The sequence below is a fragment of the Trichomycterus rosablanca genome, chromosome 10, assembly GCF_030014385.1.
Source record: "Trichomycterus rosablanca isolate fTriRos1 chromosome 10, fTriRos1.hap1, whole genome shotgun sequence".
Lineage (NCBI taxonomy): Eukaryota > Metazoa > Chordata > Actinopteri > Siluriformes > Trichomycteridae > Trichomycterus > Trichomycterus rosablanca.
Genome location: NC_085997.1, coordinates 9,999,885 through 10,052,118, shown reverse-complemented (window position 1 = coordinate 10,052,118; position 52,234 = coordinate 9,999,885). Strand labels below are relative to the sequence as shown.

General features: G+C 39.7%; 7 non-coding genes and 1 pseudogene across 7 annotated transcripts; 4 read left to right on the top strand and 4 right to left on the bottom strand.

Annotated features, from left to right (window-relative positions):
• Positions 1 to 9,376: 9,376 nt before the first annotated feature.
• LOC134322049 (uncharacterized) lies at positions 9,377 to 11,439 on the top strand (annotated as a pseudogene).
• An 8,100-nt stretch (positions 11,440 to 19,539) lies between these two features.
• On the top strand, positions 19,540 to 19,622 carry trnal-cag (transfer RNA leucine (anticodon CAG)). Its single transcript has one exon. It is a non-coding gene; the product is annotated as a tRNA-Leu (tRNA).
• Positions 19,623 to 26,276: 6,654 nt separating this feature from the next.
• On the bottom strand, positions 26,277 to 26,349 carry trnaa-agc (transfer RNA alanine (anticodon AGC)). The gene has a single exon. It is a non-coding gene; the product is annotated as a tRNA-Ala (tRNA).
• Positions 26,350 to 27,873: 1,524 nt separating this feature from the next.
• trnaa-agc (transfer RNA alanine (anticodon AGC)) lies at positions 27,874 to 27,946 on the top strand. The gene has a single exon. It is a non-coding gene; the product is annotated as a tRNA-Ala (tRNA).
• A 9,512-nt stretch (positions 27,947 to 37,458) lies between these two features.
• On the bottom strand, positions 37,459 to 37,540 carry trnal-aag (transfer RNA leucine (anticodon AAG)). The gene has a single exon. It is a non-coding gene; the product is annotated as a tRNA-Leu (tRNA).
• A 2,024-nt stretch (positions 37,541 to 39,564) lies between these two features.
• On the bottom strand, positions 39,565 to 39,647 carry trnal-cag (transfer RNA leucine (anticodon CAG)). Its single transcript has one exon. It is a non-coding gene; the product is annotated as a tRNA-Leu (tRNA).
• A 499-nt stretch (positions 39,648 to 40,146) lies between these two features.
• Positions 40,147 to 40,219, top strand: trnak-uuu (transfer RNA lysine (anticodon UUU)). The gene has a single exon. It is a non-coding gene; the product is annotated as a tRNA-Lys (tRNA).
• Positions 40,220 to 51,985: 11,766 nt separating this feature from the next.
• trnal-cag (transfer RNA leucine (anticodon CAG)) lies at positions 51,986 to 52,068 on the bottom strand. The gene has a single exon. It is a non-coding gene; the product is annotated as a tRNA-Leu (tRNA).
• Positions 52,069 to 52,234: the final 166 nt, after the last annotated feature.

The window sequence follows — 52,234 nt, the reverse complement described above, 5'->3', positions numbered from 1 at the left end:
ACACAAAATATTGACACTTCAGGAACTTTCACTAAGGGGTGTACTCACTTTTGTTGCCGGTGGTTTAGACATTAATGGCTGTATATTGAGTTTTTTTGAGGGAAGAATAAATTTACACTGTTATATAAGCTGCACACAGACTACTTTTCATTGTGTCAAAGTGTCATTTTGTCAGTGTTGTCCCATGAAAAGATATACTTAAATATCTGCAGAAATGTGAGGGGTGTACTCACTTTTGTGATACACTGTATATATATATTTATATGTATATATATATGTACAGTGTATCACAAAAGTGAGTACACCCCTCACATTTCTGCAAATATTTTATTATATCTTTTCATGGGACAACACTATAGAAATAAAACTTGAATATAACTTAGAGTAGTCAGTGTACAACTTGTATAGCAGTGTAGATTTACTGTCTTCTGAAAATAACTCAACACACAGCCATTAATGTCTAAATGGCTGGCAACATAAGTGAGTACACCCCACAGTGAACATGTCCAAATTGTGCCCAAAGTGTCAATATTTTGTGTGACCACCATTATTATCCAGCACTGCCTTAACCCTCCTGGGCATGGAATTCACCAGAGCTGCACAGGTTGCTACTGGAATCCTCTTCCACTCCTCCATGATGACATCACGGAGCTGGTGGATGTTAGACACCTTGAACTCCTCCACCTTCCACTTGAGGATGCGCCACAGGTGCTCAATTGGGTTTAGTCCATCACCTTTACCTTCAGCTTCCTCAGCAAGGCAGTTGTCATCTTGGAGGTTGTGTTTGGGGTCGTTATCCTGTTGGAAAACTGCCATGAGGCCCAGTTTTCGAAGGGAGGGGATCATGCTCTGTTTCAGAATGTCACAGTACATGTTGGAATTCATGTTTCCCTCAATGAACTGCAGCTCCCCAGTGCCAGCAACACTCATGCAGCCCAAGACCATGATGCTACCACCACCATGCTTGACTGTAGGCAAGATACAGTTGTCTTGGTACTTCTCACCAGGGCGCCGCCACACATGCTGGACACCATCTGAGCCAAACAAGTTTATCTTGGTCTCGTCAGACCACAGGGCATTCCAGTAATCCATGTTCTTGGACTGCTTGTCTTCAGCAAACTGTTTGCGGGCTTTCTTGTGCGCCAGCTTCCTTCTGGGATGACGACCATGCAGACCGAGTTGATGCATTGTGCGGCGTATGGTCTGAGCACTGACAGGCTGACCTCCCACATCTTCAACCTCTGCAGCAATGCTGGCAGCACTCATGTGTCTATTTTTTAAAGCCAACCTCTGGATATGACGCCGAACACGTGGACTCAACTTCTTTGGTCGACCCTGGCGAAGCCTGTTCCGAGTGGAACCTGTCCTGGAAAACCGCTGTATGACCTTGGCCACCATGCTGTAGCTCAGTTTCAGAGTGTTAGTAATCTTCTTATAGCCCAGGCCATCTTTGTGGAGAGCAACAATTCTATTTCTCACATCCTCAGAGAGTTCTTTGCCATGAGGTGCCATGTTGAATATCCAGTGGCCAGTATGAGAGAATTGTACCCAAAACACCAAATTTAACAGCCCTGCTCCCCATTTACACCTGGGACCTTGACACATGACACCAGGGAGGGACAACGACACATTTGGGCACAATTTGGACATGTTCACTGTGGGGTGTACTCACTTATGTTACCAGCTATTTAGACATTAATGGCTGTGTGTTGAGTTATTTTCAGAAGACAGTAAATCTACACTGCTATACAAGCTGTACACTGACTACTCTAAGTTATATCCAAGTTTCATGTCTATAGTGTTGTCCCATGAAAAGATATAATGAAATATTTGCAGAAATGTGAGGGGTGTACTCACTTTTGTGATACACTGTATATATATATGTATATGTATATATATATGTGTATATATATATATATATATATATATATATATATATACATATATACATATAAATATATATATATCATGATTTAGGATTGTGTATACTGCAGTTGCCATTTTTTTATAGAGACATTGTATTGTAATGTATGTAAATCGTTATTTAATAAAAGCAGTCATTTTCCATGTAACCTGATTCTGTTTTCTGAGGGAAGGATTGGCAGACAGGGTGGGATAGGATGGGGGGATACTGGTAATAAGCCGAAACTGGGCCGAGTCAGGTACTTACGGCATACATCTGGCTCAAACTAGGCCGTATTATGGCTTGCCGGTCGAGGGCCGATTCATTTGAGCCGTATCTCAGCCGTAACACTCGGCCGAGTCCGGGCCGAGTTATTCCCAGACTCGGGCCATAAATATCGGGCCGCGCTGCGGCCGTGATTCACAACCGAGACAACGCCGACTCGGCGCGCCGGCATCGGGCCGACTGGTTTTTTTCCGGCATGCGCGATTCGGGCCGCTTGTGGGCCGATACAATTTTGCTAGCTGGGTAGTAAAAGGACTGAGACATCATTGTGTCTTTTATTATTCTTTGTAATAAATTTTCCCTGTGTAAAGTAAAAAGTTTTAGTTATCAGACAAACGTTTTCCTTCTTTTTTTGTAGTAATAAGTGATCATGGATTTTAATGTTGTTATGTTTTATTGGTTTCTTTTTGTAGCCAAAATGTAATACACATATACACAGTAGACACATTGGTTATTTATTATTTGATACATGTTAAAGTTCACAGGTGTCCCATTATCCGTTAATTAGCTGTGATGCTAAGGAGATTTGTGCATCTGGTCTTTTCTGTAGATTTGTGCATCTGGTACATTGATGTACTCTTGCTCTTGTGTTTCAAGCACTTAATCTTATTTCATAAACCTTATCTCAGGATTAGACTCTAAGCTTTTTACTCTGTAACCTCATGGTACCTCAGTTACTTTGCCCTATTTTTTGTTCTTATTACTATTTAGCTATAGAACCATTGTAGATAAAACATGACAGATCAGACAGTGTCCAAAACTGGTAAAACCGCTCCAACAGACTTTATTCTACCACAAACTGAACTTAAAGACGATGAACTAAATTCAATACATTGACTGAATTAATTAACATGAATGAATTAAATTATACACTGATCAGCCATAACATTCCTTGTTTCTACACTCACTGTCCATTTTATCAGCTCCACCTACCATATAGAAGCACTTTGTATGTGCTATAATATTGTTCTCTGCATGCTTTGTTAGCCCCCTTTCATGCTGTTCTTCAATGGTCAGGACCCCCACAGAACCACCACAGAGCAGGTATTATTTAGGTGGTGGATCATTCTCATCACTGCAGTGACACTGACATGGTGGTGGTGTGTTAGTGTGTATTGTGTCCTACCTAGTTGGTCCACCTTGTAGATGTGAAGTCAGAGACAATCGCTCATCTATTGCTGCTGTTTGAGTTGGTCATCTTCTAGACCTTCATCAGTGGTTACAGGACGCTGCCCACGGGGCACTGTTGGCTGAATATTTTTGGTTGGTGGACTATTCTCATTTCAACAGTGACAGTAATGTGTTTAAAAACTCCATCAGCATTGCTGTGTCTGATCCACTCATACCAGCACAACACACACTAACACACCACCACCATGTCAGTGTCACTGCAGTGCTGAGAATGATTCACCACCCAAATCACCACACCACTGTATCACAGTAAGAATCATTATTTCTCATTAATTCTCAATCCCAGGAAGGATCACATCAGTCTCAACTAATATATTTATGATTCCACAACAAGAAATAATGATTCACAAATTGTATGTGATGTTATAAACCAGTGGTCCCCAACCACCGGGACACGGACAGTACCAGTCCGTGGGTTATTTATTACCAGGCCGCACAAAAAGAATAAAAAATTATAGAAAGAATAAATAATTAGAGATTGCTTGAAAGGCAATGAAAACACTGCTTCCATTTCCAACACCCTATCTTTGTGAAGTGGGATTTTCTGCAGTGACGGCAACCAAAACAAAATTACGAAGTAGACTGGACATAAGGAACACACTTCAGGTATTATTGTGCCCTATCACGCCTAAGTAGGAGCGTCTTGTTGCAGCGAAAAAAGCTCAGGGTTCCCACTGATCCACTTTCCATCATTGGTGAGTAGTATTGTTATGCACTTTATGTTTTTTATTATGCTTGTCGTATAATTTTATTTTAAATTGCCCCGCCCCCGCCGGTCCGTGAAATTATATCTTATATGAAACCGGTCCATGGTGCAAAAAAAGGTTGGGGACCGCTGTTATAGAAAGTTTAAGCTAAATTAATTATTTTTGGACAATAAGAGTCTGATTTTATCTACCATTATCATTATTATTATTAGTGTTTTGCTGTGTCAGGAAATGCTGAATTGTACATAGAATAGAAGAACGTAACACATGTAAGGACAATGATCCAAAATATAAAAGTAAGTTTATTAGTTTATCAGTTGCATTATCAGTCTTAAACCCAGTAAAGATGATGTGGCAATACCTGACAGGGGGCATTTCATGCCTGAAAACCAGTATTTCAGGTTATCAGTGGAAAGTGCAAAAGCCAACATCAGTGCCCATTGTGTGGGTGACTTGCACATACGTGAAAGCACCATTTGTGCAGTGGCACATACTGGAATTTTGGTGACAAGCTGCCATCAAGTCCACGTCATCAAGTCCTAACCCTTTTCCTGAGAAGTCCATAATCATTTAAGCAAAATTATACCAGGCCTTATTCTGTATGAACTACAAACATAAACACAGAATGCTTGTTATTACTTATCTGTCTCCTATGGAAATGTATGGTGCAGCATGAAGAGAAGAATCAGACAACAGTCAACCAGTAGCAGAGCTGAGATTCAAACCCCGAAGCTCAGAATCTCGGTGCTGGTGTGCTAGCGGATTACCCTAAATACGATCGTTGAAAACTACAATTCAACTTCTGATTGTGTTGCACCATGCCTTTTTGTCCAAATTTGAACTGAACAAATTGGACGCAATGGCTCTCGAAGGCGACGATCAAAATCGCCAACAGAAGAAGAGCAGCAAAAGCCGCAGGCAAGAACAATGAATTTAGATTGCTAAATGCGGAATTTCAGAGAGAAGCGAGGCGAGATAAAGAGCACTACTGGAATGTACGGTGCAAAAAAGTGGAAGATGCAACAAGCAAGGTCACACCCGTGAGCTCTTTGCCCATGTAAAGCAGGCACAGGCGCCATTCACACTCTGCAAAGCAGCGACAATCAAAGATCGGAGCGGCAAAGTACTACAAAGTGAAGACCAAATTAAACAAAGGTGGCAAGAATACACAGCAGAACTCTATGCAGACAATCGACCAGGTCAATCAGCCGGCCAGGAAGACCCAATCCAGCAAGAACCAGATATTCTGGAGAAAGAGGTAGCCTGGGTTCTGAAACAACTACCAAACAGGAAAGCTCCTGGCATCGATGGCATACCGGCCAAATTACTCAAGCCGATGCCCATCACAATGCTAACAGAGCACTGCCGGCAGATGTAAAAGACCAAATCGTGGCCCAGAGATTGGACAAGATCAGTCTTTGTCCCGCTTAAAAAAAGGTGATACTCAAGAACTCTGCAACCATCGGACCATCGCACTCATATCACATGCAAGCAAAATTATGCTGAAAATTATTCAAAAACGCATGGCCTCAATTATCGAGAGAGAGCTCCCCGACGTACAAGCAGGATTTCGTAGTGGTCGGGGAACCAGAGATCAAATTGCAAACCTGCAGTGGATCATAGAGAAGATGCGCGAATATCAAAAGGATGTACTGTATACATGTGCTTCATCAACTACAGCAAAGCATTCGACTGCATTGAACACGAAAAGCTATGGAAATGTCTAAAGCAAATGGGCATCCCAGAGCATCTGGAAGAACTGATAAAATCGCTCTACGTTAATCAAGAAGCCACAGTTAGGACAGCATTCGGCAACACGGCCTGGTTTAAGATCCAGAAAGGCGTTTGACAAGGCTGCATTCTGTTACCAGCCCTGTTTAATCTGTATGCCGAAACGATCATGAGACGATGCAATCTGGATGTATCACCAATCGGAGTGAAAATCGATGGTAGAAACAACCTCCGATATGCCGATGATACTACTTTGCTAGCAGAAAGTGAAAAGAACCTGGAATATTTGGTTTAAAGAGTCAAAGAAGAAAGTGAGCACATGGGACTGAACCTCAACATCAAGAAAACAAAGGTAATGATGATAGCAGGCAATGGTACAGTCCACGTAAAAATCGACAATGATGAAATTGAATCGGTCAAAGATTTCCTCTTCCTTGGATCCAAGATTGACCGCAGCGGCGAATCAGGGTCAGAAATCAGATGAAGAATCGCACTTGGCCGTAGTGCAATGCAAGGAATGGCAAACATATGGAAGAGCAAAGATATAAGCATCGCAACAAAGACCCGTATGGTCACTGCAATCGTTTTCTCGATCGTCACGTATGCATGTAAAAGCTGGACACTCAAGAAGGCAGATAAAAGAAAAATCGATGCTTTCGAACTATGGTGTTGGAGACGAATGATGCACATACCATGGACATCAATGGTTACAAACAAAACAGTCCTAGAGCGTGTCAAACCAAAAATATCACTAGAGGGCAAAATCACCAAGCAGCGGCTCTCATACTTTGGACACATTATGCAAGCTAATTCTCTGGAAACAAAATTAATGCTCAGCATAGTCAGTGGGACAAGATAAGAGGACGACAAAGAACAGACTGTATAGACACAATCATGGCTGACACGAATATGTCCATGAAAGAACAGGTCAAAGATAGGAAAGCGTGGAGAATGGTGATCCATAAAATGACCGAAAGTCGGCCTCAACTGAACGGATAAATCACAATCACAGAACTGAACAAATGTAAGTCATGCCAACTCAATTAATGTTGCCCTAAAGTCTGGAAAAATCGAGCTGATTTTGAAGAGCTTGTTGAGTTTAGTTTACAAGTCAAATTATACGTTTAATGAAATAAAACATTTAGAAGCATTAAATGTGTTTTATTGGGTCCATTTTAAATACATTTTTAAGTATATATTTTACCAACAGCGTTGTTGCAAGTGTGACAGGTGAAACACGGCGTCTCCCTGCTGAGCGTTTGTTCACATGTGACGGTGTGAATGAGGATTGGATAATTAGTGAGTATGACATAGGCGCTTATAGAGTATTTAAAGACAGGTGAGGTCACCTTACAGGTGTTCCCGGTAAAGGAACACCTCTACTTTCGATTTGTCTCTAATTGCCTTTTTATTTCCTTTTTTTTAGTTGTATTAATTGTTATTAGTATTATCAGTATTGAGAATATTAGTAATATTCGTATTATTTGGGTAATTTCCTTTTCTGTTATTATCTCTATCTTTTCTAGCCTACCAAACCAAAATGTGTGTAGTAACACTTGTGATGTGGTTTGCTGTGCTGGCATGTACAGTGTATCACAAAAGTGAGTACACCCCTCACATTTCTGCAAATATTTTATTATATCTTTTCATGGGACAACACTATAGAAATAAAACTTGGATATAACTTAGAGTAGTCAGTGTACAACTTGTATAGCAGTGTAGATTTACTGTCTTCTGAAAATAACTCAACACACAGCCATTAATGTCTAAATGGCTGGCAACATAAGTGAGTACACCCCACAGTGAACATGTCCAAATTGTGCCCAAAGTGTCAATATTTTGTGTGACCACCATTATTATCCAGCACTGCCTTAACCCTCCTGGGCATGGAATTCACCAGAGCTGCACAGGTTGCTACTGGAATCCTCTTCCACTCCTCCATGATGACATCACGGAGCTGGTGGATGTTAGACACCTTGAACTCCTCCACCTTCCACTTGAGGATGCACCACAGGTGCTCAATTGGGTTTAGTCCATCACCTTTACCTTCAGCTTCCTCAGCAAGGCAGTTGTCATCTTGGAGGTTGTGTTTGGGGTCGTTATCCTGTTGGAAAACTGCCATGAGGCCCAGTTTTCGAAGGGAGGGGATCATGCTCTGTTTCAGAATGTCACAGTACATGTTGGAATTCATGTTTCCCTCAATGAACTGCAGCTCCCCAGTGCCAGCAACACTCATGCAGCCCAAGACCATGATGCTACCACCACCATGCTTGACTGTAGGCAAGATACAGTTGTCTTGGTACTTCTCACCAGGGCGCCGCCACACATGCTGGACACCATCTGAGCCAAACAAGTTTATCTTGGTCTCGTCAGACCACAGGGCATTCCAGTAATCCATGTTCTTGGACTGCTTGTCTTCAGCAAACTGTTTGCGGGCTTTCTTGTGCGTCAGCTTCCTTCTGGGATGACGACCATGCAGACCGAGTTGATGCAGTGTGCGGCGTATGGTCTGAGCACTGACAGGCTGACCTCCCACGTCTTCAACCTCTGCAGCAATGCTGGCAGCACTCATGTGTCTATTTTTTAAAGCCAACCTCTGGATATGACGCCGAACACGTGGACTCAACTTCTTTGGTCGACCCTGGCGAAGCCTGTTCCGAGTGGAACCTGTCCTGGAAAACCGCTGTATGACCTTGGCCACCATGCTGTAGCTCAGTTTCAGGGTGTTAGCAATCTTCTTATAGCCCAGGCCATCTTTGTGGAGAGCAACAATTCTATTTCTCACATCCTCAGAGAGTTCTTTGCCATGAGGTGCCATGTTGAATATCCAGTGGCCAGTATGAGAGAATTGTACCCAAAACACCAAATTTAACAGCCCTGCTCCCCATTTACACCTGGGACCTTGACACATGACACCAGGGAGGGACAACGACACATTTGGGCACAATTTGGACATGTTCACCGTGGGGTGTACTCACTTATGTTGCCAGCTATTTAGACATTAATGGCTGTGTGTTGAGTTATTTTCAGAAGACAGTAAATCTACACTGCTATACAAGCTGTACACTGACTACTCTAAGTTATATCCAAGTTTCATGTCTATAGTGTTGTCCCATGAAAAGATATAATAAAATATATGCAGAAATGTGAGGGGTGTACTCACTTTTGTGATACACTGTATGTATTTGGTGTTGTACTTTGGGTGACCACTTAGTTTTATTTTGGTAGGGTTCATCGTAGTAATTATTCTTTTTCTTCATTTTGTTTGTTTGGTTTGTAGGCGTGCTCTTGGTGTCCTGTAACCTGTAATCAAAATCTTGGGGCTTTTGCTGATCTCAGTAATACATTTATTGCCCTGTTTTGCAGCAAGTTTAATTGTACTGTATCTTTTAAGATGTATTTTATGACTTGTCTAGATAATACTGGGTTAAATAAATAAAGTGTTCTATTTTTCTATAAACACACGCCTCTTGCTGATTTTGCTATACGAACCTGAGTGCTTTCCCCTTTTGGGGAAGGGGGGGGGGGGGGTAATTATTTCTCTGGGTGAAATAATGGGATGAATAAGGGGGATTTGGTGGTGCTGTTGTTGGACCCTGCAAACGCCTATGGGTCCATACCCCACAAACTGGTTGAGGAGACCCTGCGCCAGCACTACATCCCAGACAAGTTTAGAGACCTCATTCTGGACTACTACGATAGTTTCAGTCTGAGAGTGTCTGCCGGGCCTATAACATCAGACTGGCACAGGCTTGAGAAGGGGATCATCACTGGATGTACTATTTCAGTGATCTTATTCGCACTCGCAATGAACATGCTGGTGAAGGCTGTAGAGGTCCAGTGTAGAGGTCCCCTCACCAGGTCCGGTGTCCGCCAGCCGCCCAATAGGGCCTTTATGGATGATCTGACGATGACAACACCACACGTCCCAGGGATCAGGTAGATCCTGAAGGGATTGGAAGAGATGACCACCTGGGCTCGCATGTGCTTCAAGCCAGCAAAGTCCAGATCCCTGGTGTTGAAGAAAGGAAAGGTTACCAACGAGTTCCGCTTCACACTTGGCAATACCCAGATACCATCAATCACTGAGAAACCAGTAAAGAGCCTGGGGAAGGTGTTTGATCACAACCTGAGAGACACGGCAGCCATTCGTGAAACCAACCTTGAGCTGGAAGCCTGGCTAGCCACAGTGGACAAGTCAGGCCTGCCTGGTAAGTTCAAGGCCTGGGTTTACCAACACGGCATCCTCCCACGAATTCTCTGGCCCCTTCTGATCTATGAGGTTCCAATCTCTACCATCGAGGGCTTTGAGAGGAGAGTCAGCAGGTTTCTACGGAAGTGGCTGGGGCTACCTCGGAGCCTGAGCAACATCGCCCTGTATGGACAGAACAACAAGCTGAAGCTCCCGATCAGCAGCCTGAATGAGGAGTTCAAGGTGAGCCGTGCCAGGGAGGTGCTGCAATACAGAGAGTCAGAGGACCCGAAGGTCTCCCAGGCTGGGATCGAGGTGAGGACACGGCGGAGGTGGAAGGCAGCAGAGGCTGTGGATGTGGCTGAAGCAAGGATATGGCACAAGGCACTGGTGGGAGCAGTGACCCATGGAAGAGCTGGCCTCGGTAGCAGAACAACGTCCCGCTACGATAAGGTGCAGGGGAAGGACAGGAGAGTACTGGTGCAGCAAGAGGTGCGGGCAACAGTAGAGGAGGAGCGCACCAGCAGAATGGTTGGAATGCGGCAGCAGGGAGCCTGGACAAGATGGGAGCATGCAGTGGACCGCAAAGTCTCATGGGCGGAACTGTGGAGAGCAGAGCCCCATCGTATACGATTCTTGATCCAGGCTGTCTACGATGTACTACCGAGCCCATCCAACCTGTTCAGCTGGGGATTGGTGGAGGCACCAGTCTGCAACCTGTGCCTGAAGAGGGGGACCCTGGAACACATCCTCAGCTGCTGTCCGAAAGCCCTGGGCGAGGGGCGCTACCGCTGGCGCCATGACCAAGTCTCGAAGGCCATAGCAAACACCATCAGCTGTGGAATTGGCCACTGCAAGCACCTCCGCCATGTAAAGAACACCATTTCTTTCGTCCGGGCTGGGGAGAAGCCATCATCAGCTGCTAGGGCCACCTCATCTGGCCTGCTAACAACAGCACAAGACTGGGAGTTGAAAGTTGACCTGGGGAAGCAACTGAAATTCCCAGGAACGGTTGCCACCACAACACTACGGCCTGACATGCTACTTATCTCAGAGACCTCCAAGCAGATCGTTCTCCTGGAACTCACTATACCCTGGGAGGGCCGTATCAAGGAGGCCAACGAGAGGAAGAGGGCAAAATACACTGAATTAGTGGAGGAGTGTCGGAACAACAGGTGGCGAGCGCGGTGTGAACCTATTGAGGTGGGATGCAGAGGGTTTGCAGGCCAGTCTCTCTGCAGGGCCTACAACATCTTGGGCATCATAGGGCCCAGTAAGCGAAGGGCCATTAAGGAGGTCACTGAGGCAGCAGAAGTTGCCTCAAGGTGGCTGTGGATAAGGAGAGGAGAGCCGTGGGTGGGGTAGCGCTACCTGGACGCAAGCTGGGGCCCGATCAACCCCAGCTGGGTCGCCTGGGTGAGAGTGAATGATGTTCGAAAGACCTGAAACACTCCGTGACCCCAGGTAACATCACTGATGATGTGTCCAGGTTGCATCAAGTTGATGTATGTTACAAGTTTAGAATGATGAAGAATTTGTACTTTGTGAGATGTTTGTAAGTGAAATAGCATGTACTTGATCAGCTTGAAATAATAGCACACTATATGTGTAACATGTTCTCCACACCGACTAGTTGTATGCCCAGCTGTTTCAAACAGACTGTAGTAAATAGAGGACCATTTAAATCTATATTCATGTGCAGCCTAATAATGCACTGAGTTTTAGATATTAATACCCACATATTTTATGTTGAATTACATGCATCATAATTTTAGTTCTTGCTTCACAGAGCCGCTTTGTTATTGCACTGCACTAAACAGTTGGTATATCCTGCACTGTTTTGTACGGTGGCCGAGAAGTGCAAAACAAATTTACATTTCAGAAAACAAAATTACAAAAAAACAAAAACAAATTTACAACGAAAGCAAAAACAAATTTACAAGTGTTTGGGTACCCAGTGTTTGTAAATTTGTTTTGGCATATGTAAAAGTGTTTCAGCACTTGTAAATTTGTTTTCGGCATATGTAATTTTGTTTTCTAAAATGTTAATTTGTTTTGCACTTCTCGGCCGCACATTTCTGACGGAAAAGGTAGGGACAATAACACCGGAAGTGCGTGTTGCTTACCTGCTGTCAATCAAACTGTTTGTCAGCGGTAAAGTGAACGGAGTTTGTGATGGTGACGATAAACAAGGTTTTGTCTAGTTTGTGGAAATCATTTTATCCAGTTGACCCGCTATTGTTTTTCTTGTGGAAAGTTATTAGATTGTGCAGATGTTTAGACGTGGCGTGTGCATCTCTATCTACTGTCCGCTCTTCTAAACATCTAAGGAATTCCCACAAGGAAAACAAAAGCGAAATAATGAAAGTAATTAACACAAAATGGACAAAACATTGTTTATTAGGGACGGAACATTTGATACCGAGGCTTTAAAGCTTGTTTCACTTTTGTAACACTGGACTCAGTGTATCGGAGCTTATATTAAAGCAGCAGCCCAGCTAACAATTTTTGGTTCCCAGAACGTTCCGGGAACGTTAGTTTTTGGTTCCCAGAACGTTCTGGGAACGGATCATTTTGGTTGCCCTTTGGTTCCCCAGGAAAGTTTTCTTTACGGAAATAGAACGTTCCCGTTTGGTTGTGCATTATAGTTGTGGGAACGTTCCCCTAACGTTCCCGTAACCTTAAAATTATTGAAACCTTAAGGGAACCTTGTACTAACCTTTAAATTATTGAAAACTTTAGACAACCTTGCAATAACACTCCGGTAACACCGGCAGCCCGTGTCGGCTCTGACACTTTTTGAATGACTGCCCAGAATCGGGCCAAATACACTGGCCCAAATCCGGATGCCAGATCTCCGCTTACTCTCCCATAACTGGGCCGGAATAGCCCCCAAAACACTACGATATCATTTATTTACCGTTTTCTTCTCCTTTCACATCCTCATAGATGAAACAGTAGATTTATGCTACAGATTAACTACAGATTGTGCAGTAGAAAGTATTTTATTAAGATAATTGCAGCAAGTAGTATAATAATAATAATCAGAATATTATAAATAAGACCAATTACAAAAGTGAACCAAAATGACAGCTATATGAATACTATATATAGAAAACAACATATAATTGCATATAAGAATAATAATTATAAAAGTAAACTATATATATATACAATATAAAGAAGTACTGTTTGTTAGTATTTATTAGGATTTTAACCTCATGTTTTACACTTTGGTTACATTCATGACAGGAACGGTAGTTACTCATAACACAAGATTCATCAGTTCTCAAGGTTATATCAAACACATGAACAATTTAGTGTCTTCAATTCACCTCACTTGCATGTCTTTGGACTGTGGGAGGAAACCGGAGCACCCGGATGAAACCTACGCGGACATGGGGAGAACATGCAAACAACACAGAAATGACCCAGACCGCCCCACCTGGGGATCGAACCCAGAACCTTCTTGCTGGATCTTGTGACCTTGGCTGATGATCTACACCGGCTGTTTGATGCTGCAGAGTAGTGTTCATAGTTTTTACTCATGTATGAGAGGTGAATAAGCAAATGTGGCTCAGTGATGGTAGTGGACACTTGAATATCTACAAAAAATACAAGGGACAATCTTTGGGTTATAAAATTATATACGATCAGCCATAACATTAAAACCACCTCCTTGTATGTATACTCTTTTTCTATCAGCTCCACTAACCATATAGTTTACTAACCATTTGCTGACTTTCCCCATGGGATTAATAAAGTTATCTATCTATAGGTGCACTTTGTAGCTCTACAGTTCCACTGTCGTCCATCAGTTCCTCAGCATACTTTGTTAGCCCCCTTTTACCTTATTCTTCAATAGTCAGGACCTCCACATGACCACCACAGAGCAGGTATTATTTAGGTGGTGGATCATTCTCAGCACTGCAGTGACACTGACGTGGTGGTGGTGTGTTACTGTGTGTTGTGCTTATATGACTGGATCAGACACAGCATCGCTGCTGGAGTTTTCAAGTACCGTGTCCACTCACTGTCCACTCTTAAATTATACACACCTGCTTTGTTGGTCCACCTTGTGGATGTAGTCAGAGATGGTAGGTCGTCTGTTGCTTATTATTGTATTACTATTATTGTTGTTGTTGTTGTTGTTCTTGTTGCTTATTGTAGCTTTTAAGTTAACGTTATCCACAGTATTCAATGAACTTTAATTATTTAGCAGCTGTTGTCTAATGCTAGAAACTGTTAGCCTTTTAGCTAACGTTACCTGAAGTGTTTCAGTTCAGACTACCAGTTAACCTGAAACTCACTAGATAACATTACCAACATTAACATTCCATTTCCAAATTGCTCTCTATCTTAATCCAAAACTCATTAATAGACTTTCTGCTTACATTTTACTAAGTAAAAAGTTAAGATTAAATGTTTACTTACCTCACACGAACGAACGAGTCCTCGTTTTCAACGGCTCGCGTCGCACTGTTGCTATGGTGACGCTCGTTCTGCCGCCGCTGAATCAGAGACTGGACGCTGGGCCACATCCGGACAACGCGCACGCGCACGCGTTTCTACGAGCACCAGCCAAACCCAGCTGTGGTAACAACTGGGCCGGATCTGGCTACATTCATTCTGGTCGATTCTGACACTCGGCCGACTGTGCCGATAGAAAAGTGGGAACTGGGCCAGATGATTGTGCTAGCTGGGTTAACTTAGAAACCTTCCGGGAACGTTACTGGAACAATACTTTATACACATAAGAAATAAAACCTTATACAAGCTTTAACTAACGTTCTCTGTTAGTTCTCATAAAACCATGAGAGAACGTTAGGTTTCATAGTTTTATAGTTGGTACTTGTAAGTAAAGGTTGATCTACATGGACCGTCTCAAGCAAAAGGCTGCTTTTTTGGTAAGTTCCTACTAAAAAACTTTAAAGATCATAAGAAAACCTTCCGGGAACGTTACTGGAACGTTACTTTAAACACATAAGAAAGAAAACCTTAAGGCAACTTTTAGATAACGTTCTCTGTTAGTTTTCATAAAACCATGAGAGAACGTTAGGTTTCATAGTTCCCGGAACGTTCCGGGAACAGCGCTGATTTTTTAACGAAAATAGAACGTTCCCATAACGTTATGGGATGGTTCCCTAAAAATAACCATAGGGGAACCAAAATCTAACGTTACGGGAACGTTCTGTGTTAGCTGGGAGCATGTGTGGGACTGATGAAGCTTTGGTGCTGTGTTTTATCTCACTGATTATATAAGAGACAATCAAACCAGGGTTACCCACCGTCCTGTAAAATACAGAATCCTTCTTTATTTGGAGACTAAACGCCGCGTTCTGTATTGAACTGATACAGGACGCTTTGTTCTGTATTTTTATCAATGGGAGACAGTGTGATGTGTATAAAAACAGAAGGAAACTGCTGTTTAATTAATTATATTAAGTAGTATTCACTTTTATTCTTAGTAACGGTGTGTGTGCGCTGGTTATAGCAGCATAACCTGTTTAATACACCGCTGTATGAGTAGCGCAGTGGGCAGAGTGCGTTGTTTTGCCTAAAATATGGTTCTGACTTATTATTATAAAGAATAAAAATAATAAATATTAAACACCATAAATAAAACCTTTGTTCTCATGACTGTGTAAGGTGCCCCCCCTCCCCCCAGGTATTTTCAGCACAATCAGGAAAAAAGCTTCAAAAGCTTAAATGAGGCTTCATCTGCACTCATACAGCGGTGTATTAAACAGGTTATGTTGCGCACACACCGCGTTACTAAGAATAAAAGTGAACACTACTTAATATAATTAATTAAACAGCAGTTTCCTTCTGTTTTTATACACATCACTTTTTTTTTTGAAAGGTTCTTTTTGTGTTCTTGGTAGAACTGTTTATACTTTAATATAATTTAAGGTTCTTTGCTAACTCAATTAGATTTTTATGGATTTTTTTTCTCTTGCCACATATAAATGCACATAACATTTTAATGACTGTAAAACAATCGTGCAGTTGATACAGGAAAAGAAGAAGAAGGTGAAAGAAAGGAATCTGTTTGTAATCTACCAGTACCTGGTTTAAGGACCATGGTATCCCTGTTCTTAATTGGCCAGCAAACTCAGAGAATACGAGCATCGATCCAGCTACCTCTCGCATGCTAAGCGAGCACTCTACCATTCGAGCTAATTCCCCTCACGATGAATCCCCTTTAGCCTTTTGTAAATTGTAATGTACTATCAGAGCGTTGATGCTGCATTATAAAGTGAGGGTGCAACGTGTTTAAGCTCACATACTCTTTTCTGTATTATACCTTGCTTTTAAACCATCACAGACTCCGTTTATTGCAGCCTTTAGGACGATCTAAACCCAATCAAAACTGTCTTTGTACCACTGATAGACTGACTTAAGGGTTGATGCTGCATTTTAAAGGGGATGTCGTGAGTTTCAGCTGTTCATCTTTTACAAAACAGTTCACCAGATGAAAAACCATTAAAAAGTCACGTACCGCTATTTTAACGAAAAAGTCATTTCAGATAAAACTCCGAGACATTTCAAAAGTGGAGAATTATAAGTTATTGTGTGTTTGTGTAGCCCAATTAAAATTTGGGGATTACTAATATTTTGTTTATGTTAATTTATAACTAGTAAATAAGTAGTTATAAATTAACATAAACAAAATATTAGTAATCCCCAAATTTTAGTATATAATATATAATATATATACTATATATACTTATAGTAAATAAGTAGTTCTTATTTGTTCTGTAAATAATGTTCTGGTTGTTTTATGCTGTTTAAAGTAAAGTGTATGTATAGCCCTCCCTTGATTTATTTTTAAGCCAATCAGCATGAACTGTCACAGGTCGGGAAAAGAGCGGGAGAAAGTGGGTGGAAAAAGAAGAAAAAAGTGGAGAAAATAGCGTGATGTGAAAAAAGTGTCATGTAAGCGGGTAAAACACCTGTTTAGGATTTATCTCTCTTGATGCGTAAAGACAAACGGACAGTGAGTCTTATATTAACATCTTGCAGTCGATTAGTGACATTGTTTATGCTGTATCAGCCGTGAACTTCGTCTCTTGAGTTTCGCGCATGGACATTGAAGGCAGTACGCTTCCTCAGCAACTGTGATGATTACAGTGGATTAAAAGCATCTGATAAACTCTGATTGTTTCATCCAAGATCAAAGGGAAAAAGACTGGTGGATTTTTTCTGTTCCAGCCATGTAAACAAAGAACGTGGACAGCTCCACCACAACCGACCAAATATACTTCGTGATCTGTGCTGATTGGGACTATTAGGTTGGATCAGGCCTGCAACGGTAATTTTGGGTACCCTTTTTTTAGTTCGTTATTTACCTAACTGCCGGCTTAGGAGGGATTGATAATATTTTAAATATTACTGATGGTAATTTGAGTGAATCTGTATTATAACATTTTTGTAAAATATATTGGGGTTTGAAATGCATATTAATGATAGTGTAAATAAGTAAATAGTTAATTTGTTTTATAAAGTATTATTAACGTATACAAGTTTGGTATGTGAGTCAGGTATAATGTTAATACAGCTACTGTAAATGGTGTTAGTCGCAGAGCCAGGTTAGTTTTTGTGCCAGGTTAGTACCACATATATATAGGGTAATTGAAGTTTTTTCGGTTTAAATAAGAGTATAGCTTAAATATAAAATAATCGTAAGTACTGATAAGTAGTGGCCCTTTTAAATCCTTACATTACCACAAAGAAAGAGATTTCTTAAACAAATAAAAGAAGTCAGGGAGCGCTTTCCAAATACAGCCAGGGGTGCTAGGGGGCGCTACATTTGTCAATTTAAACAAGTCAAAAAAGGTCTTTAAACCAAAGGATTTGAGTAAAAATAGAGCATAACTGTCATTGTAGAACTTACAGACTGACCTAATGTTTGATGCAGCATTTCAGTGAGCAACGACTTTCATATTATGTGTTGCCTTTAATTAAGTGATCATAATGTTTCGGCATTGGAGAATGTGGGCTTCGATCCCACTACCTCTTGCATGCTAAGCGAGCGCTCTACCGTTTGAGCTAATAAATAAATAAATTTGTAAATTGTAATGTACTAACAGAGTGTTGATGCTGCATTATAAAGTGAGGGTGCAACGTGTTTAAGCTCACGTACTGTTTTCTATATTATGCGTTGTTTTTAAACCATCACAGACTCAGTTTATTTAAAACGTTGATCTTAGCCTTTAGGACGAACAATGTCAGGTCTTTTATGAAGTGCATTTTTTCTTTGATTTTGTTGGACCTGTAGGAGATTGTCCTGTTCTTGTTGCAGCTCTGCTGGAGGGTTATTTTCTTGGTGTTTGTGGTGGTGGTGGGGTCTTTGTTCCCATTTTGTTTTATTTAGTATATGATGTACTTTACATCCATTCAGGGGCGGATCTAGAAAAATATTTATGGGGTGGCGAGAGGGGGGCAGGAATTTTTGAGGGGTGGCAACATATAGCAGACGTATTTATACTGAATTTAATCACAGTTATAACAGTTTGATGAGAAATAGTATGTACACACTACAAAAGGGCACGGGCTGCCATTTACAAACTCATACAGACAAACTTAATCTCACGCAATCAATGTCTTGCATTTAAGGTTTCATGTGAAACAGTTCATATTAGGAATAAGTGACCATACAATGTAATCTCATTAATAGGAGATAAAAGTATGGTAAAAGTATGGTAACACTACTGTAGGTGGGGCATTATCATTATCAAAGGAAAGGCATTAAGGTAAGACACAGGTGATGAGTGGCAGATGTATGAGAGGGAAAGCAAACAGTTTTTGACTGTGTCAGAGTGGCAGCGTTGCAAATTGGCCATAACTTTTCTTTTAATTTGTTGCTGCCAACTGGGGTGGCAGCAGGGGTGGCAAGGCTTTCTTTTAGGGTGGCATTTGCCACCCTATGCCACCCCGGTAGATCCGCCCATGCATCCATTTAAATAATGTGAACATTTCCATTTTTGTCGTAAAATACTGCTGTAACAATGTAAATGGACGCTGAATAAACATACTTAAATGGATATTTAAGTATTTAAGTACATATTTAAATGGATGTAAAGTACATCATATACTAAATAAACCAAAATGGGAACAAAGACCCCACCACCACCACCACAAACACCAACAAAATAACCCTCCAGCAGAGCTGCAACAATAAACAGAGCAAGATCAGGATGAATACATGATTCAGTTTCTCACATTTTCAGTGATCAAAAGCCTGGGTCCTGGCATCCAAAGTTCGTACAAATATTAGTCTGTGTGGGGCGAGGGTGGTGTCGATGGTACCCAAGCTAGTCAGGATGCGGTCTAACGTGATGCATTCAGGTCACAGTCTCTCATTGAGGCGTGGGTTTAAATCCCACTTCTGACTGCTAATGCTTTATACAAACTTATGTCTTTAACCCTCTAACATACATAATAATGTGAAAAGATTCAGCAGTTCGTACAAATATTTGGCCATGTGGGGGTATTGAGGAAAATTGGCTTTAGTAATGCACATTCAGGTCAGGATGGCCGAGCGGTCTAAGGCGCTGCGTTCAGGTCGCAGTCTCCCCTGGAGGCGTGGGTTCGAATCCCACTTCTGACAGCTCATGCTTTATACAAATCTACTTCTTTAGAGGACACAGCCATCAGGGAATACAGTTTTCATGAAAGGGTGTACATGGTCTGCAACAATGCTGAGGTAGGTGGTATGTGTCAAAGTAACATCCACATGGATGCCAGGACCCAGGCTTTTGATCACTGAAAATGTGAGAAATTTAATCATGTATTTATACTGATCATAAAGTATGTTTATTCAGCATCTATTTACATTGTTACAGCAGTATTTTACAATTGAAATGTTCACATTATTTAAATGTATGTAAAGTACATTGTATACTAGCTGTTTACTTTTTTCCCTAAGTAAAAACTGTCATTACCTCAACATGTCATTACCAGCACATAACTTGTTGTGATGGTAAAGACACTTAGTGATGGTAATAACAGGTTTTTAGTTTCACCATCACTATCTTATTAACTCTTTACTAATTAAAGCTAATTAAAGTTAAATAAACATAATGGTTTTATTATACAAGGAAACATTCATTTTCACTGATTAGTCAATATGGTCCACAAGATATCAGCAGAGATCCAGTAAAATATCAGTAATTACATGAAAAAGAAAAGTTAAGCTTAAAGTAATATCACAACCTTCAAAATGGGAACAAAGACGCAAATGCACATAAGGTAGTAAAGTTACATATAATCACAACCCCCTTCCCCTAACCACCACCACCACAAGTCCAACAAAATCAAAAAGAAAATGCACTTCATAAAAGACCTCACATTGTTCGTCCTAAAGGCTAAGATCAACGTTTAAATAAAGTGAGTCTATGAACGTTTAAAAGCAACGCATAATATAAACAAGAGTACGTGAGTTTAAACACGTTGCACCCTCACTTTATAATGCAGCATCAACACTCGGTTAGTACATTATACAGTTTGGTGGGTCCTTTGTAAGGTGAGGTAGCTCAAATGGTAGAGCGCTCGCTTAGCATGTGAGAGGTAGTGGGATCGATGCCTGCATTCTCCAGAAACATTACGATCATTTAAGGGTAATATGAAACTTGTTGCGGCATTGCTTAATGAAACGCAGCATCAAAAATTAGATCAGGATTTAAGTGAGTCTTTAAGGCAACATAAAATATGTGGGTATTAATATGTAAAACTCAGTGCATTATTAGGCTGCACATAAATATACACCCAAAATCACATAAATATAGATTTAAACTGTCCTCTATTTACTACAGTCAGTTTGAAACAGCTGGGCGTACAACTAGTTGGTGTGGAGAACATGTTACACATACAGTGTGCTATTATTTCAAGCTTATGAAGTACATGATATTTCACTTAATAATATCTCCCAAAGTACAAATTCTTCAACTTTCTAATTAAACCATTTAGTACGGGACATTACCGCTTACCTAATGCAGTGATAAACAACTCGCCCGAACAGGGACTTGAACCCTGGACCAGGGGTGTAGCACCAAATTCTGGGCCCTGTGCACAAGCAGTGCCCATAGAACCCCCCCCCCCCCCCCCCCCTATAAGCAAGAGGTTCACAAAGCTGAGCAGTTAACAATGCTATCCAACAACAAGGGCTACCAGTACTACCAGTTATCTATCAGTCTAGTCATCTAACCACACATTCATCTAAAATAGCCTCATCACACAAGACTTCACATTCTGTTTTATTTGCAGAATGATTAAAAGCTATAACTGAAGAGAACAGCTTTTTATCAAGTAGCCTATTTATTACATAAAATAAAAATGCCATTTCAGATTTCCACATTAAGAAAAAAAAGTCTTTATTTATAAAAAAAGATAAACAAAACTTGACTCACTAGTCATTTCTCATTAAAAGAGGGCAAAAAGAAAACAGACTTCAACAAAGTGCTAAACACTGAAATGCAACAAAGTGCGAAACCAACTTTTAGATGGCTTTTTCAGCTCGTGAGAAAACAGAAGGCATGGGATGCAGTACAGAGCCTCTGCACTTTCACTATAGATTAGCCAATCTCTTTTGATACTTTGCAAATTGAAGGTAGTTAGGAAATGGTTTTCCTTCCTTGTCTTTTGCTGTAACTTTATTTGTTTTTGCTTTGCTTGCCAATCTGTGTACTATTGTGTCTCTCTCTTCATTAGTCAACTTCTTTGTCCATAGTGCTGGATCCTCTGGCATACACTCCTTGGCGCTGCCCTGACTACTTTCTGACCTCTCTTCATCCCTTTCACTTTTCTCAGAACCTTCTCTGCTTTCACTTCCTTCACTTGCATCATTCTCTATCACATCTTCTCTATCTCTATCTTCTCTATCTCTATCTAGATGGTGAAGGAGTACAAATACTTGGGTGTTCACCTCAATAACAAACTTGACTGGTCTAGCAACTCGGATGCCCTATATAGAAAGGGCCAAAGTCGCCTCCACCTACTGAGGAGACTGGTAATGAAAACAGAGCGAAAACTGACCTCATTTTTGACGCAGCGTTTCAGTGAGCAATGACGAAACGAGTCTTATATTACGTGATGCCTTTAAATGATCATAAGGTTTCTGCATTGGAGAATGCGGGCATCGATACCTCTCGCACGCGAAGCGAGCACTCTACCATTTGAGCTAATTCCCCTTATAAAGAACTCTCCTTTACCCTTTGTAAATTGTAATGTACTAACAGATCATTGAAGCTGCATTATAAAGTGGGGGTTCATCGTGTTTAAGCTCACATACTCACATTGATCCCTGGACCCTCAGATTAAAAGTCTGATGCTCTACCGACTGAGCTATTCAGGCTCTGCAGCCTGCTTTGATCCTCACAAGGATGTGACTTAAATTACAAACTTTAACATACGTTGTCCTGTAGATCTTCAATTAATATAAAATGTTTTTTATTTCTGTTTTGGCTCTCTTGAAGGCGATTATATAAAGTTTTAGGTGAAGTATGTTGCTGCTTACACACACAAAGAAAAACATCTCAGGAGGAAAATTTTATGTTATGTGCATTTATATGTGGCAAAATAAAAAAATCCCTAAAAATCAAATTGAGTTAGCAAAGAACCTTGAATTATACTAAAGAGTTCTTCAAGTAGAAACAGTTCTAGCAAAAAACACAAAAAACCCTAAAGAAACACTTCTTAAGACTTCTTAGTCTTAGTTTTTTATTATTTCAAATGCCATTCATAATTTATAATCACTGATTTGTGAGATATCAGCAGTAGTAGATCATGTTTAACTGGTTTAATATTGTTTAAGCGCTGATTATCGGCTGTTTTTCGTGAGTATGTTGGGCGGTTTTCCATGTATTTGGGCGGAATTTCAAATGCGCAATCTGGCAACCCTGGCTGAAGCGTTCATTCATATTTTGGAGCGATGTATGTTTGTATGCTAGAATATAAATAACATCTTTTACAAACTGCTGTCTATTTACATTGACATTTTCTCTTCTGTCTAAACCTTAAAATTGGGTTTGTAAAAGTAAGCGATACTGTGGATAATATATTTAATGAGCTGAACTAACTGAGAGAAGCGCTAACGGTGGTGGAAGAGTCTAAAAGGGTTTGGAACAAAGTCGTATCATCATAGCAGTACAACACAGTTTTGTCCGTAGTATCCGAAAATATCCAGAAGCTAATATACAAAAAAACGTTTATTTTAATAAACTTACCTTGTTAAAAAAAAGTATGACCACAATTTCATAATAAACACAGTATCCGCTGCTGCAGTCTCTACACAAACTTTTCTGCACTGAAATCGCAAGGACACATTTTATGGATATTACGGTAATGCACTGAGAACTCGTCCTACAGTCATGCAAGCACATACAACAGTGTGTGAGTTTACACTAATCAACCATAACATTAAAACCACCTCCTTGTTTCTACACTCACTGTCTATTTTATCAGCTCCACTCACCATATAGAAGAACTTTGTAGTTCTACAATTACTGACTCTAGACTGCTCACTCTGTTCTTCAATGTTCAGGACCACCACAGAACCACCACAGAGCAGGTATTATTTAGATAGTGGATGATTCTCAGCACTGAGAATCAAGGCAGTGGTTCATTATTCCTGGTTCAATCGATTAAGACTCCCATGAAGTCATCCAAATGTCAAAGCATCCCCACACAATCACACTTCCACCACCTGGTGGTATGATGGATGTTCTTATTGTTTCTTATTATGGAATACATTCATTCATTCACTGCCTGTTTTATTCTGGTAATGATCACTGTGAGTCTTTTTATATAAAAAAAAAAATTCAAAAAGTAAATAAAAAAGATAACAATAATATCATTTCAGTTATATCAATAGCAGCGATCAAACTAAGAAATAAAACTCTGGTGCATTTTAATATTGTAGCATTATAAGTTCATGCGTTTCTGTCAAAACAAAACGGTATGTAAATAAAACTGTTTAAGAGTAAATAGGGCGTTAATGACATTGTAACACTGACAGACTGGCCTAAAGATTAATGCTGCAACGAATTTCACCATAATTTTATCATTTCAGATTCCGAGTTGCTGCCAAATGATCATAATGTTTCTGCACTGGAGAATGCGGGCATCGATCCCACTACCTCTCGCATGCTAAGCGAGCGCTCTACAATTTGAGTTAATTCCCCTTACGAAGACTCTACCTTTACTAATGTACTAACAGAGCGTTGATGCTGCATTATAAAGTCAGGGTGCAAGTGTTTAAGCTCAGACTCAGCTTTATAGTCATTTTATTATATAATACAATATTAACTGTATTCATATTATTCAATCTTGTGGACGATTGAATAGCCTACAACAAGCACAAACCGGGTTTGAGTTCGTAACAAATAATCCAGTCAGTTAAAAAGCCAACAAGAAGGCTTTACCTAATACCAGAGAAAACACACCCTAACACGCTAGTGCCGTTACAGTGCTAAGAATGGTCCACCCAAAAAACATTATTTGGTCAGTTGGAGTGCTCATATGGGGCTCCCTTTCTATTGATATATGATTTACAGCCTAGTGACAAAGTGCACAGTGCAGCAAACAGGTTACAGATTAAGGAGTTAGTACAAATCTTAGTCCATGTGGGGTGAGAGCGGTATTAATCATACACTGGCCAGTCAGGATGGCCGAAAGGCGCTGCGTTCAGGTCGCAGTCTCCCCTGGAGGCGTGGGTTCGAATCCCACTTCTGACAGCTCATACTTTATACAAATTTACATCTTTACCTTTCTACCATACATAATAATGTGAAAAGATATAACAGTTAGTACAAATCTTAGTACTAGTTAGTCTTAGTTTTTTATTATTTCAAATGCCATTAATAACTTATAATCACTGATTTGTGAGATATCAGCAGTAGTAGATCATGTTTAACTGGTTTAATATTGTTTAAGCGCTGATTATCGGCTGTTTTTCGTGAGTATTTTGGGCGGTTTTCCATGCATTTTGGCGGGCTTTTAAATGCGCAATCTGGCAACCCTGACTGAAGCGTTCATTCATATTTTGGAGCGATGTATGTTTGTATGCTAGAATATAAATAACATCTTTTACAAACTGCTGTCTATTTACATTGACATTTTCCCTTCTGTCTAAACATTTTTGGAATTGGGTTTGTAAAGATAAGGGATACAGTAGATAATATATGTAAAGAGCTAAACTAACCGAGAGAAGCGCTAACGGTGGTGGAAGAGTCTAAAAGGGTTTGGAACATAGTCGTATCATCATAGCAGTACAACACAGTTTTGTCCGTAGCATCCGAAAATATCCAGAAGCTAATATACACATATGTTACTGCAGTGTTGAGAATGACCCACCACCCAAATAATACCTGCTCTGTAGTGGTCCTGGGAGAGTCCTGACCATTGAAGAACAGCATAAAAGGGGGATAAAAAAGCATGTAGAGAAACAGGTGGATTACAGTCAGTAATTGTAGAACTACAAAGTGCTTCTATATGGTGGAGCTGATAAAATGGACAGTGAGTGTAGAAACAAGGAGGTGGTTTTAATGTTATGGCTGATCGGTGTATACTCACCATGTATGCGTGGCTTTCCTCCGGGTATGAAAACGTGCCAGTAGGTGTAATTGCTGCTCTAAATTGCACCTGTATGTGTGAGTGAGTGGATAAATTAGTGTGTGATGCTTTGCGATGGTTTGACGCGCCCTGTCCAGGGTGTATTTTTGTCTCGAGCCCAGTGTTCGTGACACTGGACCCACGCTTGCCCTGTAATGCTGAATATCAATACAGGCAAATGAAGCGCATTTAAAAAAGCTTTAAAGCATTCTTGAAAAATGATGAGGCCAACCTTTTTTAAAAAGTAGATCCCGATGACCTGTTGACTGAAATAGTAGATCCCAAGCCACAGAAGTGTGGGCACCAGTTTTACATTGGCTACGTTTTAACAAGACGTACCAAGAATGGCCTGTAGATGGCGCACTGTAGTCGTTTTTAAAAGCAAGCCAATTATGCCACCGAACTTAAATATGTACAATACTTTATAATGTATCAATTGTAACAGTATGAAATAATAAAACATTATAAAAAATTATAAGTTTATGCGTTTCTGTCAAAACAAAACAAAAAAGGTATGTATACAAAACTGTTTGAGCGTAAACAGGCCGTTACTGACATTGTAACACGGACAGACTAGCCTTATGGTTGATGCTGCAACGAATTTTACCCTAATTTCATCTTTTCAGATTGCAAAATGATCATAATGTTTGTGTACTGGAGAATGTGGGCATCGATCCCACTACCTCTCGCATGCTAAGCGAGCGCTCTACCATTTGAGCTAATTCCCCTTACACAAAACTTTCCTTTACCCTTTGTAAATTGTAATGTACTAACAGAGTGTTAATGCTGCATTATAAAGTGAGAGTGCAACATGTTTAAGCTCACGTACTCTTTTCTATATTATGCGTTGCTTTTCATTAAAATGTTATGTGCATTTATATGTGGCAAAATAAAAAAATCCATAAAAATCAAATTGAGTTAGCAAAGAACCTTGAATTATACTAAAGGGTTCTTCAAGTAGAAACAGTTCTACCAAGAACACCTAAAAGAACCCTTAAGAAACACTTCTTAGTGCTACATACATCAGTTGTATTCCACACAGGTCAGCATGCGATGAAACTTTGCTCGAAACAGACATCGTTTTACTTTCTAACTGTATCCATATTATGTCATCTAGTGGACAATTGAATAGCCTACAACCAGCACAAACAGGGTTTGAGTTCTTAATGAATAATTATTAATCTTAATAAATAATCCAGTCAGTTAAAAACCCAACAAGAAGGCTGTACCTAATACACTCAGACTAGAGAAAACACCCTAACATGCTAGTGCTGTTACAGTGCTAAGAATGGTCCACCCAAAATCATTATTTGGTCAGTTGGAGATCTCATATGGGGCTCCCTTTCTATTGATTTTTGGTTTACAGCCTAGTGACAAAGTGTACAGTGCAGCAGATGGGTTACAGTCAGTACATTTACAATACATAATAATGTGAAAAGGTTAAGCAGTTTATGGGTTCGAATCCCACTTCTGACAGCTCATGATTTAAACAAATCTACTTCTTTAGAGGACACAACCATCAGGGAATACAGTTTTCATCAAAGGATGCACATGGTCTGCAACAATGCTGAGGTAGGTGGTACGTGTCAAAGTAACATCCACATGGATGCCAGGACCCAGGCTTTTGATCTCTGAGAAACTGAATCATGTATTCATCCTGATCTTGTTCTGTTTATTGTTGCAGCTCTGCTGGAGGGTTATTTTTTTGGTGTTTGTGGTGGTGGGGTCTTTGTTCCCATTTTGGTTTATTTAGTATATGATGTACTTTACATCCATTTAAATATGTACTTAAATACTTAAATATCCATTTAAGTATGTTTATTCAGCGTCCATTTACATTGTTACAGCAGTATTTTACGACAAAAATGGAAATGTTCACATTATTTAAATGGATGTAAAGTACATCATATACTAAATAAACCAAAATGGGAACAAAGACCCCACCACCACCACCACCACCACAAACACCAAGAAAATAACCCTCCAGCAGAGCTGCAACAAGAACAGGACAATCTCCTACAGGTCCAACAAAATCAAAGAAAAAATGCACTTCATAAAAGACCTCACATTGTTCGTCCTAAAGGCTAAGATCAAGGTTTTAAATAAACTGAGTCTGTGATGGTTTAAAAACAACGCATAATATAGAAAAGAGTACGTGAGCTTAAACATGTTGCACCCTCACTTTATAATGCAGCATCAACGCTCTGTTAGTACATTACAATTTACAAATCCTAAAAGAAGATTTTGTGTAAGGGGAATTAGCTCAAATGGTAGAGCGCTCGCTTAGCATGCGAGAGGTAGTGGGATCGATGCCCACATTCTCCAATGCCGAAACATTATGATCATTTAAAGGCAACACATAATATGAAAGTCGTTGCCCACTGAAACGCTGCATCAAACATTAGGTCAGTCTGTAAGTTCTACAGTGACAGTTATGCTCTATTTTTACTCAAATCGTTTGGTTTAAAGACCTTTTTTGACTTGTTTAAATTGACAAATATAGCGCCCCCTAGCACCCCTGGCTGTATTTGGAAAGCGCTCCCTGACTTCTTTTATTTGTTTAAGAAATCTCTTTCTTTGTGGTAATGTAAGGATTTAAAAGGGCCATTACTTATCAGTACTTACGATTATTTTATATTTAAGCTCCACTCTTATTTAAACTGAAAAAACTACTTCAATTACCCTATATATATGTGGTACTAACCTTGCACAAAAAAAACACCATTTACTAACACCATTTACAGTAGCTGTATTAACATTATCCCTGACTCACATACCAAACTTGTATACGTTAATAATACTTAAACAAATTAACTATTTACTCATTTACACAATCATTAATATGCATTTCAAACCCCAATATATTTTACAAAAATGTTATAATACAGATTCACTCAAATTACCATCAGTAATATTCAAAACATTATCAATCTCTCCTAAGTTAGGTAAATAACTAACTAAAAAAAGGGTACCCAAAATTACCGTTGCAGGCCTGATCCAACCTAATAGTCCCAATCAGCACAGATCATGAAGTATATTTGGTCGGTTGTGGTGGAGCTGTCCACGTTCTTTGTTTACATGGATGAAACAGAAAAAATCCACCAGTCTTTTTCCTTTTGATCTTGGATGAAACAATCAGAGTTTATCCGATGCTTTTAATCCACTGTAATCATCACAGCTGCTGAGGAAGCGTACTGCCTTCAATGTCCATGCGCGTAAACTCAAGAGACGAAGTTCACGGCTGATACAGCATAAACAATGTCACTAATCGACTGCAAGATGTTAATATAAGACTCACTGTCCGTTTGTCTTAATGCATCAAGAGAGATAAATCCTAAACAGGTGTTTTACCCGCTTACATGACACTTTTTTCTTCTTTTCCACCCACTTTCTCTCGCTCTTTTCCCGACCTGTGACAGTTCATGCTGATTGGCTTAAAAATAAATCAAGGGAGGGCTATACATACACTTTACTTTAAACAGCATAAAACAACCAGAACACTGGTTATAAATTAACATAAACAAAATATTAGTTATGCCCAAATTTTAATTGGGCTACACAAACACACAATAACTTATAATTCTCCAATTTTGAAATGTCTCGGAGTTTTATCTGAAACGACTTTTTGTTAAAGTAGCGGTACGTGACTTTTTAATGGTTTTTCTTCTGGTGAAACTGCTTCATAGAAGATGAACAGCTGAAACTCACGACATTCCCTTTAAAATGCAGCATCAACCCTTAAGTCAGTCTATAAGTGGAACAAAGACAGTTTTGATTGGGTTTAGATCGTCCGAAAGGCTGCGATAAATAGAGTCTGTGATGGTTTAAAAGCAAGGTATAATACAGAAAAGAGTATGTGAGCTTAAACATGTTGCACTCTCACTTTATAATGCAGCATCAACGCTCTGATAGTACATTACAATTTACAAAAGGCTAAAGGGGTTTTTAAAGGTGCTTTAAAGGTGAAGGCTGTTGCTGTTTACACACAAAGAAAAACATCTCTGGAGGAGAATTTTGCACGATTGTTTTCCAGTCATTAAAATGTTATGTGCATTTATATGTGGCAAGAGAAAAAAAAATCCATAAAAATCAAATTGAGTTAGCAAAGAACCTTGAATTCTACTAAAGGGTTCTTCAAGTAGAAACAGTTCTACCAAGAACACAAAAAAACCCTTAAGAAACACTTCTTAGTGCTACATACATCAGTTGTATTCTAGAGGTCAGCATGCGATGAAACTGTGATAGAAACAGACATCGTTTTACTTTATACCACAGTTAGTTCCGACCTTACAATCTGATTGGTTGAGAAGCGTTCTAACCGTGCTGATATTCGTGATAACAGCACAGCCTTTTCACACCACAACTGTATTACTCCGCTGACGCGTTGCCAGTAACGACAAGCTTCATGCACACAAACGCGCACGCAGGCGACACAGACCTTTTTCCCGATCGTAGTGTTAAACTTTATATTCGTTGTGGAACTACTTTTTGGCGGAAGGTATTGTCAATATTAAAGCATATTTATTATGAAATTCAGGGCTTCTTTGATTTATTTTCTTTCTTTATTTTGTAAAAACTGTTGTATAAAAGCAATAGAACATTTGAGGTCATGTGTTATCGCGAATAACATCACGGCTGCGACCGAATCACAGCCGTGATGTTATTCGCGATAACACACTCCCTCTCGTGTTCTATTGCTTGATTATACAACAGGTAGTTCCGACCTTACAATCTGATTGGTTGAGAAGCGTTCTAACTGTGCTGATATTCGTGATAACAGCACGGGCTTTTCACACAATAACCGTATTACTCCGCTCACGCGTTGCCATAACGACAAGCTTCACGCACACAAGCCACCGGTTGTTTTGTAGGTCTATTAGTGCTCATACTATTATGATAGTCTATTAGATACTCATCTATTAGTGCTCATTAGTGCGCATCCAGAAATTGATACAATGGATGACTTTCAGATTACATTCGACCTGAAGCCTGTTTGGTCAGACTCTGAAGAAGAGTGTGAAAGCAAACGCACATCAAATTCTGTTTCGGTAAACGCTGTTAGGTCGGCTGCAGTGACAGAAGAACAGCTGATTACGCTGGAATTGACGAGAAACAAACAATACAATTCGGCAAACAAGATGGGCTACTAAGTGCTTTACAGACTGGCTGTTACAAAATTACATTCAGGTTAATTTGGCGACAATTGAAAAGGCTGAGCTGAACTTAATACTTCGACACTTCTATGGCTCTATCCGTGCCGCAAAAGGTGAGCCCTATAGTATCAGCAGTTATCTCGGACTGCGCACGGGGCTCAACAGGTCCCTTAACGAACCTCCACTTAGTCGTTCCTGGTGTTTAAAGAATGACCCTTTTAAGCCTGCAAACAACGTCTTCTTCGGAACAATTAAAACAATCAGACGCGCAGGCAGAGATAAAACGACCCATCATCCATCGATTTCACCCGCAGATGAGAAAATGATCAGGGAATCTAACGCATGTAATCCCAACCATCCAAGAGGACTCCTGAACAAAGTTTGGTTCGATATCCAACTTCATTTTGGGCGGCGAGGTAAGGAGGGCAACAGATCACTTACAAAAGAGTCAATTGTTATCAAAACAGATGAAATCGGCACAAAATACTGCACGCTGTCATTTAATGAAGAAACAAAAAACCACAAAGACGTTATGGAGCGAGACCGTGAAAACTATAGGGGATTCATGTTTGCCAAACCCGTAGACAGCCTATGCCCAGTTGCAACATTAGAAAAATATCTGAGCAAAATGCATGAATGCGCCAGCCTTTTATTTACATCCCAAAAAGTCAGCGTGTGCAGCAGATGCAGTGTGGTACATCGCCAGTCCTCTGGGAGTGAATCAGCCTGCAACTATGCTTCCACGGATATGCAGAGAGGCTGGTACGAGCCGCATGTACACCAACCACTGCTTGCGAGCCACAGCAGTTCAGAGATTGTCCGATGCCGGTCTGGAGTCAAAGGAGATTATGTCTGTTACTGGACACCGGTAAGAAGAAATAAAAGAAATGTGCATGTCCAGTTATCAAATGACCTTAAACTAGCATATGTATTTTAGAACTCTAAATAGATTAACTAATTACAGGTCTGAGGGCTCGTTAAAAAGCTATTGGAGACCCACACTAGCTGACAGAAAAAGGTGGAGTGCAGTCCTCAGTGCAGAACATGACCCAGAAAACACAGTACAGAGGCCACCAGCGAAGCGAAAAAAAAGGCATAAGGTAACCGAGCCAGCCGGACTGTTTGATGCCGATGCACATCCTACAGAGCAGCCTTTTTTTTCTAACTGCACAATGAACGGAAGTGTGCAGATTAACATATACAAATAACACAATAACTCAAATAAATAAATTCTATATTTTAATTAAGCAACAGAACACGAGAGGGAGGGTGTTATAGCGAATAAGCGAAGATGAAAGGAAAATGAGAAAAAGCTAAAAATAAAATTAATTAAGAATGAAAAGTTATTGCGTTATTTATATATGTTAATCTGCACACTTCCCTTATTTATATTCGATTATTATTTTTATTCCAAACTAGCGTAACTTTGTAATGTTAAACTATATGCCTTTTTTTTTTTGCCTACTGTACTGGTAGGGAATGTTTACCGTTGCATAGCAACTCATTTGCTGTGGAACTACTTTTTGGCGGAAGGTATTGTCAATATTAAAGCATAATTAATATGAAATTCAGGGCTTCTTTGATTTATTTTCTTTCTTTATTTTGTAAAAACTGTTGTATAAAAGCAATAGAACACTCGAGGTCGTGTGCCTTCGGCTCGTGCCAGCGACCAAATCACAGCCGTGATGTTATTCGCGATAACACACGACCTCGAGTGTTCTATTGCTTAATTAACGCTCTGCTCTGTCAGTACATTACAATTTGCAAAGGGTAAAGGAGGTTCATAGTAGGGGGAATTAGCTGAAATGGTAGAGCTAAGCATGTGAGAGGTAGCGGTATCGAGGACCGCATTCTCCAGTGCAGAAACATTATGATCATTTAAGGCATCACGTAATATGAAACTTGTTGCGTCAATGCTCACTGAAACGCAGCATCAAAATTTACAATGTTACAATGACATTTATGCTCTATTTTCACTCAAATCATTTTTTAAGTCAGTCTGTCAGTGGTACAAAGACAGTTATTATTTTTTTCAGTTCGTCCTAAAAGCTGGGATGAACGTTTTAAATAAACTGAGTCTGTGATGGTATAAAAGCACCACATAATATAGAAAAGAGTATGTGAGATTAAACACGTTGCACTCCTACTTAATGCAGCATCAACACTCTGTTAATCCATTAAAATTTACAAAGGGTAAAGGATAGTTTTTGTAATAGAAAACTAAGACTAACTAGGACTAAGATTTGTATGAACCGTTATATCTTTGCACATTATTATGTATGGTAGAGGTAGGGCTGGACGATATGGCTAAAATTTATATCACAATATAACTCCTAATTTCGGTAGATACGATATAATTCCGATATCGATATGAATAACAGAAATGTCAGAAAAACTGCCAAGAACACCAAAATTGGATGGCTGTACCTGCAAACCTCTTTTCTGGTTTCTGGTAAGAAATACAAGCTGAATACACCACTGAATTAGTCCTTCATCTCTTATCAGCTATTTCGTCTGCTTCTTTTTCAACTGTGGACAGTGGCAAAGCCAGACAATTTCCATAGGGGTGGCCAGACTGGACCATTGCTCACACAGGGGTGGCACAGAAACTGTCTGATACCTTATTTTTGTATGTGGCTAGTAGCTGTTGATCTAGTAGTGTTTTGGTCACTCACTCGTTTACCTATACAGGCAGTGAGTACCATGCAGAATTACATTAAGCCTAGCATAATAAGCTTTTTATTTTTTCTCATATTCCCTGTGAAAAACCAAAATATAGCCTATAACCTTAACAGAATTTCAAAGATATTCATTTGCAATACTTGATCATTTGATTGCAAACTTGTGTGTACTGATGAGACTCATTTGAACCCCAGAACAGGCCAGTGTGAATGCATGGAAAACAAATTTTAATTTTCTTTCAAGAATATACATTCTGACCAACACTATTAAGCCAAATCAGCATTGAAAATTAACTTTACTTTTAATAGCCTTCTACAACGCTGGAGCTTCTTAAAACTGCATATTCTCTTTTCAATAGAAGTGTTATTTAAATGCTATTAAATAGTTTTTGGAAAAAAAACCTCGCCCAATTAGGAGGAAAACAGCCCAATCTGTCAACAGTGGAACGCGAATATCCCGTTGGTGCCTTTATTCATAGCGCGGCACAACTAATAAGAAGTAGTAGTAATAACTGGTATTGGTACTCAGTAGTATTAGTACTCAGTAGTACTACTTCTTCTGTAATTGTGTTGGTGGTTGACATTTATGTTGAGTGTGTAACTGCACTGTTTTGATGGAGAACTACTCACTTGAGGTGCGCTGTTGAATTGCGTCCCTGTGGGAACACCTGCGAGCAGAAATGCTTCCGCAAAAAAGTAACACCGGCAAAGCGCGCTGACGTAATGCATATCGATCGAATTTGTTTAAAAATCATATCACCGTTATTGAAACATTTTCTATCGCGATATATATCGAATTATTGTCCAGCACTAGGTAGAGGGTTAATGACATAAATTTGTATCAAGTATGTGCTGTCAGAAGTGGGATTCGAACCCACACCTCCAGGGGAGACCGCGACCTGAACGCAGCGCCTTAGACCGCTCGACCATCCTGACTGGCCAGGGTATGATTAATACCACCCTCACCGCACACGGACTAAGATTTGTACAAACTCCTTAATCTGTAACCCATCTGCTGCACTGTACACTTTGTCACTAGGCTGTAAATCATATATCAATTGAAAGGGAGCCCCATATGAGATCTCCAACTGACCAAATAATGTTTTTGGGTGGACCATTCTTAGCACTGTAACGGCACTAGCGTGTTAGGGTGTGTTTTCTCTGGTATGAGTGTATTAGGTACAGCCTTCTTGTTGGCTTTTTAACTGGCTGGATTATTTGTTACGAACTCAAACCCGGTTTGTGCTTGTTGTAGGCTATTCAATCGTCCACAAGATTGAATAATATTAATACAGTTAATATTGTATTATATAATAGAATGACTATAAAGCTGAGTCTGAGCTTAAACACTTGCACCCTGACTTTATAATGCAGCATCAACGCTCTGTTAGTACATTAGTAAAGGTGGGGTCTTCGTAAGGGGAATTAACTCAAATTGTAGAGCGCTCGCTTAGCATGCGAGAGGTAGTGGGATTGATGCCCGCATTCTCCAGTGCAGAAACATTATGATCATTTGGCAGCAACTCGGAATCTAAAATGATAAAATTAAGGCGAAATTCGTTGCAGCATTAATCTTTAGGCCAGTCTGTCAGTGTTACAATGTCATTAACGCCCTATTTACTCTTAAACAGTTTTATTTACATACCTTTTTTGTTTTGTTTTGACAGAAACGCATGAACTTATAATGCTACAATATTAAAATGCATCAGAGTTTTATTTTTTAGTTTGATCGCTGCTATTGATATAACTGAAATGATATTATTGTTATCTTTTTTATTTACTTTTTGAAGTTTTTTTGAAAAAAAGACTCACAGTGATCATTACCAGGATAAAACAGGCAGTGAATGAATGAATGTATTTCATAATAAGAAACAATAAGAACATCCATCTTACCACCAGGTGGTGGAAGTTTGATTGTGTGGGGATGCTTTGACATTTGGGTGACTTCATGGGAGTCTTAATCGATTGAACCAGGAATAATGAACCACTGCCTTGATTCTCAGTGCTGAGAATCATCCACCATCTAAATAATACCTGCTCTGTGGTGGTTCTGTGGGGGTCCTGACCATTGAAGAACAGAGTGAGCAGTCTAGAGTCAGTAATTGTAGAACTACAAAGTGCTTTTATATGGTAAGTGGAGCTGATAAAATAGACAGTGAGTGTAGAAACAAGGAGGTGGTTTTAATGTTATGGCTGATTAGTGTAAACTCACACACTGTTGTATGTGCTTGCATGACTGTAGGACGAGTTCTCAGTGCATTACCGTAATATCCATAAAATGTGTCCTTGCGATTTCAGTGCAGAAAAGTTTGTGTAGAGACTGCAGCAGCGGATACTGTGTTTGTTTAGATTTTATGGTCATACTTTATCAACAAGTTTAAGGTAAGTTTATTAAAATAAACGGGTCTTTTTGTATATTAGCGTCTGGATATTTTCGGATGCTACGGACAAAACTGTGTTGTACTGCTATGATGATACGACTATGTTCCAAACCCTTTTAGACTCTTCCACCACCGTTAGCGCTTCTCTCAGTTAGTTTAGCTCATTAAATATATTATCCACAATATCGCTTACTTTTACAAACCCAATTCCAAAAATGTTTAGACAGAAGAGAAAATGTCAATGTAAATAGACAGCAGTTTGTAAAAGATGTTATTTATATTCTAGCATACACACATACATCGCTCCAAAATATGAATGAACGCTTCAGCCAGGGTTGCCAGATTGCACATTTAAAAGTCCGCCAAAATGCATGGAAAACCGCCCAACATACTCACGAAAAACAGCCGATAATCAGCGCTTAAACAATATTAAACCAGTTAAACATGATCTATTACTGCTGATATCTCACAAATCAGTGATTATAAATTATTAATGGCATTTGAAATAATAAAAAAATAAGACTAAGAAGTCTTAAGGGTTTTTTGTGTTCTTGCTAGAACTGTTTCTACTTGAAGAACTCTTTAGTGTAATTCAAGGTTCTTTGCTAACTGAATTAGATTTTTAGGGATTTTTTTCTCTTGCCACATATAAATGCACATAACATTTAAGGACTGGAAAACAATCGTGCAATTGATACAGGAAAAAGGGAAAAAGGTGAAAGAAAGGAATCTGTTTGTAATCTACCTTCAAAATTCTCCTCCAGAGATGTTTTTTTTGTGTGTGTAAGCAGCAACATACTTCACCTAAAACTTTATATAATCACCTTCAAGAGAGCCGAAACAGAAATAAAAACATTTTATATTAATTGAAGTTCTACAGGACAACATATGTTAAAGTTTGTAATTTAAGTCACATGCTTGTGGGGATTAAAGCAGGTTGCAGATCCTGGATAGCTCAGTCGGTAGAGCATCAGACTTTTAATCTGAGTATCCAGGGTTCAAGTCCCTGTTCGGGTGAGTTGCTTCTTACTGCATTAGGTAAGCGGTAATTTCCAGCATTTAACCAGCCACAGCGAAGAACTGTTGGAGTAGCGACTAATCTTAACCCATCAGATACACAACCGTTCTTTTGTTACAGTAAGCTTGCAAGCAGAGCAACAAGACGGTCAGTATTTAAGGGCTTCCTTTCTTACAACATTTCTTCTGCTAAACCATCGTGCTGTATGCTTAATTTAAGACTCTGTGGTGCATCGGTGTGTTTGAGCTTGTTTAAAAGCTCATTGGCTTTAGAACGTATGCTGTTTTCACAGTGTCTGCGTTCCATTTTAGGTATAAACACAGTTATTGGGTGAGTAAAATTTTTTTTTTTCATTATGCTTCCTATTATATCATAGTTGCATGTAGTCGGAGTGATGCTAGAGATAACAGCAACGATACAAAGGTACACCAAGTTAAGGTTTGTGTGCACAGTGCGGTCGAACTGTTTGATGTTACATAAAAAAAAAAGTTAAGAAAGGTTGTGGGTCGAAAAGGGCCAATCGCGTGTGCCATACTTGGGATTGTGATTGAGTATACGTTGCATTGGGTGGGTAAACATGGAGCCTGCGTTGAAAAGCATGAGTTGGCAGCGGTGGGATTCGAACCCACGCCCCCGAAGAGACTGGAGCCTTAATCCAGCGCCTTAGACCGCTCGGCCACGCTACCACTGGTTAAGGGGTAGATTGAAACAAGCAACTATGTATGCAATTTCTACCTGCATTTTCCAATAGAAGTCAAATCGCCACACTTGTGATGGAGCACAATCTACACCAAACTGGTAAACATCATGAGTTGGTGATGAACTTTCTTCTTCAGACTGGTTTTTAAATGAAAGTCAAAGAGACGGTAGGAGCCCAGATATCTCAATCGGTAGAGCATCAGACTTTTAATCTGAGGGTCCAGGGTTCAAGTCCCTGTTCGGGCGAGTTGCTTCTTACTGCATTAGGTAAGCGGTAATGTCCCGTACTACATGCTTAGTTTAGAATGATGAAGAATTTGTACTTTGTGAGATATTTCTATGTAAAATTGCATGTACTTGATAAGCTTGAAATAATTGCGCACTGCATGTGACAATGTCTATTGTAAAAAGCGCTATATAAATAAAGTTGACTTGACATGTGTAACATGTTCTCCACACCAACTAGTTGTTTTAAACAGACTGTGGCAGCAGGGGTGGCAAGGCTTTCTTTTAGGGTGGCATGTGCCACCCTATGCCACCCCGGTAGATCCGCCCATGGGTACCGTTGACACCACATCATATATCAATAGAAAGAGAGCCCCATATGAGCACTCCAACTGACCAAATAATGATTTTGGTTGAACCATTCTTAGCATTGTAACAGCACTAGCATGTTAGGGTGTGTTTTCTCTGGTATGAGTGTATTAGGTACAGCCTTCTTGCTGGGTTTTTAACTTACTGGATTATTTCCTAAGAACTCAAACCCGGTTTTTGTGGAACGCTTTCTCAGAAGAGTTATAGCTGTTATAGCTGCAAAGGGTGGGCAGACATCATATTAAACCCTTTGGATTAAGAATGGGAGTCACTCAAGTTCACATGCATGTGAAGGCAGATGAGTAAATACTTTTGGCAAAAAACCTTTTTATATTAATTGAACAACGTATGTTAAAGTTTGTAATTTATGTCACATTCTTGTAGAGCATCAGACTTTTAATCTGAAGGTCCAGGGTTCAAGTCCCTGTTCGGGCGAGTTGTTTCTGCATTAGGTAAGCGGTAATGTCCCGTACTACATGGTTTATTTAGAATGATGAAAAATTTGTACGGGTTAACGCCCAGCTGTTCAACTAGGGGTGGAGTTGAACAGACAGAGTTGAACAAACAGACTGTAGTAAATAGAGGACCGTTTAAATCTATATTTATGTGTAGCCTAATAATGTGCTGAGTTTTAGATATTAATACCCACATATTTTATGATGCTTTAAAGACTCACTTAAATCCTGATCTAATTTTTGATGCTGCGTTTCGTTAAGCAATGCCGCAACGAGTTTCATATTACGTGTTACCATTAAATAATCATAATGCATCTGCACTGGAAAATGTGGGCATCAATCCCACTACCTCTCGCATGCTAAGCGAGCGCGCTACCATTTGAGCTAATTACCCCTACAAAGAATGTACTAACAGAGTGTTGATGCTGCATTATAAAGTGAGGGTGCAACGTGTTTAAACTCACGTACTCTTGTTTATATTATGCGTTGCTTTTAAACGATCATAGACTCACTTAACTTAAACGTTGATCTTAGCATTTAGAACGAACAATGTGAGGTCTTTTATGAAGTGCATTTTCTCTTTGATTTTGTTGGACTTGTGGTGGTGGTGGTTAGGGGAAGGGGGTTGTGATTATATGTAACTTTACTACCTCATGTGCATTTGTGTCTTTGTTCCCATTTTGAAGATTGTGATATTACTTTAAACTTACCTTTTCTTTTTCATGTAATTACTGATATTTTACTGGATCTCTGCTGATATCTTGTGGGCCATATTGACTAATCAGTGAAAATTTGTCACATTTTTAGAGATCAAAAGCCTGGGTCCTGGCATCCATGTGGATGTTACTTTGACACGTACCACCTACCTCAGCATTGTTGCAGACCATGTACACCCTTTGATGAAAACTGTATTCCCTGATGGCTGTTGACTCTAAAGATGTAAATTTGTATAAAGCTTGAGATGTCAGAAGTGGGGTTCGAACCCACGCCTCCAGGGGAGACAGCGACCTGAACGCAGCGCCTTAGACCACTCGGCCATCCTGACACGCTTGCAAGGTCCTCAAGCCAATTACCAACAACACCCCCACATGGCCATTTGTATGAAGCACTAGCAGTCAGAAGTGGGATTCTAACCCAAGCTTCAGTGGGACACCGTGACCTGAACTCAGCGTTTTAGACCTCATCCTGACTAGCTTGGGTACCATCGCCATCACCCTCGCCCCACACGGGCGAACTGATTGTACAAACTGCTTAATCTTTTCACATTATTATGTATGGTAAATTTACTGACTGTAACCCATTTGCTGCACTGTACACTTTGTCACTAGGCTGTAAACCATATATCAATCCAATCATATGAGATCTCCAACTGACCAAATAATGTTTTTTGAAAGGGTTCTTTTTGTGTTCTTGGTAGAACTGTTTATACTTGAAGAACTCTTTAATATAATTTAAGGTTCTTTGCTAACTCAATTTGATTTTTATGGATTTTTTTTCTCTTGCCACATATAAATGCACATTGAGAGACAGCCTGGCTCTTTACAGCCCGGATAGCTCAGTCGGTAGAGCATCAGACTTTTAATCTGAGGGTCCAGGGTTCAAGTCCCTGTTTGGGCGAGTTATTTCTTACTGTGTTGGGTAAGCGGTAATGTCCCGTACTACTGGTGCTGGTCATAAAATTAGAATAACATGAAAAAGTTGATTTATTTCAGTAATTCCGTTCAAAAAGTGAAACTTGTATATTATATTCATTCATTACACACAGACTGATATATTTCAAATGTTTATTTCTTTTAATGTTGATGATTATAACTGACAACTAATTATCCAGAATTAAAACCGTTTTCGGTCCGCACGAAGCGCGTTTGTGTTTGGTTGTGTTCTGTATTTCAGCTCTTAAAACACCTCTGTTTTGTGGGGAGTTATAACCGTTTCTGTTCGTAGGAAGCGCGTTTATTTGTTTAGTACACCAGCGCATAACACCGTTCTCCTTTAGAATTACAGTCGCTTTTGTCCGAACGAAGCGTGTTTGTGTTGTTTGGTTGGTGGTTTTTGTATTCCAGCTCATCATCGCCTGTTTCATCCGGAATTAAAGCCGTTCTTCTGTGACTACCAGCAGAAGCGCCGGTGAATCCAACATTAACATCATCTCCAACTCATCTTGTAAAGCTAAGTACATTTCTTTGCTACTATGGCCCCAGCAGGAGCATTATATCCATGTTCCGAGTGTAATATGTTCAGTTATTCCTTCTCCGTGTTTAGTGATAACTTTACATGTGATAAGTGTAGATTAGTTGTTAGTCTGACGGAGAAGATCTCAGTGTTAGAAGGGCGCATTCGGGCTTTAGAACAGACTACTACTAGTGAGTGCTTAGATTCAGCTGTAGCAGTCCCGAATGGCAGCAGTTCAGGTGTAGAACCCCAGACTCCGGCATTAGAGCCCTCACAGCGGGGCGACTGGGTGACGTCTCGGCGACATAGTCGTAGGGAAAAGCACCGACCATCTCAGTTGCACGTGTCCAACAGGTTTTCCCCACTCAGTGAGCCACCCGCTGAGCAGCCTGTTAATGTAAGTGCTCTGGTTATAGGAGATTCTCAGCTCCGACACGTGCGTATTGCAACCCCCATAGAGACACCAGCAACCATAGTCACTTGTATTCCGGGGGCCAGGGCGCCTGACATCAGAGCAAATCTAAAAGTGCTGGCTAATGCTAATCGTAGATTTTCGAAGATTGTTATCCACGTCGGCACTAATGATGTTCGTTTACGGCAGTCTGAGGTTACTAAGAGTAATGTTAAAGAGGTGTGTGAGTTAGCTAGGTCGATGTCTGAGGCAGTAGTGTGCTCTGGCCCCTTACCGATTCGACCCAGTGGCGAAACCTACAGCAGGTTGTTGTCGCTGAACCGCTGGATGTCTAAATGGTGCTCAGAAAACTGCATTGATTTTGTAGATAACTGGTCCACCTTTGAGGGAAGGCCTGGTCTTTTGAAGCGGGATGGTGTCCACCCCACGTGGGAGGGTGCTGCTCGCATTTCTTGCAGCATAGGTGACAGGCTTTACCACCGCGTTAGTGTAGCGGCAGATAGTGTTAAATGACTATCCAGAGCCAAGACCAGGCAGCAGACTAACAGGCCTAACCGACTGTCTGCGAGTCGCCATCGGACGTCACCCGGAATCCTTAGGTCACAAACCATTGAGACTGTGTCTGTTTACCGTGGCAGGTGTAAGCCAAAACAAAATCAAAAAGTATGTCATAATAACTTAATTAAAATTAATCTAAATGAGCATCATGAAAACCCTAGTAAAGTTAAACTAAAGTTAGGACTTCTAAACATCAGGTCACTTGCATGCAAAACAGTAATTGCAAATGAAATAATTACAGATAATTGTCTTAGTGCCCTGTGTTTAACCGAGACCTGGGCTAGACCTGATGAGTATCTAGGTTTAAATGAAGCATCTCCTCCGGGTTACAGTTATGAACATAAGCCACGTCTTAGCGGTCGTGGTGGAGGAATAGCCGCAATTTATGATAAAGACATAGGTCTTACTGTAAAATCATCTCCCATAACAAACTCGTTTGAAGTTCTTATCTCTGACATAACCAATAAATGTTCATCTGATAAAAATAGTATGTTTAAACTGGTTACTGTTTATCGACCCCCTGGTCCTTACTCAGAATTTCTTAACGAATTTGCCGATTTTCTTTCTAAATTAGTTTTATCAACTAAGAAAGCTTTAATTGTTGGTGACTTTAATATTCATTATGAGGATAAGTGTAATCCACTCAAAATTGCGTTTGACTCTATTTTAGAATCCTTAGGCATCACCCAAAATGTAACAGGACCCACTCACCGCTGTAAACATACCTTAGATTTAATACTTACTTATGGTATAAACATAGACAACCTGGAAATTATACCACAGAATGACTTAATCTCTGATCACTCTCTACTAATTTATGAAGTGTCCCTGTCCAATAATATACAGCAACCAAATCGTTTTAAATATAAGCGCACTATTACATCTGCAACTGCAGCAGCGTTCATAAACTGCCTACCAGAATTACCAAATATATCAGCATCAGAACCTAAAGAACTAGATCAGGCAACTCAAAACCTAGAGACCGTACTGCGCACAACCTTAGATAACGTAGCCCCACTTAAAACTAAACTGATTAGGGAGAAAAAACTTGCTCCTTGGTACAATGACCACACATGCGCACTTAAACAAGCAGCACGAAAATTTGAACGCAAGTGGCGTCACACTACACTAGAAGTGTATAAGATTGCTTGGAAAGATGCTCTAACTGAGTATAAACATGCACTTATAAAAGCTAAATCTTTATATTATTCATCCCTAATAGAGAAAAATAAAAACAATCCCAGATTCCTTTTTGAGACAGTGTCCAAATTAACTAAAAACGTTAATGAAACTGAATCTAATATACCGCCTGACTGTACCAGCCATGATTTTTTAAAATTCTTTAATGACAAGATAGAAAAAATACGACTTCAGAGTCAGAGTGTGTCACTTGCCAATGTTAAGTATGGACTCACTCCGAGCAGCATTGGTGATAACAGTGGTGATAATAGTAACGAGTTAATCCAACTAAATTCCTTTAATCCAATCTCCCAAAATGAACTAACTGTGTTGATTAAATCATCGAAGTCATCATCGTGTATACTCGATCCTGTTCCAACTCGTTTACTTAAAGATTTACTCCCAGCTATTGTAGAGCCCCTGCTTACATTAATCAATGCATCCCTTAGCCTTGGATATGTACCTAAATTGTTTAAAAGTGCTGTTATTAAACCCCTGATTAAAAAACCTAATCTTGATCCACATGTACTAGCTAATTATAGGCCAATTTCAAACCTTCCTTTTGTCTCAAAGATATTAGAAAAAGTCGTTTCCAAACAGCTATGTTCTTATTTGAATGAAAATTGTATTCATGAAAAATTTCAATCAGGATTTAGACCCAACCATAGTACCGAAACCGCATTAATTAGAGTAGTTAACGAGTTGTTAATGTCTTCTGATAATGGATGTGTCTCTTTTCTTGTTCTATTAGATCTTAGCGCAGCGTTTGATACGGTCGATCATAACATTTTACTGGAGAGGCTAGAAAATACAGTAGGTGTTAAAGGACTCGCACTCTCTTGGTTTAAATCATATCTGACTGACCGCTCTCAATTCGTTTATGTAAATAATAAATGCTCGGAAACTACAAAAGTAAAGTATGGTGTTCCACAGGGGTCGGTACTGGGACCGCTATTATTTACACTCTATATGCTTCCACTAGGTGAAATTATTCATAAACATGGCATAAACTTTCACTGCTATGCAGATGACACACAGCTGTATATATCAGCCAAACCAAATGATACTGACACAATCAGTAAGATAGAAGATTGTGTAAACGACATAAAAAACTGGATGTCGTGTAATTTTCTTTTACTTAATTCAGATAAAACAGAGGTTTTACTTGTTGGCTCTAAAGCTGCAAGAGACAAATTGTCTAACCTGGTGCTAAACTTAAACACGTTCTCTGTTACTCCCAGCCCAGATGTAAAAAACTTAGGTGTCACAATAGATTCAGATCTCTCATTTGATACACACGTTAATAATATTACTAGAGTTGCTTTCTATCATTTGCGTAACATTTCTAAAATAAGAAATATACTATCTGTTAATGACGCCGAAAAACTGATCCATGCGTTTATAACTTCTCGGTTAGATTATTGTAATGCTCTTCTAACTGGATGCTCTGGTAGATCCTTAAACAAACTCCAGTTAGTTCAAAATGCAGCAGCTCGAGTGCTAACTAGAACTAAAAAATTTGACCATATTACTCCTGTTCTATCATCTCTACACTGGCTGCCAGTTAAATTTCGCATTGATTACAAAATACTTTTACTAACTTATAAAGCGCTACATGGTCTGGCTCCACAGTATCTGAGTGAACTTATTAATCACTACAGCCCAGCGCGTCCACTTCGTTCACAAGATGCAGGGTTACTTATAGTTCCTAAAATTAAAAAGATCACGGCTGGTGGAAGAGCGTTTTCCTACAAAGCTCCACAACTCTGGAATAATCTTCCTGCCTCTATTCGGGATTCGGACACAGTCTCAATGTTTAAGTCTAGACTGAAAACATATTTATTTTCTCAGGCTTTTGATTAGTATAGACAAAGGCGCAGAGCTTGGGGGTTCTTGGTCATAGAAACTTGTGGTGATCAGGGATGTTGGGTTGCTGTCGTTCTGCCTCTCCTGTCCGATCACTCAGGTTTGGTGACGGTGGGGAGATGGGCGCTGATGTCCTGTGAAAGCCTTCATGACCTTGTTACCTGCTTGCTCTCCCTTTTAGTTATGCTGTAATAATTAGGGCTGCCGGAGTCTAAAACTCTCTGTAAAACTGTTTGTCAACTAGCATTGTGCATTATTAACTATGGAAACCTGATGGAAAACCTGTTTACCCGCCGAGGTTAAGGATTGAAGTCGAGACTGCCGGGACAACGATGCTGCTCCTGTCAGCTGTGACTGGTCTGGAGTAATTGCAACGACAAGAAATCACTACAGACTTTATTGAAGACTAGAGTGGATAACAACTCTATTATTATTTAATTGTTTATTTATCTATTTATTACCAGTTATGACTTTTAGATCATTTAATTCTGTGTTTGTATGATTTGTGTAAATCGTGTATTTATTTAAAGTATCCTCCAAGCCACCCATGAAGGATGGGCCCTGCTGAGTCTGGTTCCTCTCAAGGTTTCTTCCTGTAATTTTCAGGGAGTTTTTCCTTGCCACAGTCGCCCTCGGCTTGCTCAACAGGGGTTTTTGTATCTGTTGGTCCTGGATTTTGTAAAGTTGCTTTGAGACAATGTCTATTGTAAAAAGCGCTATATAAATAAAGTTGACTTGACTTGACTTGACAACTAATGAAAACCCCAAATTCAGTATCTCAGAAAATTAGAATATTGTGACAAGGTACAATATTGACGACACCTGGTGCCACACTCTAATCAGCTAATTAACTCAAAACATCTGCAAAGGCCTTTAAATGGTCTCTCAGTCCAGTTCTGTAGGCTACACAATCATGGGGAAGACTGCTGATTGACAGTTGTCCAAAAGACAACCATTGACACCTTGAACAAGGAGGGCAAGACACAAAAGGTCATTGCTAAAGAGGCTGGCTGTTCACAGAGCTCTGTGTCCAAGCACATTAATAGAGAGGCGAAGGGAAGGAAAAGATGTGGTAGAAAAAAGTGTACAAGCAATAGGGATAACCGCACCCTGGAGAGGATTGTGAAACAAAACCCATTCAAAAATGTGGGGGAGATTCACAAAGAGTGGACTGCAGCTGGAGTCAGTGCTTCAAGAACCACCACGCACAGATGTATGCAAGACATGGGTTTCAGCTGTTGCATTCCTCATGTCAAGCCACTCTTGAAGAAGAGACAGCGTCAGAAGCGTGTCGCCTGGGCTAAAGATAAAAAGGACTGCTGAGTGGTCCAAGGTTATGTTCTCTGATTAAAGTAAATTTTGCATTACCTTTGGAAATCAATGTCTTAGAGTCTGGAGGAAGAGAGGAGAGGCACAGAATCCACATTGCTTGAGGTCCAGTGTAAAGTTTCCACAGTCAGTGATGGTTTGGAGTGCCATGTCAACTGCTGGTGTTTGTCCACTGTGTTTTCTGAGGTCCAAGGTCAACGCAGCCGTCTACCAGGAAGTTTTAGAGCACTTCATGCTTCCTGCTGCTGACCAACTTTATGGAAATGCAGATTTCATTTTCCAACAGGACTTGGCACCTGCACACAGTGCCAAAGCTACCAGTACCTGGTTTAAGGACCATGGTATCCCTGTTCGTAATTGGCCAGCAAACTCGGAGAATACGAGCATCGATCCAGCAACCTCTCGCATTGCTAAGCGAGTGCTCTACGATTCAAGCTAATTCCCCTCACGATAAATCCCCTTTAGCCTTTTGTAAATTGTAATGTACTATCAGAGCATTGATGCTGAATCATAAAGTGAGGGTGCAACGTGTTTAAGCTCACGTACTCTTTTCTGTATTATGCCTTGCTTTTAAACCATCACAGACTCTGTTTATCGCAGACTTTAGGAGGATCTTTGTACCACTGATAGACTGACTTAAGGGTTGATGCTGCATTTTAAAGGGGATGTCGTGAGTTTCAGCTGTTCATCTTTTACAAAACAGTTCACCAGATGAAAAACCATTAAAAAGTCACGTACCTCTACTTTAACAAAAAAGTCATTTCAGATAAAACTCCGATACATTTCAAAATTGGAGAATTATAAGTTATTGTGTGTTTGTGTAGCCCAATTAAAATTTGGGGATTACTAATATTTTGGTTATGTTAATTTATAACTAGTAAATAAGTTGTTCTTATTTGTTCTGTAAATAATGTTCTGGTTGTTTTATGCTGTTTAAAGTAAAGTGTATGTATAGCCCTCTCTTGATTTTTTTTTAAGCCAATCAGCATGAACTGTCACAGGTCGGGAAAAGAGTGGGAGAAAGTGGGTGGAAAAAGAAGAAAAAAGTGGAGAAAATAGTGTTTAGGATTTATCTCTGTTGATGCATAAAGACAAACGGACAGTGAGTCTTATATTAACATCTTGCAGTTGATTAGTGACATTGTTTATGCTGTATCAGCCGTGAACTTCGTCTCTTGAGTTTCGTGCATGGACATTGAAGGCAGTACGCTTCCTCAGCAACTGTGATGATAGTGGATTAAAAGCATCGGATGAACTCTGATTGTTTCATCCAAGATCAAAAGGAAAAAGACTGGTGGATTTGTTCTGTTTCATCCATGTAAACAAAGAACGTGGACAGCTCCACCACAACCGACCAAATATACTTCATGATCTGTGCTGATTGGGACTATTAGGTTGGATCAGGCCTGCAACGGTAATTTTCGGTACCCTTTTTTTTAATTAGTTATGTACCCAACTGCCGGCTTAGGAGGGATTGATAATATTTTAAATATTACTGATGGTAATTTGAGTGAATCTGTATTATAACATTTTTGTAAAATATATTGGGGTTTGAAATGCATATTAATGATTGTGTAAATGAGTAAATAGTTAATTTGTTTAAGTATTATTAACGTATACAAGTTTGGTATGTGAGTCAGGGATAATGTTAATACAGCTACTGTAAATGGTGTTAGTCGCAGGTTTTTTTGTGCAAGGTTAGTACCACATATATATAGGGTAATTGAAGTAGTTTTTTTGGTTTAAATAAGAGTATAGCTTAAATATAAAATAACCGTAAGTACTGATAAGTAGTGGCCCTTTTAAATCCTTACATTACCACAAAGAAAGATATTTCTTAAACAAATAAAAGAAGTCAGGGAGCGCTTTCCAAATACAGCCAGGGGTGCTAGGGGGCGCTACATTTGTCAATTTAAACAAGTCAAAAAAGGTTTTAAACCAAACGATTTGAGCAAAAATAGAGCATAACTGTCACTGTAGAACTTACAGACTGACCTAATGTTTGATGCAGCGTTTCAGTGAGCAACGACTTTTATATTATGTGTTGCCTTAAGTGATCATAATGTTTCAGCATTGGAGAATGTGGGCATCTATCCCACTACCTCTCGCATGCTAAGCGAGCGCTCTACCATTTGAGCTAATTCCCCTTACACAGAACCTTCCTTTAGGATTTGTAAATTGTAATGTACTAACAGAGTGTTGATGCTGCATTATAAAGTGAGGGTGCAACATGTGTAAGCTCACGTACTCTTTTCTGTATTACGCGTTGTTTTTAAACCATCACAGACTCAGTTTATTTAAAACGTTGATCTTAGCCTTTAGGACGAACAATGTGAGGTCTTTTATGAAGTGCATTTTTTCTTTGATTTTGTTGGACCTGTAGGAGATTGTGCTGTTCTTGTTGCAGCTCTGCTGGAGGGTTATTTTCTTGGTGTGGTGGTGGTGGGGTCTTTGTTCCCATTTTGGTTTATTTAGTATATGATGTACTTTACATCCATTTAAATAATGTGAACATTTCCATTTTTGTCGTAAAATACTGCTGTAACAATGTAAATGGACGCTGAATAAACATACTTAAATGGATATTTAAGTATTTAAGTACATATTTAAATGGATGTAAAGTACATCATATACTAAATAAACCAAAATGGGAACAAAGACCCCACCACCACCACCACCACAAACACCAAAAAAATAACCCTCCAGCAGAGCTGCAACAATAAACAGAACAAGATCAGGATGAATACATGATTCAGTTTCTCAGAGATCAAAAGTCTGGGTCCTGGCATCCATGTGGATGTTACTTTGACACGTACCACCTACCTCAGCATTGTTGCAGACCATGTGCATCCTTTGATGAAAACTGTATTCCCTGATGGCTGTGTCCTCTAAAGAAGTAGATTTGTTTAAATCATGAGCTGTCAGAAGTGGGATTCGAACCCATAAACTGCTTAACCTTTTCACATTATTATGTATTGTAAATGTACTGACTGTAACCCATCTGCTGCACTTACACTTTGTCACTAGGCTGTAAACCAAAAATCAATAGAAAGGGAGCCCCATATGAGATCTCCAACTGACCAAATAATGATTTTGGGTGGACCATTCTTAGCACTGTAACAGCACTAGCATGTTAGGGTGTGTTTTCTCTAGTATGAGTGTATTAGGTACAGCCTTCTTGTTGGGTTTTTAACTGACTGGATTATTTATTAAGATTAATAATTATTCATTAAGAACTCAAACCCTGTTTGTGCTCGTTGTAGGCTATTCAATTGTCCACTAGATGACATAATATGGATACAGTTAGAAAGTAATACGATGTCTGTTTCGAGAAAAGTTTCATCGCATGCTGACCTGTGTGGAATACAACTGATGTATGTAGCACTAAGAAGTGTTTCTTAAGGTTTTTTTTAGGTGTTCTTGGTAGAACTGTTTCTACTGAAGAACTCTTTAGTATAATTTAAGGTTCTTTGCTAACTCAATTTGATTTTTATGGATTTTTTCATTTTGCCACATATAAATGCACATAACATTTTAATGAAAAGCAACGCATAATATAGAAAAGAGTACGTGAGCTTAAACATGTTGCACTCTCACTTTATAATGCAGCATTAACACTGTTAGTACATTACAATTTACAAAGGGTAAAGGAAAGTTTTGTGTAAGGGGAATTAGCTCATATGGTAGAGCGCTCGCTTAGCATGCGAGAGGTAGCGGGATCGATGCCCACATTCTCCAGTACACAAACATTATGATCATTTTGCAATCTGAAAAGATGAAATTAGGGTAAAATTCGTTGCAGCATTAACCATAAGGCTAGTCTGTCCGTGTTACAATGTCAGTAACGCCCTATTTACGCTCAAACAGTTTTGTTTACATACCTTTTTTGTTTTGTTTTGACAGAAACGCATAAACTTATAATTTTGTATGTTTTATTATTTGATACTGTTACAATTGATACATTATAAAGTATTGTACATATTTAAGTTCGGTGGCATAATTGGCTTGCTTTTAAAAACGACCACAGTGCGCCATCTACAGGCCATTCTTGGTACGTCTTGTTAAAACGTAGCCAATGTAAAACTGGTGCCCACACTTCTGTGGCTTGGGATCTACTATTTTAGTCAACAGGTCATCTGGATCTACTTTTTAAAAAGGTTGGCCTGATCATTTTTCAAGAATGCTTTAAAGCTTTTTTAAATGCGCTTCATTTGCCTGTATTGATATTCAGCATTACAGGGCAAGCGTGGGTCCAGTGTCACGAACACTGGGCTCAAGACAAAAATACACCCTGGACAGGGCGCGTCAAACCATCGCAAAGCATCACACACTAATTTATCCACTCACTCACACATACAGGTGCAATTTAGAGCAGCAATTACACCTACTGGCACGTTTTCATATCCGGAGGAAAGCCACGCATACATGGTGAGTATACACCGATCAGCCATAACATTAAAACCACCTCCTTGTTTCTACACTCACTGTCCATTTTATCAGCTCCACCATATAGAAGCACTTTGTAGTTCTACAATTACTGACTGTAATCCATCTGTTTCTCAACATGCTTTTTTATCCCCCTTTTATGCTGTTCTTCAATGGTCAGGACTCTCCTGTGTTGTGCTGGTATGAGTGGATAAGACATAGCAGCGCTGCAGGTTTTTAAACACCTCACTGTCACTGCTGGACTGAGAATAGTCCACCAACCAAAAACATCCAGCCAACAGCGCCCTGTGGGAAGTGTCCTATGACCACTGATGAAGGTCTAGAAGATGACCAACTCAAACAGCAGCAATAGATGAGCGATCGTTTCTGACTGTCTCTACAAGGTGGACCAACTAGGTAAGAGTGTCTAATAGAGTGGACAGTGAGTGGACACGGTATTTAAAAACTCCAGCAGCGCTGCTGTGTCTTATCCACTCATACCAGCACAACACACACTAACACACCAACACCATGTCAGTGTTACTGCAGTGCTGAGAATGATCCACCACCTAGATAATACCTGCTCTGTAGTGGTCATGTCAATAATTGTAGAACTACAAAGTGCTCCTATATGGTGAGTGGAGCTGATAAAATAGACAGTGAGTGTAGAAACAAGGAGGTGGTTTTAATGTTATGGCTGATTAGTGTAAACTCACACACTGTTGTATGTGCTTGCATGACTGTAGGACGCGTTTTTCAGCGCATTACCGTAATATCCATAAAATGTGTCCTTGAGATTTCAGTGCAGAAAAGTTTGTGTAGAGACTGCAGCAGCGGATACTGTGTTTAATTAGATTTTGAGGTCATACTTTATTAACAAGGTAAGTTTATTTTTTAAAGAAAAGTTTGTGTATATTAGCTTCTGGATATTTTCGGATGCTACGGACAAAACTGTGTTGTACTGCTATGATGATACGACTATGTTCCAAACACTTTTAGACTCTTCCACCACCGTTAGCGCTTCTCTCAGTTAGTTCAGCTCATTAAATATATTATCCACAGTATCGCTTATCTTTACAAACCCAATTCCAAAAATGTTTAGACAGAAGGGAAAATGTCAATGTAAATAGACAGCAATTTGTAAAAGATGTTATTTATATTCTAGCATACAAACATACATCGCTCCAAAATATGAATGAACGCTTCAGCCAGGGTTGCCAGATTGCGCATTTAAAAGCCCGCCAAAATGCATGGAAAACCGCCCAAACATACTCACGAAAAACAGCCGATAATCAGCGCTTAAAGAATATTAAACCAGTTAAACATGATCTACTACTGCTGATATCTCACAAATCAGTGATTATAAATTATTAATGGCATATCTTTTCACATTATTATGTATGGTAGAGGGTTAAATATGTAAATTTGTTTAAAGCATGAGCTGTCAGAAGTGGGATTCGAACCCACGCCTTCAGGGAAGACTGCGACCTGAACGCAGCGCCTTAGACCGCTCGGCCATCCTGACTAGCTGGGGTACCATTGATACCACCCTCGCCCCACATGGTCTAAGATTTGCACAAACTGCTTAATCTTTTCACATTATTATGTATGGTAGAGGGTTAAAGACGTAAATTTGTGTAAAGCATGAGCTGTCACAGTGCCTTAGACTGCTAAAACCATTCTGTCTAGCT